Genomic DNA, 69,814 nt, shown 5'->3' with positions numbered 1-69,814 from the left:
CTAATGGAGAGAGGAAATGGTGGCAAGAGAAAACAAACAGGTAATGCCTTACATGTAATTGAATAATTACATCCTGTATTCTGCAGCAACTGCTATCCTCAACCATACCCCAGAATACAACCTATGTTATATTCTGAATACTGCTATGTGGCCCCTGCCAAAACCAATCTATATTCCTGAACGCTTGGAAAAGAGGGTTAATTGTCTTGCTTTTTAATGTACCACTTATCTGCTGGCTCCTTGTTGCATTCCTACAGCACTCATTCCCTTGCATGAAGGTCCACTGAAGTTGCAGCTGCTCTACAAATACCAGAGAAGGAAAAATAAATTAAGATCTCACATCAGCAGCTGCAACAGTCAAAAAAGGAAGAGAAGCGAACCTATCTGAATTAATGCATGGCTCTAGCCCAGAGAGCTGGCTGTGAAAGAACAGCACAGGAAGGCTTGGCACAGGACAGATACCAAGGCATTCTGAACACAAGAAAAGGGACTGAAGTTATTTCCTTTAGAGGAATGGAGCCAAAGCACAAGTAATCTGGCTATGCTAAGTTCCTCCACATCCTGTGGGAATCACAGTCCATGGAGAAAGAAACCTTTTTATTTTTAACAGGGAAAGCACATTATGCATTAAGAGACTTAATGGAACACAAATATTGCATGCTTTTAACTCAATCACACAACTGCCTAGAAATGGAAGCTCTTTACAAATTAGATGCTTTAGCTGAAGAAGTTTGGGCCTTCGTCCCTAGCCCTGAACAGCTTTTTGTTTCGACTCAGACTTTGCCCTGCACCGGCTTTAGCAAAGTACCTGGACAGCACACCAGAAATAGCACCTTGCCATGTGAACACAACCCATCACCCTGTCCAGAAGTTCGTTTTAATGGCGCAGCTGAGAACAAGACCCAGTTTTATATGGACTTAATACACAGAGTGAAATGAGTAAAGAAACAGCAAATCCTTTGTTTTATAAATGAAGAATAATGATAAGTATTTCTCAGTTTAGACTTGCTTTGTGAGTAATATTAACATTTTTCACATTCCAGGTAATTCCTTACAGAAGCAGAGGTGGGCTGGGAAGAAGCCAGATTGATTTTAAATATGTACTCTTAACAACTTGAAGCAAAAACAGCACGGGCTATAATAAGCAAAGAAAGTGGCAATCACCTCCCTTCTAACACAGGATGGCCTTTAGGTGAGAACCTGCACATCAGACCACTTCATCTGGCAGCAGTTTAACACCCACCTCTCATTCCTGAGGAGCACTCAACCAGACAGAGAGAAATGGAGGTCTAGTGAACTGAGCTCACCCCTCATCTGCTTGAGCCTCCCTTCCAGAGGTCTCACAGCAGTGATTCTCCCTTGCTTAGGTATGTCTGTTGCTCACTCCTGAATTTCATAACAAACCAGGTCACAAAACATATATTTCTCACTCAGTGAGGTCTTACTTACGGGTCATGGAAAAACACAACCTACAGAAGTACTGGCAGTGAACCAACACACACCTGAAGCACTCTGTGGAGCATCAGTGAAAATATTTTTCTTCCTTTGAGACCACTGCCACCAGGGGACCCAAATCAAGAAGATTTGTTTTTTCAAGGCTGACAGATTTTTGTATTAAGCCACATATTCAGAGGGCAATATCAGCTCTTCTATGACAGTACGCCAGGGCTTGTTCACAGCATGAAATATGCAAACTGCTAAATGAAATTACTGCAAGCCAAATTTTAAAGCAGGACTAAGTTACCTTTGAAATTCCAGATCCGTGGAGGGCAAGGCTCTGAACTTCAGCACAGCTGCATCTAGGTTAAAGTTAAAAATCAGAATGATATTTCCTGCTTTAAGAATTCTTCACATAAAGTGGAGCCCATAACAGATTTTATTTCTGTATGCCTTCTTGCATGCTATTTCTGGCCAAAGCCATACCAATGCAAACAAGATTATTTGTAATTTCACCTCTGTAATTGCCAAAAGAGAATAAACCAAGAGATTGGGTAGACATACAAAGCTGGATTGTCCAAAAATACTGAAGTTTCTACATGTAAGAACATAACGTATTTTCAAAAGAAGGTAAGAAAACCCAGAAGATACTTAAACACATTCCAGGAGGAGAAAAATAAATTGAGAAAGTGCATTCATACTCTCAGACTTCAATGAACTACTTAAAAGAAGAGACTGAACATCTCCTGCTAAGTCATCAAAACATTTAAACACGTTCAAGCTCTGTTTACAAGAAAACACACAATAGGAAAAGGAGCAAGTTAAATTTAATTACAACAGAGGGTTTCAGCCAGTTACAAGCCAGCTTACCCCATACTATCCCTTACTCAAAGACAGACTTAGTGACAACACATTAAGTTTTATAATTCCTTTCATAAAGTAAAACACTCAAACATTTCCTGAACATTTTCTTTTAAATCTTTTCTTATATCACCTTAGCACTCCATCTTGCTGTGGTGGTATAGAAAAATCAAAAAGCAACTCATTTCAATTCCTCCTTACAAGGGGAAATAAGTTAAAACAAAAATATGAGTATGGTGAGAGAAGATGAACAAATCTCCCAGTATATCATTTACTTCCAATGAAAGGTTATTGATTAGAAAATATAACTTTTTTTTTTTTTAAACATTGGAACAGACGTGAATATATTACAGTGTGAATGCAAGCTGCTTGCAAGCAGGAAACATGCATAGCATTGTTCACTATTTTGCATATATGGCTTATGCAAAAGGGACAGAAAAATTGCATTGAGAGACCTTAATACTTTAGTTTTGATCTAACAAATACGATAAGTGGGTGGCTGACGAATTACAAACTTCATTCCTGTTGGAGAAACTCTTTACTTGCTTCACTGCTTTGTCTCTATCCTAAATTATAGGTGAATACAGACCTTATTTCTGGAAGGAGACCAACCTCATTCCTCCCTGAGAACAACTAGCCAGCCCTGGAGGGCCCGGAAATGACTTTTTTTTTTTAAACAAATACCAACAAGGAATTTTTCATGTTCTCAACTTTTACATGAAGTTTATTATTATTTGACGTAGAAAGAATGCTGAGCAGTTCCTTAGACTCTTGTCTTTTCTTCCCCATATGACAGGCTACTCATTTCGCAAAATAGGGACTTCCAGCTGATATCACCCAGAACTGGTATGTCTGCTGACTGATCTGAGTAGCCAAGAGAAAAATACCATTCCCCTGAGCATCTTAGGCACTGAATGCTGGGATCCATGAAGGACATGGAAACATTAAAGTGCTTTTTTTTCTTTTTCTTTTTTTTTTTTCTTTTTTCTTTTTTTAAAAGAAACCTGAATGCTTTTAGGGTCACTTCCTACATCCCAAAGTGGACCAACAGATAACATGCCATTTTCAATGCTCAAACATAAACAATTTGATTCTGAAACAAAGCAATGCAACTTATGACAAAAGCAACTGGTATTTGCAGAACATTCTGATGGAAGATAAATTAATGACAGAGAGACCTTTTACAGTTAAAAAACAATGCAGCACAGAACATTTCACTAGTACCCAGCAGTTGTGTTGGCAAGTAGCTGGACTTGGCACCCAGCCTTCCAGGCTAGAGCTCACTAAACGCTGTTTCTGAGGGGGAAACACTAAGGCAGAAAGAATGCTAGCAGTGCCCCTAAAATGCAAGCCAGTTTGCCATCTTCCATACAGGAAGGCAGTATTATTCCATACTCTAGACAGAAAGAGGCACTAAGCAGCCTCCATCTCCCAGTTCAAACGTGTTAAAAGCCTGCTTTGAATTCATGAAATATTTGTTATCTGAAAGATGAATAAAACGGAGGTAGGCAGGAGGAAAATCAATTATAGTTGATGAGAAAAGCCAAAGGACAGTTGACACATTTTCCCTGGTATAATTATGTGTATTTGTCTTCAAATTAAGAATGAGGAAGTTCGAGTTGGTCTTTAAAAGCACGTGCAGTGCCCACAGTCTGTAAACATAACACAACGTGCTCTCAAGGGCAAGCACACCGCATTAATATGTCTTGTATGGATACAGATAAAACCAATAAAGATGGAATGAAGAACTTGCGTGATAAAAGAAAGCGTGATGAAACAATTTCTCTTTGATCACTAAGAGCAAAACTAAAAGAGCACTAACTGCTGCAAATTCAGAGAGGGGAACAAACATGAGGCCTGCAACAACAGATCCCAGACTCCCTCCCTGGATTCCCATCCCTGAGGGTTGAGCCCAAATACAATGAAGCACCAGTTCTAGAAGAGAGAACAGAGGCTCCAAAGCGCTGGTGCAACACAAATCTTCCTCAAAGTGAAAGATCTCTCATCTCCTTAGTTTCACATCGCATGATAGAGTTGTATTACCTGAACCCTACCTACATCACCACACTTCAAGTAAGAAGCTAGCCATTCTATTCACCCCATGTATCCTTTCATCATCATAATAGAAATAAGAGATATCAGACAAAAGAAAACATTGATATAAGCATCCAGTGTACATAAAATTAACAATCCAGGTATAAGAGTACCGTGGGCTTGCTTTTTGTTTTAACTTTTTTCCACCACCTTGGTTTCTATTGTGATCAATCTTCTGTTCTCAACTAGCCAACTTTTCTAAGTTTAATAAGTCATAATAACTATTGAAAAAGATATCAAGAAGATATGTTAACACCAAAGATTTAAAGTTATGGAAAATGAGGATGAACACATTGATACAGGCTTGCAATTTTAATTTTAAAAAGGCCCCTATGGTGGGACTGGTTATAGATGTCATCATGCTAATGCAGACGGAAAATAGGTTTGTTTGTTTTTTAAAAACAACACTTTAAATAAGCATGAATTCACACCATACATATGTATATGTAATAATTTTCTGTTAGCTTTTTTTTTAAAACTATAAATCAAGTAAGTCCATACTATTAAAAGTTCTGTATGTGCAACATTAACCTGATGAAAGCATTTTATAAATACAAGATTTTTAGAATTGCAACATACTTCACTACTTAACATACTGAAAAACAGATTCTACATTTAAAATTCTGATGTAACAGTTCTATCTGCCCGCTACAACTGAAAAATACTTGCTAAGCTTTAACATTATTGAAAATGCAAATATATTTCCATTTTGGAAGAAAACAACTGACATTTTGGAGTCTGAAAGGTACACTGCCTTGTTTACGCTACTGGATTTTCTTTAGACATCTGCAGATACTACACCAACAAAATACAAACTTCGTAGTAAGCTTACAACATGTACTTCAGAGAGGCAAAAAGAAAAATCTGTTTTGTATTTAAGAATGAACATCCATTTATTATAAAACAAGATAAAAGATATTAGAATTAAGTTGAAACAAGGCAACGTTAGAGCAACCACTTTAGAGCTTTGTGAACGAAGTGTAGTTTCAAACTTGCAAATCAAGGTGAATGTAGCTCTTAACATGCAGTCCTCTTCTCTATAAATGTGATGAAGTAGAGAAGCAAAGCTTCAAGGTATAAGGGTTAGAGCCATCTGTCGGGAGACAACACAGAACATGCTCAGTAATGCGCCATGTGTATGGCTCTCCTGCTGATCGAGAAAATCATCTTGCTTGATGTGACATGTTTACCACTTCAGAAGGTGAAATGCTCCCCCCATACCCCTGATGGCCCACAGATACCAGATGACCAGTAATGAAGTGTTCTTTACAGTCTATCAGCATTTTTCAGATGCAAAAGATGGAAAAACAATGCGATGGATCTGATCACAAAGGAATGCAGACAGTATTCTAAAGCGTTCTGAACACAACAAAGACTTTACTGTTATTGCTGTCTGTTTCCCACCTGAACTATTTACAAGAGTAGTATCCAACAGAACTTCCAAAGCAAAATGCATAGATATTTAAGGATATACAGGATAAGGATAAGGAGATACAGAATGTAGTATTTCCATCAGAGGCAGTGTGACACTAGAGACTGTTTATGCATGTCCGTTGAATAAGGAAAAGCACGAAGCCCAGCTCCCCCTTCAGGACTCTCCAGAAAGCCAAGCAAAAAACAATGCCCCTTTACATGGAAAGGCTGCTCATGGCAGCAGCACATAATTGGGTATTCTCAGGCGATGGAAGACGCATCCTCCTGGTTCAGCCAACCTCAGACAACCTTATTACATTAAGTCTTAACCAAAAGTTCTTGTTTGAGATGGTGGGTGAAGAGTGGAGTGGATAGGAAAGATTGTCAGAGACAAATTCTTAATAGATTGAAGAAGGTAGCTTAAAATAATGTTAGGCACTGAGCTAGATTCAAAGATGTCTGTAAATACTTGGAATAATTCAATTTACTCCAGTAAACTGTCTGAATTGTCCAACACAGATCTGGTCCACTGTGCAACAGTTTAACAGGTGAATTTCATCTCTGTCCTTACTAGTTTGGTGTTCAAATCACCTTGACATCAAAATTTCTGGTTTGAAAAAGAACTTACTACAAGAGCAGTTAATTCAGAGCAGTAAGCTGTGCAACCTAAAGAATCTTCTATCCAAGGGCACTGCGCATTTCTCTGCATTTACTGAGGAACATGACAAAAGCTTCAGTAAGACACTGTACATTAGATTTGATTTTAATGATAGTGGATTGTAAGCAATACCTTTCCTGCCTTCCTTTTTGCATCCTAGACCGTTGTTCTTTTGTTTGTTGGCTTTTTTTGTTGTTTTTTTTGCTGTTAGTGGTTTTTTGTTTTGTTTTTTTAAACTTTCTATAACTTCAGAGCTGCAGAGCATATTTTGAGCTCTACAGGTTGATTCCAAAGCTAGGAAGAAAGAGTGCCATTTAAATAAAATGCAATGGAACCTAAACTGCAGATCATTATATACACAACAGAAGATAAATGAGCATATATATTCATACATATACAGAATATATACCTATAATGAAAAGAATGCAATTTTTAGATGCAGACTAAACTGCTGAAACTTCTTTTTTTTCTTTTTTTTTTAAAACAAAGGCAATATCAACATGAAAGAAAACAAGAAACAAAATGATAGCAGTAAGATCAGTAAAACTAACTTACTTGGGACTCTTATCTGGTAGTGATTAAGTACAGTGAGAGCTTCCACAGCATCTGTCTTACATTCCCATTCCAGCAGGCCAGAGAGTGTTTTGGCAGAGGCTTTCAAAATAAGAAGCAAAAGAGGGGAGAAAGATCAATAATGTCTTTGGGCAAGTGCATGCTCTTATAAAAACTGGACTTCAGATAACCCCTCAAATAGGTCAAACGTGACTTACGTTTTGGATCAAACACTTTGTATTTAATAAAGCTGAGAGCTTCATGATCCTCACATAGCTGTCACAAAAATAAAATAAGATGTAAAACCTCAGCAAAAATGCACATAAATACATTAGCAAAAATCCCAAGTTCCTGGAAGAGACACAGAAAGGAAAATACTGAGTCTTTAAAAGAGCTTCCAAGATTTTACAGCAAATAATAATTTTTAAGCATGTTGGGGAACTCTTTAGAATACCATCCTATAGTCTGCAAAACAAGGCTCTTTATTTGTGCTTTCCCAAATATTTTATAGGCACAATAATTGCTAGAATGCAAACATCACCATTTGCTCAAGCAATTCATATTTGAAAAACAAATTATTCTTCTTGACATTCCTACTTCAACACAGCATCTCAGAAGCTGCACAAATAAGCACACAACTCTCAAACCAGAATTAACTTTCAAGATTCAGCTCAAATTCAAAAAAATAAAGTCTCACTGAACTGAAAACGAACTGCCTCTGTATCTGCTATTGAATTTTTCAGCATCCAGTTTTCATTTAGTACCCAACCATGCAAAACATCCCATGTGCATGTTTCTCTCCATTCCAAAACGTCATATCAGTCATCAGAATAACCATCTCAAGTCAGTACATCTTTCGTTGGCTGTACTCTTAGTTTTTCCTGTATTTGGCTTTAAGTTTTTTTCCCCGCTTCCACAAAAACCTCATTAAGATTCTCAACTTTACTTCCAACATCTTGTTTCTCATTAAAAAAAAAAGAGAATAATGAAAAAAAAAAAAAAAAAAAAAAAGCACAAATACAGCAGCTTCTATAGAGAGGCTCCAAAGCTATTTTAAGAATTATTTTCCAGCTGCTGTACCAAAACTATCCCAGTTATTTCATTTTAAAAGTAGCATACTATACAGTACTATACAGTTAGGATAAGGCCCCAGAGCACTACATGCCACAGTGATGTCAACTGCCTACCTTCACAAATGTTTCTTCAGTTACACACAGGGGAACATTATAATAATGCAGAACACAAGAGGGTGGTTGGATGATGTTCTTAGATGCTTGGCCAGCACTGGTGAACCGATTATTCTTACTCATTGCAAAATCCTTATAGCTACTCGTGCCATCCTCCAGCTCAAATATCTGGCTTGGAACTACTGAATGCTGCTTAGAAACACTGGGATTTAAGGATATGTCATGAAAGTTTTTTAAACAATCAAAACTTGCAAACTTTTCACACAGATTATTCATGTACGTAAATAAAAGCTGACATTTCTTTAGAACAATTTCAAAGAGGAACAAGACAAGTTAGATTTGACACCTTCCTAAAAAGACTGTAGAAAGGGTGGATAAAACATCTTAGTGAATACAGCTTTCTAACAGCCTAGGTTATAGGATATAGGTATTATAATTTTGAACTGATATTGACAGCTGTCACATTCACAAAAATATTTTGGTGAAAAATAATAGTTGTAAACTGGAAATCATAAATCTAACACTGATGAGAAGACTGGACAGCCTGTCTTTGCAACTTCATTACATTTCCTTACTAGCTGACTATTAATCATATAGAACATATTTACCACACGTTAAGTCTCTTTCCGAATAACTTGACATTGTTGAGATGTGTAACAGCTCTTTCTACAGCATATTCATCACCCATTTCAACCAGTGCTGTGCCTGGAATAGTCTTCATAAATTTCACCTAAGATAAGATAGATGAAGAAAAAAATGACACTGCAACAAGCAGCCCAAAATAAGAATTTGAAACGTTGTCAGGAGCACCCATCCCAACTAGACTTTAGTTCATTTTTGTTTGCTTGTTTTGAAAAACAACAAAATACCCAACTGCAGTAGATTCAGAGTTTCTCACAGATGATGCCTTACCTTCTCAATGTTTCCATACAAGCAGAAAAGGTTGAAGACCCTTGAACAGTTCATCTTTAGCTGATGCAACCCACTAACCATGACAACTGATCCAGAAGGATTTCCACCATGCATGTATGAGGATGATGCCTGGGGCAACGGATAAGCAACAAGTTCGGGAGTGTCCCGAGATCCCATTCGGTAACGACTTGGTAATGGCAACAAAGGACCATGCGAACCTATGGAAATGAAAGATTGTATTCATTAAAATGGGGGGAAAAAGGACTGCAGGAGTTTTAAAACATACCTAATTACCTTCAGCAATATTGTCGTTTCTACTGATCATGCTTTGTGGCAAAAAATAATAAAAATTCTTTATTTTCTAAAAAAATTACTACAAGGTAAGGAAAGTAAAAAAGGAGTGAATTTTTAGCCAGTGGTCAGGAGAGAAGGAGGATGATACAGCTATTTTTGCAGAGATATGACAAAGTCAGGAAACTGGCTTTCTACAGGCAACTTCTGGAAGAAACAGGAATGCTTAAAGCACAGCATTAATGCAAAACAAAGCTGTCCTATTTTCCACTACAGGTAAAGTGACAGGTTTCACTGAAATACTTTCTTTTCTCTGTCCTTCTTCACATTCCTCTCCAAACCCCATCTCTTTTTTTTTTTTTTAAATAAATGAAGAGATGTTAGTGATAGGCATTAATTTTTGTTTACAGAAAACATCAGTATTACTGAGGATAGGATCCCTGATCCTCTGAGAAAACGAATACTGTGAAATTCGCAGAGTATAAAACGTGCTTTTTGCTTTATTTTCCCACAGTAAAACACAATAATGAGGGAAAGGGCAGTATGGCAGGCCTTCATCTACAGTTAGCCCTGGTAACAACAGCACCACTTTACAGCACTAATTCCAAAATACCGTTCTTAGCAAATCACACTGCTGTACCTTTTCAGAATTAGCTAAATTAGAAGAAATACAAAGCCCACAATTCACAGCTTTGCAGGCAAAAACATCAAAGGGCTCTGGGTAGCATCAAACCATTGATCAAACTCTGCTGCCATTTTCTGTAAGAAAAGAGCTTCGCCAGTAATTACGTTATTCTCTGTTTACTGCTATGGTGACAGCAACTAAAAGAAAGCATTCTTCAAAGGAATACATTCGCAGAGCTGGATGCTCTCCATAAAAAGAAGAGTTATGGCAAAAGAAAAAAAAAGCACTACGCATTTCAATCCATCGCTGTCACTTTTTGTACAGGGACTGACGGCATCACGTGCACAGATCAGTGAACTACTCACAGTTCAGAGGTCCAGTTATACATTGACTGAATATTTGGCATTCCACACAGCACATACAGAAATCAAAACCATCTGTCAACCTATTGGACTTACCATAACTATCATGTCTAAACGACGATGGGTGCTCTCCCAGAATAGCTTGTCTCTGGCGTCCCTTCCCTCTGTCTAACATATGGGAAGGGAAAAAATACAATTCAGTATGGACAAGTATGCACTTGATTTCGCCAGTTAAGACACAAAGCTTCTAGTTAAGAAGCAAAAATGCAATCTGAGTCCTTGTTAATTTTATCAACAATTTCTCATTGGTTATATATCTAAAACCGCAAGCTGTAGCCCTGGGATACCAAAATTTAAAGATTGTCATTTGTATAACAAATTCCACTTAAGTTGATTGGCCGTAATGGCCAGTGAGGAGATGTAGACATTTAAAGTCTAAAGAAATACCCAACAACTTTCCTAAACAGACACCACACATTAGTATAGAAAACACCATACAGCAGGATTTACCTATGCATCTCTTAAAACAAATTTGAAATGCAGTACTTTTGAAAGACAGTACCTGAATCATAATATTAGCTTCAACAGCAACACATTTTCAAAGTGGGCTTCTTTCAAGAAGTTTCAGCATAAGCCAACAACAACCTGTATTACATGGTTTCATAATCAGTAAACAGAGAGCATTACATTTGTGTACATATAAACTTACAGAACACCTACTGATTTAAGGGCGTGCTGAAAGGATTGTACATAATTGCATTATCAGCAGCTCGTAACAGGTTGACTGAAGAGAAACATCACTGAATAATGCACTTAGCAAAAGGTCAATCCTTTAAGAAGGCCAAGTTCTCTGTGTTATAAAGTTAAGCAAAGGGTCTACATTACTGGAAGAAAGCAGTGCAGTACAGTCAAAACTGTATTTTCTAATCAGTTGCACCTTCCATGGCAAAGAAAAATCTAAACTTGCAGATTTCATTGCAGTAAGTAAAAATTGATGTCTCACATTTAGAAAAAATAATATGAGTTCTCACACTGCTACACTGAAAAGATGGGGCAAGATATTTTTCAGTTTAGTGTAGATCCAAAGAAAATTTAAATGTGACTGCTGAAAATGGCAATTCAGCCCTTTGCAGCTACAGGTTATTTCCCTGACAAAAGAGAACTACTCATGATAGACAGCACAACAGTGGGAAATGAAAACAGGTGCTGTTTCTGCTCAGGAATTTGAGAACAGGTTTCAAGCCAAGCATTTACTTCGGAAATAAAGACTAGAGACAGAAAAGTGCTGACTGCCTTCAATTGTATAGAATGATGATTATTTTTGCATGGTTTTCTTTTTTCTTTCCTTTTTCAGGTAACAGCTCTGAATCTCTTAGCTCTGGGAAGTAATTACACAAGCATGTAGAATATTTTGAACATTTAACCTATATGCAGGAATTATCTTTCAGAAAACTGAATTTTATCATTAAAATCTTAAGGAGTCAAATCAATTGAAAGAGTGCACAGAAAGATAGTAGCTTTCAAGTAATTCCAGGATAGCATAGTTTGACAAATATTTCCTCCTGGTGAACAGTCCTTTACCCTCTCCTGTCCACAGCACTTGTTCCTTCTTTCAACTAACTTAATTGTGCCAGAAGAAATATTTTGTGCAAACAGGCAACGAAAATGAGAACTGATCTGGGCTAAAATTACTTCTGAACAAAAAGATTCTTTATAATCTAGGGGTGTTTGTTTTTGCTTTTTAAATCAGCTCCTTGAGTTGCTGAGTAACTCGGTATTACTGCCAAAAGAAATGTTCCAAACTAGTTTGAACTATCTGGCTAAGAGCCAGTAGAATGCTAAAACACAGGTAGGCGTTGGTTGAAGAAATGCTCAAGGGAAGTAAGTGATTTGTTGCCACGGACATAACAGTTCTTCAAAAAAAATAATTAGCTAAATGCGTTTCTGTGTCCTCGGATCAGTGGGAGGAATTAAGTTCTGAAAGGCTTATTATTAGCAGCGTCTGTCCTCAAAATGAAATTCCTCCAGGGCTAAAATCTTTGCTGGAGTCGGACCCCTACAGTTTCAGTCAGATTAAGTTCGAAAGCCAAACGCTGTTGTGGGAGCGCATAGAAGCACACACAGCAGAACTCTCTCAAAACAAGTCCTGGATTACTTCCTGGACATAATCTAGCTGTCTACTTTCCTTTCAGTCTTCGTTCAAAAATTCATATTGCCATTTTCTAGACAAGTGGATGTGGACTGTGGTAAATGAAAACTCCTGCTCCACAGTACAAATCCAATCATTTTCCTTTTAAGTGCAGTAGAGTGATGTAGAGATAGGCACTCAGAGTAACCAAAAAGGAAAAGCAAAAGAGTAAAGTATGAGTTTTTGAGAAAGAGCAAGTCGTATCTATCTTAATGTTTTCATTTTCCACTGTTTTTTGCTTGGGAAACAATTCATGCATATCTGCAGACCAATTAAGTAATGTAATTAGGGGCAGCATGTTACAAGTTACTCTCCAATCACTGCAATGATTGGAAGATCAGAGGGTCAAATTAATCCATCAGAATTTTCATATGCAGTCCTTTTTCTTTCTTGCCCTCAAGTTTCTTGACTTCGAGAAGTTGCTTTTTTGAAGTCAGGAATTTGAGAAAAAAATTAAATCCTCATAAAAATAGTCATAAACTATAAGCTGCAACCAATACTGTAGCTCCCTTGTTAACTTTTTACAAGAACTTCATTCTGAAAATTCAAGCCCTATGTTTTTAGTTGTACAACAGTTTTACAAACCAGGTGTCTTGCAGAATTACTTTGAAAGTGCATGTCACTTGAGATGGCCAAAGCCCAGGCTCTCATATAGCCTTTGGAAAGTACTCTGACTTGGACATCTCTTCGCTTTTCTAACTTTACATTGCACGCATTATTGTACATAAGTTACTGAATACTGCACTCAATTATTACACATTATTATTGCTTTAAGTGAACACTGTACAGGAGTCAGGCTACACAGTAGTTTGTCTTTACAAAAATAGTCATAATTTCCCACTGACAGGAGTCAAGCTTTGGAGACTGTTACAGCTGAATACTGAAGAGACAGTATGTCTGTATCAATTATGAATCTCCCTGTTTTAATACTTAAATATAACTGAGGGGATCTATCTGATATTGCACTACTCAGTTCCAACTATCTAAAGATCAGGATGAAATTTCTCTACTACTAGACAATATTTACATCGTTAAGACTGAAGGCAACTCTCACATACAGCAAATAATAAAAAGATTACAACGTCAATGATATCAACAAAAGAGGTTCTTAATTTTGGAGGGTCTCAATTTTTCAGTTTTAACTTTAAGGGAAATATGACCAGCATACATACAAACTTGAACAGAATGGGTACAGTCTATCGTGTTATTCATCCCATACAAATCTGAAGTACTGAAAGTGTCCTCCTTTTAAAAACTTGTGGTAGTGGTGCATGCAGTATGCAGACAAGGTGAATTGCAAGTCTGAGGTTTTTCAGAGGGTTTGGTGTTTTGTTTTGGTTTTGCTGATGCCGATGTGGTGCATGAAGAAGTGTAGAGTCAGCCTGCTGAAGTCCTCTATCCTTCTTAATGCCTCGTCCAACATAGGGGAAAAGAGTCCTTTCGAAGGAGAAGCAGTGTGCAAGTTTGTAGTTTGTAAGGAATAGTCTGTATCAGGTTTCCTCTCCTCCAAAGAGAGAGAGCTGCTTGGAGAAATGCAAGTCCTTGAGAACTGCGAAGGTGCTTGCAGGTGTGGGCTCCTTGTTGAACTAAGTGGCTCAAGCACACGGCAGTAGGGGGCACTAGGGCTCAGGGTTAATTTCCTGGGTTACAGGTTGGCTTGTGAACACAGCAGCAGCTCTGGCTTGCTTTGAAATGACTATTGAGATACGGCCTGACCACGTATAAAGGATTGTCATTAGTACAGTCATACATCTACAGCAATAACATAGGAAAACCTACCTCGTCGGCCCAGATACGGCTTAGTGTAGTCCCAACTATCGTTGTCGTTTCTAATGACATTAAGTCGAGTGGGCTGTTCAAATAAAGTAAAAGTGAAAAACGTTAAGCATGGTGTATACATGTTTTGCCACTAAAGGTAAGGGAGAAGGTCCATGCATTACCCTTGCATATTCAATTTTTAGTGTACAGCATCCTGCATAGATATCTGCTCCATTGAGTGCTGCCTTCGCCTTCTGAGCACAAAAAACTGATTCAAACGTGCACATGTTAAGGATTTTTCCCAAGGTGTCTCATCCATGTCCCTTTTTTCTGAAATACCTTTATTTTTTTTAGACTGCAAGTAGCTCGCTATGTCTGAATCCTACCAGAACTCTGAACAGACTTCAAAGTAAAGTTACTAACAACTATTCATGGGTTTACCTGTGTTAAGCACCTACTTCTATTGTGCAAACAGCACATAATGTGAGCACTTATAAACACATTCTTCTCTACAGATTCATTTTGACAGGAATATTCTGATGGATTTAGTAAATTTAAGCAGAGGATATAGAAGCTGTCAACAAACCTAGAGAATATTTGGATCAAAATCAAAATGGAAAGGTCAAGCTGCATCATTGGGAAAGAGATGGGAGCTAGTGGGTGGGAAGGCATGACTTAGAACAATGCATCCCTTCTAATAGCTAGCACGAGCTATACAAGTGCGGGTAGGGAGTCTCATTAACTCAGCAGTTACTCTTCAGTGAAAAGAACTAAGAAAGAGCACATCCTTTAGCTGAAGAAAGCCACAGAACCAAAAGGGATGCTTTGAATGAACCAATCTGCATCAAGAATACAGCAAGGAGATTGCTTTAAATCCATTGCTCAATGCAGATGCATGCACCAGGCTGCAACAAACAGGCTATTTCATATCCTCTACGTACCCCAAAGATTGGTTCTATTACTAGGAGAAAAAGCCATACGAGCCTTGGCTTGTGGCAATGCATGATCTCATACAAAGTTGGTAACATACTGCATCAGACAGCTCGAACCCTGTAATAAACCAGCTATTTTGTGCCATCATTCGATATAGTTACATGAAACCTTGGAAGTATATGTTTATAATATTTAAAACAATATTGTGTTTTACCATATCCATGCAACCCAACTTCCTCCACTGTAATACTGGTTCACAGCAAAATTTTTTTAACTGACTTGAGACTGCCAAAGATTAGAGCAAGAAAAGTTAAGCTTCTCACACCTCTAGGAAGTTGTCAGAGGCTGGCTAGAACTGTAGGAGCACATCTCCAGGAGTGATGTGTAATGCAACTATGGGAACTGCTCCAAAAGTAATGCCTCTGGTTTTGTTATGTTTGCCCACAACATCAGAGGTTGATGGTGGTATTGTGGCAGTAGATATTCAACTTTATCACCCATATTCCATTACATTTTCTTGCAGTGCAACAGATGGCAGCAGAGCAGCAATCTGACAGAACAGCATCTGATGAGGAAGTGCATAAGGAGCAAAGGGACTCAAGTGAATTCCTCCATATGGAGAAACTTGCACCACTGACATTCATCAGTGCTTGCTGAACGTTTACAAAGACCAAACAGTGGATATGAGCACAGAGAGGCAATAGGTGGTGCACTTCAGCAGCAGCACCAGATGACAGTGGGTCACCTCCACTGGTGCAGATTTTTACAGGCATGGCATGCAAGCTCTTGTTCTTCGCTGGCAAAAACATACAGCTAATGGTGGTGACTAAGAACAGTGTTCCATAATTGAGAAATTGCTCTATCAAATAGTGTCGCTGTGCTCTTTATATCTGTTGTCATTTCCAGGGCAATAAATAGGAGGAATTACTTTAGGAGCAACCGACATAGTGGTGAAATTTGAGTAAATTTTGGAAACTTTCAGACAAGTCTTCTTGTAAAGCTTCTCCTAGCAACTGTTCACTTATACTGATGCAATACTTTGCTTACATTTATAAGCTTTCTTTTAATTGCTGGTTGTATGGTGGGTTTTTGTCTGCTTTTTAAATAAAAGCCACGTTGTATAATTTAATTCAAAGGACAGAAACATGGCAGTTTCAGAGCACGTGCAGGGTCCTCCCCACAATTACCCTAATCTTTCATATGACACAGAATAATCCCTGACTATACAAACATATCATTTAAACAAATTTAAACGCTGTTTGCCACAACTTACTATGCTACCACAGGAACTGTGTGCATCTGTTAAGATGCACAGTTTAAGTCAGATAAACAGCAGTTAGCTTGCTTTCATGGACTTTTAGGCAACTCTTTTTGCCTGGCAAATCAGCAGCACAGCCACTAGTTAAATCATTGACATGTTACAGAAATAATCCACTCATAAAGCCTGTCACATGGATAGTATGCAAAAATCACAAGAGCACTTGAGATTTCAGAACAATTTTCTTTGAATACCATCTTCATAAATGGAAGGTAATCACCTCTAGGAATAGGTCTATTCGAGTTTTATGAACTAAGGCTTAATCAAATCAGACTTTGGACTCCACAAACAACAGTAACACATTAACAATACTCGTACAATGTACAACTTAATGCTACAAATACAATAAACAGAAGGATAACAGAGCAGGGTATTTCCTCCATGAGGCCTCAAGTTGGTCTCAGATTTTATTAAAGTCAGAACAAAAAGTCAAACAGTATATGAGAACTATTTTAAAAGAGTTTGAAGAAGTTAAACTGCACCTCTGCAATCCCTTACCAGTTTCTTGAGTGTCCATACAGCTAGAAATCACATTTTTTTGCCCAGTGTATTGCCAAATTCGAGGCATATTTTATGCCAAGAATTATTAGCCTTAAGGTCACTTATAAACATGGTTATCAACATCATTGTTGACAGCATCACTTCCCTCCAAAGATTACATGTATAAGTGATATTTTCCCTTAAAACATCTAAAATTTATATCCAAAAACACTGTAATTTCTGAGAGATTTTTGGCCTCAAAATTAAATGGTATTTTTCTGACATTCTGAAATCTGATCTGGAGTTGAAAACCTACAGAAAAAAAAAAAAAAAATCACAGTCTAAAAAGGATATTCAACCATAGCTTGTATTCCATTCCTCTTGAATATAACAATGCGCTGAACTTTGCCAACAGGGTTGCACACAGTATACAAGACATCCTAAGAAAGAAGAAAAAATTGCTTTAAATGAGCAAAAATTCAAACAACTTAGTTTTACATTATCTTCTATTAGCTTTTAAATGCTTGTTAACTTTTAAGTTCCAATTTTCTCTATACAATTTCTACTTTTACATTTAGCATTTTGAAGGATAGCATAGCATAGGCAGTCAAATATTAACAACAGGAAAAAACTTATACAAGAATTACTCATACAAAGAAGTATCTGCAAAGAGTGTTAAAACTCAGTAACAGCATGCATGCTTCAAGACTGTGCTGCCTTTAATCATGCACTGTAGTAGCTTCACCAAAGCAAAAAGACATGATGATGCTGTAGTTACAGTACAGTTCATTTCACAAAACCATTACAGCTGAGGTTTCGATTTTGTTGGTGCTTTGTAATCATTCACAGTTATCTTCAGAAAAATAACCTAGAGAAGTCCACAATGCAAGGTTAGGTAGCTTATCAAAATGAGAAATTCAATTATGTGCACCTGAGTCAAAGACAGTGTAAGTAGATGCTGTGTTTCCCCACTTAAAGCACAGAAAAGTTAAAGAGGAAATCCTGGGCTCGCAGAAGCTTGCTGTCAGAGCAATGTTTTCACCAGCATTTCACTATTGCAAAGAACCAGTAAAATTCAAGACCAGTCTCCCTGCAGCATGGGAATGAAACACCAGGGGAAATCTTGCCTTATTCTCAAAGTATCGTAATATTGGCTTGGTCTGATGCACAGCACCTCAAACAACTGCACATTACACAGAATTCAGACATAATGGTGCCAGAAACTAGGCTGAAGCTTGAATTTAACGAAGAAAAATGCATTTATTTGATATGGTGACTGTACATCCCCACTTAGAAATCCAAAGAACAGGTCTTGAGAATCTGAACAAACAGGAATAGTGATTCTTTAAACAATATACCTGTTAGACAACGTTCAAACAGTTGAGAGTAAACCTAAGGTTTACTAGACAGCCAGTTGGTAGTTAATGCTAGCACACAATGGCACAGACACCTCAGTGGAACACTATCACCATTTGTTTTTCTCCTTCCTTTCTGTATATCCAAACCAAATAATTCCAAAACAGTCATTCCAAGAATTTAGTGCACATCCTCGGGGTAAGTATTTATTATCTTCAGTAGAACAGTATAGAAGTTAAGAGGCAAAGCAAGAAGCTATGCTGGATTTCTTAAAACAAAGCACACAAATGAAAGAACAAAAAAAAAAAAAACAGAAAGGATGCACAGCTGCAGTGGTGCAACTCTTGGTGTATATCAAGCACCATAACCCTTAATACATGTGTGTACTACCACTAAAAAAAGAATTCAGAGCACTCAGGGGCTTACACCAGGCACTCCTGTGTTTTACACAGCTAAATGAAGCAAGCAGTGGAGATTGTCAACCCAAAGTTTTTCAGAAGATGAACACACATTTTTAGAAGAGATTAAAACAACCTTAAAAAAAATTTAGCAGACTACACCATAGGCACATTTTGTAGGTATACTAAATAGCACATATTTTTATCCTTCAACTCTTCTGGATTGAAAGAGAAGTGTCATGTTGACTTCCCAGCTTCAGATGACATCAGTTTTAGGGCATACGACTTTCTTTCATAATTCATCATCCAAATAATTTCCTATTATCATTAGAACTATTCCTAAAGTTCTTTCAATATTCAAGCTCTACTCAAAGCATCATTAGTGCAGTCAGTCAACAGGCACACACAGAGCTTTAAATTCATTTTGTTTTTTAAAATTAATTCACCTACTTCAGATTACCAAATTAACCATATGACTTAACACATTACATGTACATTAGAATACCTAAGAGTTGTAGCAACCTAATATCAAATGAAATTGATAGTCGTTTAAAACATTGCAGCTACCACAGCAAACCACTCTCATAGGGTTGGATCCAGATGATCTTTAAGGTCCCTTCCAACCCAAACCATTCTAGGACTACACAAGTGCTCTTCCCAGTTGCTACAGACTCAATTAATTGGCCTGTACCATCTCTGATGAGCTCTGGTGCTTTTTAAGTAGTTTTGGAAATATGTTTTCTTCTAGAACTCGTCAGTATACACTAGACAGTGAAGGGGCAGCAGAAAGGAAAAGAAGGTGGGTTTTGGTTTTGCTTTCCAAGATGCTGCTATGCCAGAGGTTTCACATTCAGAATTTTCAAATACTCCTAGCCAAGAATGGTGCTTCTGTTTATTCAAGCATCTGCATTCATCTCAGTTGCTTTTGCAATCTAAGTTGAAAATGCTTTAATGAAACAGCTTCCAAAAATCTGTATTACATTTACATGCAAAGAACTATTCAGCTCAGTCAATTAATTGGTTCACACAGATCAAGGCAGGTCTATTTTTAAACCTGATTATAAAGTCATACGTTGCCATGCTTTTCTATAAAGAAAACATTGAGAAGAAAGCACATTCATCATCCACAAATGAATCAGTAGGCAAAAACCTATCTACATTCACAACACAACAAAGCAGAAAGCATGATATGGAACCAATTGTTTGTGATTAAGTAATTCCAGAATTGTTAAGCTTCACTCAATTTGCTAACATAATATACGGTCATAAAACAGAATTTAATACTGAAGTTACATGGTTCCACACAAGCCAGATGCTTGGACTGATCTCTACTATCCAATATCTACATGTTTCTCCAAGATTAAGTAACTTATATGCCACAGTTTAACAAGTCTGCCTTAAGGAGACATGCCTCCCCTTCTCCCCCAAAATATTCCTGTGTAATTTAACATAGGCTGTAAGTCTTTATGAAAAAATATAAGCAGACATTCAATGGAAAAGATATTCTGTGTTCTTAATTACAGTATTGTTAAACAAAAAATGAACTGTATATAAATAGTATGACCAGAGATACTGAAAATAAAATGCATCAGCCCAAATAAAAAGCGAGGAAGATTCCACCAAAGTGGAGCTGATCATCAACAGATCAAGGTTTCAGCTTTCTGCAAAGAAAATACTTAAGAATGAATGGCTGCAATAAAATAACCCTTTCTTACTGGAAAAAATGACTTGCTATTTAAACATACCCCCCATCAGGGCCTAAAAGATAACAACATTCCTGATGTTATGGCAACATATTCGGAAATATTTTTCAAGTATGTGGCAACATTACAAAATCTTGACCACTGAAGTTTTTAAATGTATTGCAAAATATCTGCACAACAGGACTGAGTCATCTTAAAAACAATAGGGAAAAAAAAAACTAACAAACATTTTTTTCCAGAACCTGAATGATACTTATGTGAAGATGATATAAAGGTTTGGTAGATGACTAATTCTTGACTCAAGATTAACAGTATAGAATTTAAACAAGTACATAGGTTGCTCCAAAAGTAATCCCTCCTATTTACTGAAACAGATACGACAACAGATAAGAAGAATAGAGTAACACTATTTGATAGAGCGAGTTCTCAGCTACAAAACGTTATTTTTCAACACAGTCACCATTAGCTGTGCATTTATGCAGTGATGAATAAGAGCCTGCATGCTGCACTCAGAAACGCATGCCAGCGGAAGTGACCCATGATTACTGTCGCTTCTACTGAAATATACCACTCACTACCTCACTGTGCTTATATCCACTGTCTGGTCTCCATAAACATTTAACAAGTGTTGATTAATGCCAATAAATTTCCTTAGCATGGTGGAATTCTACACCTGTGGTCCATTTGTACTTCCATGCCATACGCCATTTTATCACACTGCACCTCTGCTGCCATCTGTTCCACAGCAACAAAATGTAATGGCATATTGGCAAGAAGGTTCAGCCTCTACTGCTATATCACCAACATCTGCTTCTGACACCGTCAGTCAACGTCATAAAATAAGAGGCATTACTTTTGGAGCAGCCCTCATAGCACACAATGGAAATGATGTAATAAAGACTGTCATTTCCAAGCGTTGCATTATTAAATTAAGAGAAACATACCACTGTAATTGGGTAGAGAGGATTCTGGATTGACAACAGGAGAACTTTATTTCCACCAGATGGGTCGTCGGTGTTCCCCGGCCGAGTAATCCTTTTACTAGTCGAGTAGTTGAAAAAAGCTTGCTGCCCCGCAATGTACACAGGTTCATCTGCTGCAAATGTCACACACTTCTTGGCACTTTCTACTTTTTCAAACTCTACCAGAGCCTGACGTTTAAACGGCATCATCATGACATAACTGGGGAGAGAAATAATACTGTAAACTCTCCCACATGCTTACTCTGAAATTCAGTAGCAGTCATATATGATACGTTCTGCTTTTCTACACAAGTCCAAACAAGGACATACAAGGAAGCCAGGTCTTCCCTCTTGCACTTCCCAAGCCCGGTCACGTGTTTCTAAAGCACTCACTTGAAGCAAAGAAATGCATTTGTTAGAAAAGTAAGTAATGAGCAGTTGAAAATGTCTTGAAAATGTATAATAGACAAGAACATTTAACCAACACAATAATTAGGGAATTATTTACTAGGATTACAACTTCAAGTTTTAAAAAAGCTCATTAAGTTGTTTATGACGTAAAGGATTAAAGTAAATGCAATTTACAGAAAACATTTAAACTCTGTACACTAAACCAAGAAATTTAAAAGCTTATTCTTTTCCTGACACAAAACTACCTTGGAAGAAATAAACAGAAGCATTCTAGTTAACCAAACTTTTTTTTTCAGCAAATTTCTTTTTTGGAAAAGGTAACTTCTCAGGCTAAAATGTACTTACCTGTACACCTAAACAAGCTTTTGGCACCTCATTTTATTTATTTTAAGACATCTAACTGAAGAGCACTTGCATTAATGAATATTTAGAGAATGAAAAATACCACTGTACTATCTCCAAAACTTCAATACTAGCATATCACTGAAAAGAAATGCATTTTTCTAAAATGAAGCACTCAGAATAAACTGGCTCTACCAATTTACCTCTACTATTCTGCTTACAGCTGCTTTGACACAGAAGAGGTTCCCTCTGAATAACCATCTCATGTCATAAGCACTTCTCCCATATAAAACCAGTGGAAAAAGGCTCATTCTGTTCTGAAGTTCAGTTTTGTTACAGTTCACACTTCAGGCTAAAACTAGCAGTCTGACAGTAGGTACTAGGGTACACAGAAAAGGTAACTGCTTAACCAGACTTCTTACATGTACAAAAGGAGAATCTTCACACAGCTAGAAAGTTGTTTGCTTTGCTAGTAACTAAATCCAAGACTTGAAGTGGCTATCACAATATATTTAAAGAGATCTGAGTGACTTTTAGATAATGCTTCCAACTTGTTGAGGGATGTGGCTTCAGAATGTTTGACGTACCATATGGTTCCAAACTTTTCCAGAGCTTCCACAAGATCTGCTTCCACAACTGATTCACACAGCCCTCGGACATGGACGACAGGAGAAACAGAGACTTTGTGATGACTTCCCCCTGCATCCTAACAACAACAAAACAACATTTAGTATTCAGTACAGAACAAGGAACATCAATATTGTTAGCTAAACTTATTGGGCAGACACTACACTGGGTCCAGAAGCAGCCATTTAAATGTACAAAGTACATTTTAAACAATTCCACTTTTCTTTCCAAACAGACTGCAGAGTTCAACTGCTGAAGCCTACTTCAAATAATTTGCAGACTTTGTTAACACGTACACACAGGCAAGATTTTTCTAGTATAAAATGAAGTGTATTCTAAAAAATTTACTTGATTAAAGGAGGTCTTCCACCCTACTTGTTCCAAACAGAAAATATTTCAACACGCACAACACCTAAAATATTTTTTACATGCTTCCTGTTTGCTTATGACATCTGAGACAAGTCTTGTTTCCTGAAGAAGTAAAGCAAAAAAGCAGCGACAAACAAGGGCCATCAGTAAACTCAATCAAGACTGGTTACTTTCCAAACATGTGCAGAGCTGTGTCCTCCAGTGCAAGCAAATGCCGGCTCAGTCCAATACTGGAAACAAACCAGCAATCCCTTGCAATTCCGAGTGCTCTTGATGTATATTTTTAAAAGATTCTATTTCAGTACAGGTGGTCACGCTCTTTCTTTTCACCCCAAGGCTGATTTTCATCAACTGGTTTCAGCCCTTGTACGCAGGCACACAGAATTGCCACAGTAAATGTTTCTCAGTGAGCTAGTAGAGCTGCAGTGAGTTCTGTGCAACTGAACCATTTAGACAGGCAGGGATCAGCTCCATCCTTCTGCGTGAAGCCTGAAGTAGGGCTGAAACGCACCTTGTTTATTTTAAGCCAAGAGAAAAAAAAAATTGATGAAATAGTATTAGTCAATAATGACAGAGATACACTAAGGAAGACTAGACATAATAAAGACGCATGAAACACACTGTACTTAGTAACATGCAGATTTAGTACAGGTAACAGCAATGTCAAGTTCTTGTTTACGAATTCACTACGTCTGTGTGTTTGTTTGATCTAACAAGTCTTGTTGAATTTTCACTTCTATGTAGTAAGAAGCACAGCACCTTCTGGAAGCCGAGGGAGATTCTCATCTGCAGTACAAAGGAGCTTTCAGCTCTGCTGAGAGCATGCTACACACATTCTTCCTTTCCCTATCTTTTTAAACTACAGAAGGAAAGGAAATAGCTTTTCCCAGGTAACTACAAATTGAGTCTCCTGTATCTAACTCCTGGGTTCCATACACAGCTCTCCTCATATTTTCTCCTTCCTTTGAGCATGTGAACCATAAAGCAGGCCATGGGATGTTGTCAGCGTTCAGAACAAGCTGCTGCACTATTTTTTAAATCTTCATTTATGTCCGAGTCATTTGCACCATGAAAGCATTTTCACTTGCAACATACTTCTTTGAATAAGAACTGTGGCAACTGTGAGTAAATGCAAGGAGTGGTCGTTATAATGTAATCCTGAATTAACCACCCCAGCTCCGGTAGCAGTGATCAAATTATTAAGAAAGGTTAAAACTCTGAACTGCAGGTACTCAGAGAATCGCTGAAGGAACAAAGCTCCACACACACTTTTATTCTGAACTTCTCTCTTCTTTACCCATGCATAAATTTCAAAGCTGAAAGAAGCACCTGAAGAGCCCTTCAGGAGAAAACAGTAATTACCATTTTTTTCTGCAAAGTCTAGTGCTCTAAGATGTTCAGACAGCAAGTAGCTTTACTTTATTTAGAAGTTATTAAATCAATTATTCATTGCCCCACATACTTGTTACTGTATTAAGATCCCTGTTAACGCTATGAATATGCATTCCTTCTTTTTTTTTCCTTCTCCTTTTAACATTCAAGAAATTGTACCTAAGAATATTTCACTGCATATCAGATGGTAAACATAGGCAATGGTTTTCTCACTGAAACAAAGGCTCACTAGAAAGAGCTACCTTAGTGAATGAGCACCCCCAGACAAGCCAAGTTCTTCAGAGTATGCATCCTAATGGTATGTTATGTCTCTGTCCTCTTTCCAGTTCAATTCCTGCTCCAGTTCACATTTCTTGTCAAGCATTTTCCTTTGTATTTGCATTGAAGCTTGCCTAATCATGATACAAAGCTTTCTAACAGTATTACAAACATTTACTTTTACGCTTGCATTTCTGAATCCATTATACATCAGTTACATGCACATACAGGAGTGTCCACGTTACTGCAACTGGAATGATTCTCAGAACCTTCAGCAAATGCAATCGCTGTTTCCTTTTATAGTTAAGATATTTAGCATTCTAAGCAAAATCTCCTTCACTCATAATGCTATATGGAAAGCATTATTTATTAGGATGAAGTACAGTAGGAGAATAAGCAAGAATAAGTCATAACACTGCCGCTATTGTAGAAACTTAACACAAAAGCTTGAGAAGGATGAAGCTTTATTAAAAATAAAAAAAAAAAAAGTAGTAAAATCTCAGTCACTTGCCATGAAGCTGAGGGCTTGTCTGCATAGCATTTCTGTGTGACTGCCTCATCACAGTGTTTAGACAAAAGCAGTGAAGGTACACAGGGCTAAAGCGGTGGGAGTCTGCTTTCCTCAGAATAGCCTCCGACCAGAAGCAGCAAACAGCGGTGCAGGAATGAAGCACAAGTCAGCCTGAAGCCAGGAAGTCACAAACTGACATTCACACAGCATATTGCTGAAAGACACCAACATGTGCTACTGGCATATGTTCGAGTGCAAAAAAGCATTCACGAGGGCAGACATGCATATGATCATCAAACAAGTTTTGTAGCTACCAAGTTGCAAATCTAGAACAATCCTGGATTTCCCCTAAAAGGAAAAAATAAAGTCAGTAGTCTAAATGAAAACGCAAATACATCCATCACTGTAAAGCACCTTCACAGCCAAAGTAAGAACTCATCCCACTGCTTGCCACCTTTCCTTTCCACAAACAAGAAACACAGCACTTTGACTAAGGTCTCACAGTCGCCCTATCCTGAGAAGTCTATATATGCTACAGCTGGCACAGAGAGTGGTTACAGAGCATGAACACAGATGAGCCAACACCAGTGCTCCCCTGCTTACTTCTTCCAATGGCACAGGAACCCCATGCCTAACCCCTGCATGATGCCCTCCAACAGAGCCAGGAAACACACCAGCTCATGTTACTGCTGTGCCTGCTAAATATATATTGCCCAGGGTGTCTTCTCAAAGCTCAGTAATGGTTTCTTAAAGAATCATTAGCTGGGCAGAAAAAGTAGTACTTAAATAGGTAATGGAAACAGACTTCTTCTAAGTGCTCAAGACCAGTAACAAGAACAGAAAAGGATTCCTGGAAAAAAAAAGACTATCAACATAACAGGTAACATTGAAACTGTGTTTCCAGAGAGAGAAGGAAGCCCTAGAATAACTGCATCATGCCTCATGTGCTTGGTTATTTCATATACACGTGACTGTAATGGAAGCTCTGAAGAACAACTGCAGCATTTTAATATATCTTTTCTTTACTGACCTACATATTCCTAGGCAACATTTCAAATATATCACTGGCGTCTTGCTAATAAATTTTGATTCTGTTATTCCAGAAAGGAAGAAAGTCAGGAAGGGTTCTAGCTGTATGAAGCCTCTTCTGTTCACTAATTCTAGATCAGAGAACTTTGCACTGTTTGCACAGACACCTGTTCTGCATCCTTTCTCCAGACACCTTTCCAGTCAATATATTCACCAGAGCTCATATTACCTCTTTTTGGACCATCTGCTTCTTTACTATTCCTCTGCTTCCATCTCTCTTTCTCTTTACTGCAGAAGGATGCTATTCTCCTTCACATTCTCTCCCCTAGATACCTATACACCTTGCTATTTCATTTCTCATCATTCAGAACATCACACGCACTTACAACTTCTTCCTCACTGCATCCTTCTCTCACATGCTCTGAAATAGTTGTTATATTTAAAACTGCAATTGGAAGAGCCCCAAAAGGTGGCTTATTCTGTACGTAAGTGCCTAAAACATTGTCAATGCCTAACTACGAACGCAGCTGCACAGCTACCATGGCGTAAAGGGAAAGTGAAGGTACACAACACATTCCCCAGTAATTTCAGCTCTGCCCATTGGAGGTGGCGTGATAGAGAAAAGGCTTTCTGAAGTATATGCAGCATTTCCTGCACGGTCTTCAACAACAACTCTATGATTCTTTATTTTCCCCTGTGCTCAGGGCAATCCAAATACATCTCTTAAAACCTAAAACAAAACAAATACGGAGCATTATGAGGAGACAATTATGAGGAACAAATACCTGAGGTGCTGGAAGAGGAACTAGCTTTAGTCGCCTTTGTGATGGAGAACAAAGGAAGAAGGACGATTTACACTCAGATTGCTCCATAATAGACTTCTAGGCTCTGAACTCATCTCCATCTAGCCACTGCTACTGCCTATGACATATATGAAGCAGTTTACTCCTGAGGTGCTTTGCTGCCCACTTACACTGCAAAGCAAGAACATTGCACACCCGAACTTATAGCAGAGCAGCTCAGATGCTGCATGTTCACACTCCTAGCTAACCTTGCAGGAACCTGGTTTTATGTTTGTGTATTTTGACACCACATCCCACTTCCCCAAACATAACAATCATCCTTACCTATTCTTCAATATTTCTATAAAGCATGTAAGATACAGCGAGGCAAATGAATGCTACCAGAAAAAAAAAAAAAAAAATTAAATACAACACTAACCAATGGAAGAAATTTACATGAGGGAGAGAGCTGAGAGGCCCTCCAACCACCCTCCAACACAGCTCTTAATTCCCACCCCGCTTTCTCCCTGTGTCCTGACTCTGCTATAACCCAGTTCTGACTCCTCTGCCCAGGTCTCCCCACCACACAGCACCAGATCTCACTCTCCCCCATAGAATGCTGCTGTAAGACCACCTCTATTCCTCTCCCTGTCAACTCTCCAGTCACAGCTCTCCATGCTCCTCAGCACTCAGATGAGACAATAGGAAGGAACACACCCCCCTGACTCTGTGCAGTATCATTACTGGTGGGGAACAGAGGCAAAGGAAAAACAAATATATAGATATATTCTTACCCATCTGTAACCTGCGTATCAGGAAAGACTTCAAGGCATCCATTTGCAGAAACACAGAACTTAGAGGCAGTAAGGGACTACGCAACTCACAAGGCAATCCCAGAGGAACGAAAACATCACAACTATAACAATAAACAGCCCAGCAGGGAGATCATGCCAAGGGGATAACTAAAAGGTCCCACTATGAAACAGGTTTTATCTCACAACCTGTATGTAACTGATGACAATTCACCATTATTTTAGGACACTGTAAGAGAGGAAAAGCATGAGGCTAACAGACTCCAACCACTCTCCCTTCTCCAGTTATCCATTTTCCCATTTCTCCCTCTTAATTCCCCATTCCGTATTGATCTTTGTCCTTCACTTTACATATTCTTTTTCTGCTTCTTTCTGAGCAATCCAGCATACCTGCACTTACTCCCTCAGCCTACTCGTATCTTGTACGTCTTCACCTTGAACCGAAACTAACTTTTATGTGCTAGGAACGTTTACCCAGGAACAAAATGAAGGTGGTATGTCTTAGGGGAAAAAAATAATCCATTTCCTGCACATTTTCTTTTTTTAAAACCAATTAAAGAAAAAAAAAAAACCTAACGTCCACGTGAACTAACTTTAACGAATGGATACTGGCATTTTGCTCTTACAAACTCCAGACAAAAGCACTCAGTTGTTCATTTTTCACATATTCTCTTAATGTTACAGTTTGCTCTTAAGAACCTAGTACCATCTCTACTACCCAGAAAACTGCTGCCTCCCCCTGCTCCTTCCTATTGTCTCATCTGAGCACTGAGGAACATGGAGAGCTGTGACTGGAGAGTTGACAGGGTGAGGAATAGAGGTGGTCTTACAGCAGCATTCTATGGGGGAGAGTGAGATCTGGAAGGACGACATTTACAGAGGCTGTACCCCAGTACTGCCTCCCCAGATAGCTCATCAGTACAGCTTTGCCAACAAACCATCACAGAGCATTAGGAGAGTCAAGAGTCTGTGACCACGCACCCTCTTGAGGCACACTGCAACTGATACGACAAGCTGCCTAAAATCCTTCTCTTCTAGACCTCCTACACACTTGTTTCAGTCTCTTTGCTGACGAAACACAGCCAAAATCCAAAATGTTAGGTTACAGACATACTTTATCCTCTTGTTACCTAGCAGGGCTGTATGCCTTGTGCATTAACTAGCATAAAAACGGAGACACTAAAGTTAAAAAAAAAAAAACAAAAAAAACACCAAAATGAAGGAAAGTTAAAAATAACAAACTGGCAACTTAGAAAGGTAAGAGGAGTATCTTGTCCCTGTTTGAAACACGGTGTGTGATGCCCAACTCTTCTATATGAGGAAATGTCAAGATAACTTATGCGAACATAAGGATTTAATTCAGATGCATCCTCTAAGAATGCATTACTAAGGCCATAGCTGATGCTTTGTGACAAGGTATAACACTTAAAACAGTTATCCCAAAAGGTGCAACTTTACTACAGTTCACCAGGAAACTTTTCTACTCATTCAGCAGGTGATTGCAGTCCAGAAAGAGGTTCAGCTGATGGAAAGATGGCAACAGCAAAGGCGCTAATTCATCTGTTACTAATTCATCCCGTTGTTAAGCAGCGTAGTTCAGCCAAATCATAACACAGAACTACTCTAAATGTCATGGAATCAAGCTCTCGTTGATCTTGCTTTTCAGGGAGGAAACAAAGTGCCATCGAGAACTGAATAAACGGTTCAAATCATCCAGACAATTCGGCGGAGTAAGAAATCAAAGGCTAGACGCAGAAGTGCCGTTAGCCCAGATCGATGGGTCTCGCTTACTGCTTTGATTGATACAAATACACAAAGAGCGCAGCAAAGCAAGCACACCGAACTAAGGCGTCCGTCAGCCCGGCTCACAGCGGGGGAAAGCGACGGGAGGAACGGGGGAACTTAAGGGAGCGGCAGGCACTCGCCATCAGCCTCACAGCCCGGCGCAGCCAGACAATAAGGTCAAACGGACGGACGAAAGGAACCCTCCGCCCGCTTTCTTCCCCCGCCGCACGTTTCTATAGTTACACTCAGCAACAGGGCGAGCGCAAAACTCGTCCCGGAGATAGCCGAAAAGGCACCGAGCAGGCGAGCTCCGCGCTTCACCACAACCCGCCTCGCAGCCCGGGCTCAGCAGCACGGCCCCCAGCCGGCGGCCCACCGCCTCGGAGCGGGGCAAAGCGGCGCACCCCCCGCCCCGGAAGCGCCTCCGTGCCCAGGGGAAAGGGCCGGCGGGCTACGGCCTCCGGCAGGCCGCGGGTGGGCACGAAGGGAAGCCGCCCAGAAGGCCGCCCCGCGCCCGGAGGCCCCGCTCTGCGGCCCGGAGCCTCGCCACGAGGAGGGGGCTCCGCCGCCCGCCCCCGCCCCGCTCCCCGCCGCCGTGCGGAGGGAAGGAGCCCTCACCCCGCCCGAAAAGCCGCCTCCGCGCTGCGGGGGAACCTTGTCCCGCCGGCTCTCGCTCTCCTCGGCGCCGCTGTACTCGATCTCGCCTTCCTCGGCGGCCGCGCTGGGCTTCAGCCGCTTGGCCTGGCTCTCGTAGGCGCCGTCCTCCTCCTCCTCTTCTTCATACCGATCCCCGGACGACGGAGACGACATCGCCGGGAGGAGGGTGGGAGCGGGCCGGCTCCTGGCGGAGGGCGCACACGCGACAGGGAGGAGGAACGGGTACGGAGCCCGGCGGCAGCGAGCGCCAAAGATGCTCTGCGCTCCGTCCCCCCGCACGCCCCCTCCCCGCCCCGGGAACGGGTCGTGCCTCCCCGCCGCTCAGCGGCTCCGCGATTGGCTCCGAGCCGGGGAGGGAGCGAGGACTCCTCGGCTATTGGCTATCGAGCGCGCCCATCGGCCGCCGTTCGCGCTGCGATTGGAGGGCGGGCGTGCCCGTCACCTCACGGCGAGGCTCGTCGGTGCCGCCCCCCGCGGCTCCTCTCCATCGCTCTTTGATGTCTGAGAGCCCGGGAATAAGGGAGGGCGGGGGGAGCGCGAGGCGCCGGGTGGCGCAATAGTCGCGGGGGCGCGCGCCGCGCTCACGGCCCCTCCGCGCGCTCTCCTCGCGCGGCCGCGTCTTCCCGCCCGCGCCCGCCTTTGTCTCCCTTGCGGGCGGTGAAGGAGCGGTTCCCCTTACTATCCCGCGTCTCCTACCGCGGCTTTTCTGGGGACGGCATCCCGCCAGTTGCAAGGTCACTGGGAGCGCTGGCTGCTCCCTGCTCAGCAAATGGTCTGCGCCCAGCACCAAGCCCCTGCCTGTAGAAAGAGAGAGAGCTCGCGTGCCTCTCCGTGCGGGCTGGCGTGGCCCCTCGTTCCTCAGGTGAGGAGTAACACCAAGCGTTCCCCTACGAGCTCACAACGCACGGATTGCTGCCCCGTGCCGGTCCGTGAGGTCTCCGTTCCTTGCACTACCCCTATAACAGGAGCGACGTATTGCCGCGCTGCCTGTGGCCTCGTGCAGTGACACAAAGCGGCCGCAGCTTCTGCTCGGGTTTATTTCTCGTGGAGGCGTTGCGAAGGTGTGTCTCACAGCCCACACCTGTCTACGGGTCTGTTTTGTTCACGGAGGGAGAAGGCTTTGGCAGCTGAAGTGGCTTACGGTGCTTTGTGGCTGTGGCAGATGATGCTGCTGGGGCTGCCAAGCCCAGGTGAACGCAGAGTGGAGCCCTGCAGGAAGCACATCAATGGAGAAAGGGCGTGGGGCTGAAATGGTTGTTTTCTAGCTTGTAAGCTAGAAAAGAAAGAAAATGGTTTGCTATTTAAACATTCTGCTACCCTGGAAGTTAGTGGTAAAGGCACTCCAAGAAGCGAGAGGCCCAGGTTTGGTTTCTCTTTCTGCCCGACCTGACTCAAATCTGCATCCCTCAGGCATCATAGAATCACAGAATGGTTTGTGTTGGAAGGGACCTTTAAGACCACCTCGTTCCAACCCCCTGCTATAGGCAGGGACGCCTCCCTCTGACCAGGCTGCTCACAGCCCCATCCAGCCTGGCCTTGAATGCCTGCAGGAGGGGCATCCGCAGCCTCTGGGCATCCAGTGCCGGTGTCTCACCACTCTCTCAATAAAGAATGTCTTCCTTACATCTAGTCTAAATCTACTCTCTTCCAGTTTAAAGCCATTTCCCCTCGTCCTGTCATTTAAGTCATCTACAAACACACATTTGATTTAACTTTGCCTGCAATGTGTCCCACCTTCTCGGTTTTTTTTCTCTTTGTTTCTTAACTTGTGCTTTTATTTCAGTATTTGTTGTACCTAGTTTTAATTTCTAGTAAAATATTCATTACGACTTCAAGGGTATACAGCCCAAAGGGTTGAAGATGTATAGACATCTTTTCAGACTTCAAGCAGACAATGAGGAACATCGTGTCTGTGATGACATTAAACTTACTTTTCTTGGCACTTGTTTTATTTCTAATTACTCAACATATGTTACCCTACTGATGTTTCTACTTTGGACCCAAGAGTTTACTTGCCATATGAAGCAAATTAATTTTGTGTGCTTAAATCTGTGGATTTAAGCAGACGTTTGCACCACACCATTGCAAAAAATAACAGCCCAAGAAATCACAGAACATACAGAGTTATGGTCAGAAAATGGCATTGAAAGGCTGTGATAATTTCTGTACTAATTAAATTTGCTTTTCCCCGGTGTATTCATAATTATTTGTCTGAAAATGAAGAAGTGGTTTACTGTTGGACAAAATCTATATTTACTGAGTGTTCAGAGAGAAGTTCCAGCATGTTTCCATGCAGTACATAGATTCTGCTTCACTGACTTAATGTCATGTTTAATTATTCCATGATGGAGATGTTATATTAAGATATTTTTCATGTTTCAGTTGCAACACTGAAGCATCTGCACTAAACTACTGTGAGCAGACTTGGTTCAGTCGTTCCCTCCATGCTGCAAGTATACAAAAGACAGGAGGAAATATGGAAATGCATCCCCGTTATGTAAGTTTGTAAGTATCTGACTCAGCAGTCTGATTTTGCTGTTATTTTTCTATCAGATCTCCTTTTGTACAAAAGAGAGATAGAGGAAAGCTGCCAATACTGTCCGAAATGGTTTTGTTTTGTTTCATACAATTTTTATTACGCAGAGCTGATAAACAGAAGTCATGGTTTCAGTCCACTACCCTCAACTAAGAAAAGCAATTAGTGTTATTTACTTATACCACATAACCAAGTGCAACCACGTAATTATATAAAGGCCAAAGCAATGACATGAAGAAAAATCCTCAAGCCCTGTAGGAATGTAAAGCACCTAATTATGAACATAGTTTGGAAGCACATGTTTTTACCAGTACAATTTTCTCTCCTCTCCTCTTCTCTGCTGCTTATATTTCTTACATCCTGTGCTGTAATTTGCATTGCATTAAGCTATTAGCTCATCATAGTGAGCAACGTTTCTTACTGTACTAATATATTACACATCCATTACTAAGATTACTGTATTTAGGTGCCATGGAAATGCAAGTAACAGCCAGAAGAAAAATGGGAAAAGGTTTTTGTTTGCTTGATCGTAAGTGAAAAACAGTTAACATTCATTGATTCAATAATGTCATTTGTAGGGGAATGTTAACAAACTGGTGATTCCTGAAAATGGTCTGGATATGGCTTTCAAACGTAAGCTGAAGTGAGTGCTTAAGCCATCACACAATACAGGGCTGAGGATTTAGGGGTGACATGACACTCAGACATGATCTATGCTTTTTGATTGAGTCAAGAAGAGGTGACAGAAAAATGGGTCAGACCACAGGTAAGCCAGTATCCTGTCCTGAAGAGCTGCCAGCAGCGGGTGTGCATGGCAAAATGGAAAAAAAAATGGATGTATGGAGTCAGTGCTCTCAGGTACACTTTGTAATTTTCAGCAGTTACAAGTTTAAGGAACTTATGAGTCAGAAGCCACTTCCATATGTTTCTGTTTAATAAATAGCCTTGAGCATGTTTTTTTTTTTTCTACTTCTTTTGGTCCCATTTATATTTTTGCCTCCATTAAGTGTCTCCTCCAGGGATTATATCTCTGATTTACGAGAGATGCTGGTGACTATCATCCACAGAAGCACCCAGTGGTGCTGAGGGAGACTCTGCTGCTGAAGGATCCATTCTGCAGTTTTTCTCAGACAAAATTCAGCTGCTCTGATGAAGTAAAGCCTGAAGGATGATAGGGTCTTGACTTGCAGGGGTGGATGGCAGCTCCTGGAAAGATCTGCACTGCTAGACTTGCTTTCAAGGCTTAAAGTCTCGTTTCCAATGACGCTCTTTAGTGTAGCTTTCACATATTGATCATTTCAACTCATACCCTTTGCCAACAGCCTCAGAGCCCACTGAAGGTTGGTAGACTCACTCAATTATGTGTTCAAGATAAGCATGTAGCACGCAGGTTGAGTGTGAATTCTGGCACATAGCAGTGCAGAGGACAGTTACATCAGTGTTCATTATCTGCAGCTGTGTCATGGATGTGCAGGGGTTTTGTTCCCTTTCTTGGTTTTATTCTCGACAGTGCAAGAAATTGGTGCTCTGCCTACTCCCCACACTGGAAGTTACCACTGCCTCAGCTGCAGAGGGATGGGGAAAACACCGCAGTGCCGGGACAAACAACCAGAACGTTTATCTTTGTTTTTATTTTTGCGTCATTTTATCTAGATTTATCCATGCTATCTCTAGGCTGTAGGGCATCTGCAATCCTCTCTCTTTTCAATGCACTGGCAGGTTATAGATGACTAATTTGGGGCATTCATTGCAAGAATTTTGAGCAAAAACCTGAAGCACTAATCATGCAGTACACTGGTTACCATCAAGAGAAACTGCTGCTCAGCGTGTTTGTTGCTGGCTTGAATACCAACATGGATGTGCACTTGGGTCAATAAGCAGCTGTGGTACAGGTCAGATCCAGCAGCCAGTAATGACTTGCCTTGCATAGCAGAGTTTACAAGCCTTTTAATGTTACCAGCATTTTCAAAACAATCACAAATATTATATTTATTGTTTCTTAAAGTATCAGATTGGAGTCTGATGGTTAAAGAAGTTTACACATGTTTTGGAAAAACAAAATTCTTTTGTAACTTAAAAATGTAATTGCAATTAAAAATGTAAAACTGAAATGCTCCAGTACAAAGATCTACTACAAGTAGATCTCCTGTTGCCTTTTTAATGGCCTGATGTAAAATTTTCACGTTTCACTTTGTTGCTGTGGCTTTTCTATATATATACATGCACACAGATACACTATTTAGAAGTGCAGCTGCTGCTTGCTTTCTCCCCAGTCTGGTGCAGCCACTTAAACCAGTTACTCATGGTACATCATTCACTGTTTTCTCCATGTTTTCTGATACCTGTGCTAACAATCTCAGAACTGATATTCAGATCTGAGTACAAAATAAAATTGCATTATCTGTGGTGTCAAGCCTCAGCCATTTCAAACAGTCCCTTGAAAAACAGTAAGAGCTACCTTACTGGTTGGCCACCTGGCCAAAAGCTGTCTTCCTCCCTCCACAGGAGGTCCCAGCACCTGTTCACCTTTCATGGCAGCAACACACTTCCCAGTGGTAGTGAAAAATACTGAGAAGAACACAAGTCAGTCTTGCACCAGTGGAAGAGTTAAGGAGAGCACTGCAGGGATTGCTGGGGCTCTTGTGCAAGTAGGAGGAGGGCAAAGATAGAGCTCTTGCTTGTAGCCTGTCCAATGCACCAAGGTGGGCTGAGAGACCTTGATGAAAACAAGCCTTTATCACAACAAGATAAGCATGGAGGGGGGCAAAATAAGTTTGCGTTTGTATCTTGTTATTTCATATTACTTACGTTTTTGACTTTACACACTTTTTATTTTGTTGTCTTGGCATGTATGCTAGCGCAGCAACACCAAAGATGAAAGTTCTGGGGTCACAGCTCTTGCCTGTTTATGTTTGTCTGATTTCCACCGTTACTGTTTCCCTGGTTGCCAGCATTCTGTCTTGGATGAACAGTGAAACAATTCTGCCTCTTCAGTACTTCCTCTCACTACTTAAGATCACCTTTCTCTGCATAAATATGAGATACTGAATGTTCTCCAAGACACTGTAATGGAACTTTCACATCCTCATCTGGGAAGGGTTTTCTACTTTTGCTTCTTCTGGACAGTTTCAGGAAATAACTGCAGTTCTGAAATCTTTTCCTCTTGCTGTTGAGTTGCCCATCTGTCAGCATACCCAGAAGAGATTGGCAACTCCAACACCAATAGAAGTATGCTGTCTGTGCCTCAAAGCATCCACCCCACGGACTCTCTTTGCAATGGGGCTCTCCAGGTCTCTGGATTAGCTAAGCAGGGCAGCAGAGGTGTGGCTGCCTTACTGATCTAGGAAATCTCCTTGCAGAGCTTCTTGCCCAAAATACTCTCAGAGCAGCTTCTCCTGCAGACTGAACAAGCAGCTCACCCATCGAGTGGACACAATTCCTGTCTTCAGCAAAGCCTGGCTCTAAATGGCTATCTGTGGGCAGCTAAATGGCCAGCTGCGGGCAATCCAGGCACCAGAAGTGTCATTCTCCTCCTAAAACGGCTACTCTGTTTCAAAGACAGAGAGTCTGGAAATATTCTTTGCTCCTGAGTGTTGCAGTCTCCAATGCAGAAGACGTCACAACACTAGATTTATCTTAGGCAACAGTTCCCAAAAACGAGCAGTGTTCAATTTGTGAAATGGGTTGTTTCCCAGAATCATTGTTCAGTAAGCTCCTGTGAAGATCTACCAGAAAGGATACACATTTCTAAAACAGACATTTAATGATGTTATGTGGTTTGTGTCTTGCCCTTTGATGATGAAAACTTAACTGGAACATTAGGCTCCAGTTATTGATTAACCTTAAAATGTTGCCCCCACTGCAAAGAATTTTCTTCTGACTAAATCCCAACAAAATGTTTTGAACCATTTTACCTTGCTAGCGGCAATAGCCATGCTTGAATCTGTTGTAACTTCCCTATAGTGTGATTGTATTGATCTTCCCAGACTCCCAAAGCAACACAGCCGTGCACGGATTTTGTCTCAACAGAAGCAGTTGACTTTGCAAGTATTGCTTCTGTTGTTTCGATTTCGCAAGGAAGGGAAAATGCCAGTGAAATGGCTGCTGCTGCTGGCAGCTGAAGATGACAGTTTTGTGGTGGAGGTGGAGAAATCAGGCTCATGAAGTCATAGTGGGTAGATATACAAAGTCAGCTTTCCCCTGATACAACTCCAGCAAAACTGAGCAGGCACAGAACTTAGGTGCATGCTACATCTAAATTTGGAAGGAGGTAAATCCACATGTCTACATGTGTGAAACAAGTTCTTATCACTAGCTGCCTCTAAGCCAAGTACAGCTGCCTCACATCCGAAGGCCCGGTTTTGTCCTGTGGTTTCCCCAAACACCCTCCTCCCTGCACCTATGTATGTTGCTGCTGCTCAGACAGGAACTGATTGAGCTTGCTGCCTTCAGCAGAGTCTGCAGTTCTTTTATCTCCATTTGGCATCTCCCTGCCAGTTGCCAATGCAGTCATGCACACATCTGAGAGCGAATTTTCTAGGACAGCACAGGGTTTGTGCTGTGATACAAAATACTTTCCCTGTTTGTTTTCTCTCTCCTTTCATCCTATGCCCTCCTGCCTCCTTCTCTTACTGTTTTGCTGCTCCCCATCTGCAAAAGCAAACTAGTGCTGGCTGCAGCTGATGGGACCCTACGTAGGCTGTGTGCCACGAGTCACAAACCTGACCACCATGCCCCTGCTTCTTGACACAGGTGCATCCAAGTGTTTCTCATGCCTCTTTCTCCTGCCCCTCCTCTGTCTCCTGGGCAGATAGCAAGAGCTGCTGTGCAAATCAGGCCTGGAGCCCAGAACTATCTATAGACCCACTAACTTCTGCAGAGCTGTGGGTCCATGGAGCATCTACTTCCCCCCAGTACTTTCACCAGTGAAAAAATGAGGAATGAAGCCAAGCTGACCTGCTTGTCGCCTTCCTGCTTGAGTCGCTTAGGTACTTCTAAAGACCTGTAAGCCCCCACAAGTTGCTATGCAGTGTCTCCTGCACTAAAAGTTGTCTCAGTGTGAGCAGTCCCATAGCCTCAACTTTCAGAAGCAGAAATGGAAACGGAACCCAAATCTTCTTCACCCCCATCAGAAACCTCAGCCGCAAGGCCATCCTGCCATTTCATAGGCAGCTTTTATTTCTGAACCTTTAGAGCTGTGACACATCCTCTGCAAAGCTTAAATTCAAAAGTGGCTGCATGAGCACAGAGAAAGGAAAATCTGTCTCAGAGTATGCAAGAATGCTCCCCAGCCCCCAGTGCTACATGGAAGTGTCTCTGGTTCCAGGCAGCCCACACAACAGCAAGTTGCAAGAGCTGCAAGCTATTATTTTAGCTCCCAAGGAAAGTAATTTCTATAGCAACCGGCACATCCGAATGGCTCTTCAGCTACTGCTGAGGCACAAACAGCTCGTGCACAAAGGCACATCTGAAACGTGCTGTGTGAGGAGTGCTCTTGGGTGGCTGTGTTTTTTTGAAGAGCTTTCTGAAACACGTGTAGCTGGCTGCTGATGAACGACCGCCAGAGCAACAGCAAGCCACAATCCTAAAATAACCTAATCAATGGCTCGGTGTGTTTGCCCCAGAAGAGATGAAGCACAAAGCAGTGCAGGCTCCATTTTAAGGCTGTGTGTGGTGAAGCACCCAGCAGAGCTGAAGATGCACTTGACAAATAGGCAATAAGATGGAGGAGGGGATGTCTCCCCTTTTGTTCTGCCCACAGATGCAACCTCCCTGCAGCTCCAGTGTTGGCTCAGCTCCACCAGCTTACACAAAGTTTGTCAAAGAAAAGGGATTTAATTACAGGCTTGTAATGCTGGGAGGTGTAACAAGTGATGTTTGCATTCTCTGCTGTGTCTATGCAGCCATCAGCCCCAGCAGAGCTCGTCTCCGTCTGCAGCGTTCACTGCTGTTGTTACCAGCAAAAAAGGAATGTCAGCAATAACCTGAGCTGTCCATGAGGATTTTTTCATTGCCGAGTCCCAAAGTCTTGCTCTGGATCCCACATAAGCTGAAAGCCACAGCTAAACTAAAGTCAGAAATATGGAAGGAAGTGTAGTAATGCAGCCTGTTACAGAAGCATCTCAGGAGTGACCAAAACAGGATCTTGGGCAGCAGGTACTGCATGGCACTAGATAAGAAACAGCCTCCATGTCCAAAGAGCTTCCAGTGGCCATCAAGGGAAACATGCAATAGGATAAATAACTGTGTCCCAGGGATGATTTTTTGCTGTGCGGAGAGTCAGACCTGGCAAGTGCATGGCAGTGCCAGCTGAGTGTGTGTACTGTCAGTAATGGGGTTATTGGTCTTCATGTGGTCATCTTGGCTTGGCTGTGTTCCCTGTTTCAGCTCCCCTAGAACCACACCGCCACAGCTTCTCCTCATTACAAATAGGTGTCTGCAAAATGAGAGCTCTATGAGATCTCCTCCTCTGCTGTTGCTTGCAAAAGTCATATGGAGAATGTTTTTTTTTATTGTTTCAGATTTGTGGTACAAAACTGATGCTAAAGTTTGCGTCAAAAGTGCTAAATCTTTTCTTGAGCTTCATTTTGACAGTGTTTGTAAGAAGGGAGCTTGTAATTTGGGTATGGAAATGCCTTTTTCTTCTCGTTAACTGTCACATATTAAGCAAAGTCACTTTATTTTGGATTAAAAACAAATAAACAAACAAAAGCCAAAACATCTTAAAAAAGCACAAAACTAAAGGAATCCTAAGGGAACGGCACAATCATGTGTAAAGTGATGCTTCATTTCTGCCTTGGAACATTGCAGCTTCCCTGCAGGCACCTGGAATTTCCAACCTGCTGATCTCAGGGAAATATCTGTAATTTTTCTCATAACAAATCCATTTCCTGAGAATGCATGGTGCAGTAAATGGCTCCCTTACACACACACACACACACAAAAAAAAAAAAACCACCCTTTTTTAAGGTATGCATTTTTGCTAGGGTTTTGGTTGGGGAAATAAGGGACCATTTACTCCAAATCTGAATTTCCAGTTCTCCTTTGCAACTGAAGCCTCTTGCCCGGATTAGAGAAGCTGGACCATGCACACAGCCTGCCTTCATGTCATGCCTATGTCAGCCTGCAGGGCCGCTTACAGTGATGGAGCTGATAAATCATGGAATAGCAGAATCATCTGGGTTGGAAAAGATTTCAAGATCACTAAAGCCAAATCACCAACCTGATCCAGCAAGTCCCATCACCAAACCACTTCCCTCAGCAGCACATCTCTTGACTATTTCTATAGATGGGGACTCCACCATCAAATCCTTGGTGCCCAGCGTTTGGGCATTTGTTGGCTTGCAAAAGGCTGGTGTGATAACTGTGATGAAAGTGAGGAGAAAGAGGAGAAAACAGACAATGCACTGCCCCACCTGTTTGCAAGAGCCTCGAGGCAGAGGAATAGCTGTTGTGGTCACTACTGTAAGAGAGAGGTGAACCCAAAGCCTAGGAGATGTGGAACAGCTTTTTGTGAATGCTCATCAGCTGTGGAAATGCCTGGCTGCCACTGTCAGATATGTCCAGGCCTGGTGCCACATTTTTCTTACTAGAAGCAAAAGGGGAAAAATGAAAAGATCTTATATTTGACCCTCAATATAGGCAAAACTCTGTGCAGCCATGAAACATACTTCTTCTATAAAATAAGAGCGACTGAGAAGATCTACTGCAGCTGCCTACATCGCCATCTGCCAGAGGCAAGAAGGATACAGGCATGGGACATCCGTGAGCAATCCTGCAGGCATCAAAGCCAGGCTCTTGGAACTGCCTTGCTCAAACACTGAAGACTGCTCACCCTGTTGCTCTTTCATGTAATATGTGTCTTTGTGCAGGCTGATGTCTCTTCTGATTTACCCACCAGCTTGAAAATCTGGTGCAGGGCTCACGAGCAGATTTGTTCGTGGTATCACCCTTGCACCTGCACGGTCTTAGATGTCGGGGCCATAAGGGTGCGGAAGGAAGCACCTGAATACAGCAGCCTGTGTTTTACTGCAGGCAGAAAGGCAGCACTGACAAAGTGCAGGTTGCACAACCGCCCCGTGGAGGCTTTGTTTTGTGGGCAGTTTGGAAGCTGTGTGCAGTGTTGCCTGGAGGGAAGCCTTTGCTGGAGATAAATATTTAGAGACTGGATTCCCTCCTCCCCTCTCCCCCCTTCCCCCCCCCCAAATAATCTGAAAACAGGTGCTCAGAAGAATGCATGCACAGATTACTTTCATATTCCTGGGGTTCTCCTGCACACTGAGGTTGCTTCCCCATGGCAACTGGAAGCAGCTGTTTCAAAATGTAGTGTGTAATGGAGCCCGGGCCAGGGGCACGCACCTCCAAAAACTCATTTTTCCCTCAGCACGCTCCTAAGCCTGCCAGGCAGCGACTGCACGGTGTAACTCCTCCCAGCTCTGCCACGCCGGAGGCAATCATGTGATTTTTAGAACTCTGCTCTCCATAACCCTCGTTGCTCCACTCCCAGCTGCCCTCACTTCCTGCTGGACTTCCTTCCCAGCAGCTTCGCAAGGACGGGGCTTGGGAGAGATGGCAGAGGTGAAGAGAGAGATTTTCGGGCACATGCCCCCGGAGGATGGAGGAGGGGAGGTGGAGAAATTTGTGCTGCAGTCAGACAGCGTCAGAGTGGAAATCCTGTCCTTTGGGTGCATAATCGCCGCACTGGAGACAAGAGACAGGGCCAAGCAATTTGCAGACATTGTCCTGGGCTTTGACACGCTCGAAGGTGGGTCTTAATCTGTTTCCTTAAAAAATAAATGAATAAATAAAAGAGAGAAAAAAAAAAAAAAAAAAAGAAATCAGACAGGTTACTTGATTGCTCCTATCTGTGATCCGCTCCTGAAGGCACCTGCAATTAATGGATTGTTTAAGTGCAATTCGTGCTCCCTGTCCTGGGCTTAGCAGTGGGTGTGGGGACACTGGTGGCCCCGTGTTGCAATGTGCCCCTCTAACAAGTTTGCCCTCATTGAGCTTTTCTGCAAATCTGTAAACATTGCAGGTCTCTCCCTGAGCTGTTTCAGTCAAAGAACATAGAAACACAGAATCATCTAGGTTGGCAAGTAACTTCAGGATCACCAAGTCCAACCATCAGCCCAACTTACCGAGGCTTAGCACTAAACCATGTCCCTCAGTGCCGCACCCATATAGAATCATAGAATCACTCAGGAAAAGTCCTTAAAGATCATAAAATCCAACCACGACCTAACTATACTACCCTAACTCTAACAACCCTCCACTAAATCATGTTCCTGAGCACCACATCCAAGTGGTTTTTAAACACATCCAGAGATGGTGACTCAACCACCTCCCTGGAGAGCCTATTCCAGTGCTTAACAACCCTTTCTATGAAGAAGTGTTTCCTAATATCCAACCTAAACTTACCCTGGCAGAACTTGAGGCCATTTCCCCTTGTCCTGTCACCTGTCACCTGTGAGAAGAGACCAACCCCACTCCCACTGTAAGCACCCTTCAGATATGGGAAGAGAGCAATAAGGTCATGTGCAGAACTGGCCAGCTGTGTGCCCTGTGCAACACCAGGACTGCAGCCCCCTGCACTGGAAGGAAGTCGAGAGGGAAATCTCTGAGTCCACAAGCACACCCGGAGACTGCCTGTCCTTCCCTGGTCCTTCCACGTAACAGAACACTGCTTTTTCTCTATGCAGGCTACACGAGGAAGCACCCCTTCTTTGGAGCTGTGGTAGGTCGTGTTGCCAACAGGATTGCCAAAGGGAAGTTCACCATGGATGGAAAAGAGTATCAGCTATTCCTTAATAATGGGCCCAACTCACTGCATGGAGGAGCCAAGGGCTTTGACAAGGTGAATGTTGGGCTGGTGGGTTCCATGGCTTTCAGCACACAGCCTCCAGGGTCATGGCAAAGAGATATGATGTCTTCCATCCTGACCCTGCAGGACTTTCTGGTGGTTACTGAGTTGGTTCAGCTCCCTGAAAATGCTGCACATGCAGGGATGAGAGGAAGACAAGATTTTGGTGTTTCAGCAGCCACAAAGTACTTGGCTTTGCCTGGGTGGCTTGTGTTATCCTCAGGTGCCACACGTTGTTCCACTGTGGCAACACTGATCCACAGTGATACATCCACACCTGTGGTTTCAAGGATGTTGCCTTGAAGCTCTGTATGCTGCTGTGCACCAGGCTGCAGTAGAGCCTTCCAACTGCAGGAGCCCTGGAGAAGACTGCCCCTTCCATTCCTCAGCCTGCCCTTCTGTCCTTCCCATACAAAATCACCTCCTACTGCCTTTGAACCCTTCTATATTCTCCCAGGAGCTGATTCAGAGGTCTGTGTGCCACCTGTGCTCTGTCAGTAGTAAGAGAAGCAGAATCTGTCAGTAGAAGGGCTGCTTTCTTAAAGGCCTTGCTGGCCATGCTACTGATTTCACAATAGATTCAAGAGGTCACTGCTTTCCTCAAGCCCTAGGCTGTGTCAAATTGAATGCGTGTGTAAGCAGCAGGAGCTGATCTTTCGCTTCCCAAAGGAACTTATGCAAACATGCTGGTGCAGATGCTTTCCTTAGTTAATGTTTGTTTTGTGAGAGAACATCCAGCCTGATGAAGCAAGAATCAGAGAGTCTGGAAAAATGTCACTGTTGGGCAGCACCAGTAACACAGCATGATTAGATTAATCTCTGTGACCTGGCATCAGACACCCATGGACTCCCCGTGGATGCCTTTCAGCCAGGTGAAAGCCACCATGCGAGGTCTGTGGTCAGACCTGACACAAACAAGATGTGATAGCTCTTGGCTGTGACTATCTTGGTGATCTCAATTTTTTCATAATCTCACAGACCTCAGTGATCAACACAGGGCTTGATGACATGGAAGCTTGCAGCCTTGTGGTGGTGATACTTAATCATGTTGCTGGGGAACTGGAAAACTTCAGAAAAATAACTTTCCTAGCTTTAAAAATATATACATGCTAACTGACCATAAATAGATTTCCTCAGGTGAACTTAAGCAGAAACTCAAAATATTAAACTAGAATCCCACGGCAGTGGGAACTGAAGCTGTACTTGGTGCAGGATCCACAGCCTGGTTATCATATTTGGCAACCTTGGTGAAATGTTGCATTTTGATGAGTCCTCTCCAGTTGTGATCTCTGCACAAGACATGAAAGCAGTCACTCCAGTGGCATGATCCAGCTCCTGCCTCTAGATCTGTCTTCTTTGACAGAAACATCTATCTCTTAGCTGCAAATCTCCAAGGACTCAGTGCTACCCATCAGATACCACTTATCTTAGCACAGTTTATATTTTACATTGCTACCAGCACCCTAAAAGCCAGCCCTGAGTTAGTCCAGGAAAGGCAGCAGCCTGATGAGCTGATGTTGCCTACCAAAAGATCCACAGGAGGGGGGATAGATCCAACTGCAAAGTAAAAATCAATCACAGCCCAGGCCCTCTGAGGCATGGAGTAACAGAGTTCCGGAATTGATGCCCCACCATAGCAAACTGCCTCCTTTCTTCAGTTACTCACGGAAAAACTTGTTTTCTTGGTCACCTAAAGCCAGCAGGTTAATGTTTGTGTTTTCCACCAATTCCCACTTTTTTTTTTTCCCCAGTAAGAGGATGTTGTGTTGTTATTTTGTATTTTTTTTCTTTTTTCTTTTTTTCCTAGGAGAAAGAGCAGAGAAGATGATCAACAGAAACCTTTGTTTCAGTGCACGCTTCCCTGTGTGCCTTTTGTCCCCAGCTTCATCCCAGCCTGGGGAAGGAGAGAGGAGCACTAACACATTGTCCTTGCAGGTTCTCTGGAGCCCCCAGATCCTCCCAAACGGTGTCTGCTTCTACCGGCTCAGCCCTGACGGTGAGGAGGGCTACCCCGGTGAGCTGAAGGTCTGGGTCACCTACACGCTCAATGGCAGTGAGCTGGCTATCAACTATCGAGCCCAGACCAGCAAGAAGACACCCATCAGCCTGACCAACCATGCGTACTTTAACCTGGCAGGGCAGGTAGGTATGGGGAGACCCAACTCCATAGAGGGGTCCACGTAGGAGTGAAGAAGCCCAGGCTCCCACTGGGAAAGGCTTTGCGTGGCATCGTTGGGACCAGCATGGTGGCCTCAGCTGTCAGATCCTGCTGGCAGGAGAATGGGTAAGGGAGGCTAGCACTGACTGCTTCAGGACATTCCCAGCATCTAGCATAGGAGGAGTATTTTCAGCAAAGGAGAAAAGGAAACTCAAAAAGGTGGTGACTTGTGGGGACAAAGCAATGGTGTCCCAGCCTACAAGCTGCAAAAGACCTCACATAGACCTCAAGGAAGGCTGCATTATTCCAGTGCTTTGTGAACACAGCCACCCAGTAATTAATATTACCCCTCCTTTTGTTTGCGGTTGGGTAGTTTTGCCCTCTGCTGGTTGTGGACCCTTGGAAAGATTACACAGGAGGTGCAGAATTGGCATCTCCTAGTGATAGACTGGTATTTTTGGCTGGCCTCTGTGAGTCTCTTTGAGACAAGGTACTGAAACCCTTGTCTGAAGGCTGCAGCTGAGACCAGCCAGTGTAGCAGATAAAGATCCAGGTCAAAATAGGAGGAGAAACAACATAATGGAGAAGGAATGTGACATGGCCAGAGTTGAACAGTGGGGCATGCAGAGCAGACCCACAGTGATTGGCACTGCATTGCAGCTGCACTTTGGTCTCCTGCACCTTTGTATTTATAACTTGGTTTGGAAGAAGAGGACCTGGGCAATTAAATATTCCTAGGCAGAGGGCACAGGAAGGGAAAATGTGTAACAGAGACCTGTGAAAGCTTTAGTGAGAAACATTCCAGATTTTCTCTGCAGGTCTGCTCACGATATTGCCCTAAAAATGGCAGTGCAGTAATTAGCTTACTCTCAGATTGTCCTCCTAGCCATATAGCAATATCAACACCTATGGAATGCAGCTCAGGTGTATTTCCAGAGGAACAGGAGACCTTTGGGCATGAAACTACTGCTCAGGTTAGATAGTAACGTGCAGGTTTAGCTTCGACTTTGTTCCTCTTCCTGCCCAGTGAGTCCCTTGCCAGTATCCCTGAGGCTGCCAGGGAGGAAGAGGAGCATGAGCAGGAGCACAGGCTGCTCTTCCCACCATGCTTGCTTCCTCCCCCTTTTTGACTGCTACTATATGCTGGCATATTTAGGCTAGCCAGCTGGCAGTGTTAATGCTTGGCATGGTGCAAGTTCAGGCTGATAGTCCCATGGAAGAGGTCCCCCACAGCCTTTGCCTTTCACCCATGCTGGCAACTTGTCCTCTAATGAGGACAAGGTGGGAAAAGCCCAGGATGCCCCACAGGCACTACAAGATCAGCTGCAGCATCACCACACCTGGGTGTTTGAAGACCCTTGCAGGAATCCCAGCATTTCCCTTCCTCCCATAGGGCTCGCCTGATATCTATGACCATGAGATTTCTATTGAAGCGGATTCCTACCTACCTGTGGATGACACCAAGATACCAACTGGTGAGTGACACATAGCAGGGAGAGTTTCACAGACAGGGGTTTGTACAGAGCTTGGCTTTACCATACTCCTACACTGGGATGTTCTATGGAATAACGCGGTCTTACTTCCACAAATCATGTTTCCACAAGATCATGCCCAAGCAGGAGAGTTCTTGCTGCCCAGGATCCTGGCATTGCCCCTCCTACACAAGATGATCCATCCACCCATCTCTACAAAAGGACAGGGGGCTAGCACTGCTGGCTGGGAGCCTGAGCACACAAACCCAGTGCTTTTCTTTCCTGTCTAACGATCAGAAAGAGGAAAGCTTGTGAAGGAAGACAACGCATTTTGCATGCTAAGCAGGTTAATTCAATGAGGGTGACATTGCTGTCTCCTCTGGCCTCAGAGCATAGAAGCAGACTGGCAACTTCTTGTACTCCATCTTGATTTGGGGGTGAAACGGGGAAAACAGAGCTTCCTAGTTGTTGGTTTTTTTTGTTGTTGGCTTGTTTTTCCCATCACTGTTTCTCCCTATGAAAGATCCTGCCTCCAAGTTAAACAATCCAAGCAAGCTGAGGCAGAGCGTGCATTCCTGGTGCCCACTCGAGCACCCTCCTGTTGAGCTGTGCAAGCAACTGCCCTGAGCTGCAGCAAGAGCCAACTTCAGTGCAGAACAGATCTCACACCAGGCTTGATGTTGGAATAGATTGCTTTTAGGAATTGGAAGCATTATTTCACAAAAAGGAAAAAAGAAACATCTGACTGAGACAAAATAAGCTTAAAAAACAAAGCAGACAAGAAAGTTTTTTACCTCAGGTGCCTGATAGAAGTAATGTTATGCCTGCGTTTACCACTGTGCATGCATGCACCAGCTTGCACCTGGAAGAGTGGGGCTTCCAAGTTGCAGCAGCTTTTGCTCAGCCTGGCACGTTGCTAAGCTGGGGAAAAACTACATGCTGTAGCAAACCCACTGCCCTGCTTCTCCCTGCTGATTCCATCAGGGCACTGGCAGGTTACACTCAATAACAACTGTCCTGGAGGGTAATTAATTGCTTTTGCATCTTAATTGCAGCTAGCTCTCTCCCCAGCTTTTTGCAGCACTCACTCAAAGCTTTGCGTAACCTTAGCCCTTGAGGCTGATAAAACTGCGTATGGTTTTAGCCCCAGAGGCAAAGATGAGGTTTGTACAGCTATTAAGCACAGACTGCTCAGGTGCAGTGGTGCTGTATTTTACATCAGTGCCATAATCAACATGGCTTTTTTTCTTTTTCCCTCAAGGTGTTTTGCTGCTCTGCAGCTGTAAAAGCGTTTCTCTTAGGCTCAGAAGCCACACAAATTCACTGCTTGTCATAGGGAGCCTGATGGTTTTCAGGGTTTGCAGAACAGAACCAGTGCAGAGCCACAGGGAGCAGAGGCTGAAGCTGTGGTGGTGCCTCAGCCCGGCACAGCTTCTGGTGCGCGGGGCACTGGATGCAAGCATTGATGCTGCTGCTCTCCTGGCCTAGGGGAGGTGGCTGCCGTGCAGGGCACTGGCTTTGACCTCCGTCAGCCGGTGCAGTTGGGGAAGCACCTGAAGCAGTTCCACCTGGATGGCTTCGATCACAACTTCTGCCTGCCGCTGGGGCAGACTCGGCACCTCGTGGCCAGGTAAGGCTGGCAGCCCTGAGGGTGCCCCTGAAGCACCAGCATCCACTCGCCCACCCACAGCATTTTCTCTGCAGGGCTCACCACCCGCCCAGCGGCAGGACCATGGAGGTTCACACCACCCAGCCTGGCCTCCAGTTCTACACTGGGAACAACCTGGATGGCTCCCTGAAGGGCAAAGGTGCTGCCATCTACCCCAAGCACTCAGCGTTCTGTCTGGAAACCCAAAACTGGCCCGATGCTGTGAACAAGGTGAGCCACTAAGAGCCTGTGGCTTCTGGGTCTGTTTGAAGAGCTGTAAGAAATGCCCATGGTGGGGAGATGCCCTGGGGTTCTGCACCAGGAAGGCCGTGGGCACACGGTCCTCCCTGGTGCCACCATGCTCAGCAGTGCTCATTGCCCCTCTGCAGCCTCACTTCCCCTGTCCTCTGCTCCTGCCCGGGGAGGAATACAACCACACCACCTGGCTGTGCTTTGGCACTGCCTGAGGAGAGAGGCCAGTTCCTGCTGCAGGAAGGAGGTAAGCATCTCCAGCAGGCTCCCTCAAAAACCCTGCAGGTCCCACTTGGAAGCACTGCAGTTGGAAGCATTGCCCCAGAACCCACTTGGAAGCTTTCTTCTTTCTGTCTGCATTGTTTATACTTTAACTCCACTGCTCTCCTGTCTCTACACTGCCCTCATCCTCTCCCCAGCCTCACTGCTGCACAACAGGCCTTGTTCCACTGAAAATTGCTCTGAAAACAGCATTTAGGGACACAGCCTACCAGAGCTCAACCTACAGCAGGGGACTGATGGAGATATGGCTCAGCAGCCATTTCAGAGCATCAGCTAGTCCCAGAACAGCACTAGAGGTGCTGGCTGTTGCATTACTCAGCTGTGCAGAATTGCCCCATAACTCAAGGTCAACTAACCCAAGGGCGCCCTGCAATCACAGCTGACAGAAGTGTCCTGCTCGCACACACACACACACAGCCTGTGGAGGGAAGGAGTGCTGGAATTATACTGGCTCACTGCCAGCTCCTCTGGCTTAACTCCTATTTTGACGCCAACAGCAATAACTGCACAAGAGCATCTTCCACATACCCTGGCTACAGGAATGAAGCAGGAACCCTGAGAATGACTCGAGCCCAGAGCGGCAGCAAACACCCTAGTAGCGTACTCTATTTTGGGCATGGGATTTGTAGCTGCCCCTTCACACCTCTCTGCAGTGCTTCCTGTCCTTTGCATCAGGCCACAGTAGCCAGTAAAGCTGCCCCGACAGCATGCACAGGGATCCATCTTCCGTGGTGTCTCTGGGTACTGAAAAACAGGTACCAGTACAGCTGTCGTGTCAGTCTGCAGGTTTATTAGGGAGTAGGTTTACCTCATGAGTACAGAAGAGGAAAAAGCCTATCAAATTCCAGAGCAGCAGGTGTGCTATGAGCTGGGCAGGCAGTACACAACCAACAAGCATTCCAAGCACAAGTCACAGGCTTCAGGTATTTCATTCCAGGGCAGCATTTTATGCCACCCCATCGTTCCTCTGGAAGAACGTTATAAATATTGCTAAAATACAGATCACTGCACCTGGCCAATGAAACACTGGGTCTCACTGCTAAGCACCATGGCGGTGTCCACATGGACACCAAGCATATCAGGATGATGGATAAAGGCCAAACGCTGCAGTAACACAACAGTATGTTCAGCATCTGCACTACTTGCTCAAAGTGCCACAAACTTGTTATTAACAGGAAACCAGATTAAGAAACAAACAAACAAAAACAACAGAAGAAAAAAAACCCACCCCAAACCCATGGGTTACCAAAGGAGTGAGTGTAGTTAATTTTGTCACCCTCTTGCATTGAAGAAGCTCTGTTACGATGTACATAATGAAAGCAATCTGCCATTAGAGATCTCAGCAGCCCAAACACTTTTCCACTTCAGTGCTTTGGGCAGAAATTTGTTTTAGTTCTTCACTTTCCTTTACCACCAAAACTGGCATGTTTCTGGTAGCTCTCCCATCACATTATGAAAAAATAGATGAATAAAGTATGTCGGCTTTTTTCCCCTCCAACCATTTGTTTGCTCAGTCTAACGCTGTTTCCAGTCCTGTGATCTGTTTCAACAAAGTGCTGCATCATGCAATTCTTTACTACAGAATGAGGACAAGTACAGAGTGACAGAACTATATACGAATCATTAAACCTGCAGGTGGTGCAGATGCTGCAAGAAATTAGCTTCATTAACACAACCGTCTCCAGGATTCGGGCTGCTTTAAGGCCATACCCATTCTATGCAGCAGGTTTGATTTCCTGGGGTCAGCCGTGAGTCTTTCACTTGAGGAGGAAAGTTCAGGCCAAAAGCAGAAAGCCTCATAACACTTCCTTTTGCCTCCTGAGCACATGCACCCTCAGAAAGTAGGTCAGACCACCTTACCTCTTCCCCCAGAGAAGGAAAACACGCTTTGAGACATTTGAAGTCTGCCTCATACGAGTAGCTGAAATAACTGAAAATGCAACAAGTCGAGGAAGCGCTCACATTGTCATTGCTGTATGTCTGGATGTTTCTGCAGATGTATTCACTTAAAATAAGTGTTTGAACAAAAACTTATTGTTTGATTCTTGGAATCGCAGATTACAACTGCAGTGCTTATTAGATCAGTGCAACAAACAAATGCCCATTAAAGGCATAAAGGGATTAAAAAAGCATATGCAAAGTTTTCACCATCTGCAGAGGAGATAAGTTCTGCCCTGAAAGAAAGCAGGAGGCGATCCTTCCTTCAGATGATCCAACAGTAAGTGTGACCAGTTTGAGAGGACGCTATTAGTCATTCTCCCCTTAGCCATCACCCATCCACGTTACATGGCACACAGCTAGAGTTACCCCCACGTTAACAGAAGCAGCAGGGTTACTACAGAGAAGTTTTAGTTAAAAATACACATTTTATTTCAATGTGCCAATAAAAAAGTCCCACATTTTCATATCACAGGAAGTTAATTCATACAATAAAAAGAGACCTGTGCTAGTCTATTGGTGTGACTAACTCAGAAGACCCAGATCATGCCAAATTTCAATTGATATACTCTTCTATCTACATTCTTACATTTACAAAGACACCACAAAATCCCTTATAATAATGTAAGCAAAATAACTTTCTTCCTAAAAGGTTAAATTCATAACTTTAATCCATTCTTTCAGGGCTTGCGCTTCTTTGAGGGCTTCCTGATGGCGAACGACTGGAAGGAAAAGAATCTGCAGTTAATATTTCAGCAGTGATCTGGGATTCACAAACATGGGAAGATCAGGAGGGTACCTGCACTACTCTGTAACCCTTCAGGCACTGTTTTTTCTCTTTTTTTTCCTAGATAAAATAACCAATTACTGTTGACAACATAAGTAGGCTAATGATGAGACAATACATTTATTTTTTACTTTAACCTCCTCTGCATTTTCCTATTTTATTGTATGTGTATAATTGTATTAATTATATTGTTATTATTGTACTGCAATTTAAATGAGGTGATCGTGAAGTCATCTGAACTGTACAACTGGTAGTGGCTCTCACAGAAGGCAGGATACATCATTATGCAGCAAGATGCCAAAACCTGTCATGGTGATCACTTAGATATAAAAAGCATTTGTTCAATTCCCACAAAATTCATTTGTGCAACTGTGAAGTTAGAACTAATAGTGAAGCTTTAAAAAGAATTATTATACTTTAAAAAAAAAGAATGGCGTGGGTTGAAAAGAACCACAACGATCACACAGTTTCAACCCCCCTGCTGTGTGCAGGGTTGCCAACCAGCAGACCAGGCTGCCCAGAGCCACATCCAGCCTGGCCTTGAATGCCTCCAGGCATGGGGCATCCACAGCCTCCTTGGGCAACCTGTTCCAGTGTGCCACCACCCTCTGTGTGAAAAGCCTAATATCCAGCTGAAACCTCACGTCTTAGTTTAAAACCATTCCCCCTTGTCCTATCACAATCAATCTATGTAAACAGTCTAACAGAAGTTCTAAAAGTATGTAAAAATAATTTTAAAATATAGCAGCCTATTCTGTCACTATATGTATGCCCACAGATGGAATTATTTACCAGCATTTTTTGGGGGGGGAAAAAAAAAAAACTATAAGCAACAGCAGTAAAATCAGACTCAATCTTCCCTTCCCAACTGTTACAGGTTACTCCACTCTACCTTCACAGACCTACTGCAGCATTTAATGAGACTCAGTGCTGCATCCCACATTTATTCTGTGTTTCAAGCTCACCAGCAGAAAGTCTCTGTGCAGTAAAGAACCAGTGAACTCCTAGTTAACACAGGAGCAGCCAAAGGCAAGGCATCTAACGGCACACTGAGGAACTTCTTATTTTCGCATCTGTATCACCACACATCAAACCACAGTCATGTTATCTCTGGCAAAGAGATCTCAGAAAAATATCTCCCCAGTATTTTCCTACAGGCAGCAGTCACACTCCTCAGCAGACAGATACTAAAATGCCAGTCCTACAGTATGTGTTACCAGCAGAGACCAAGAGACCAACATACCTTCTCTTTGGAGATGGTGATCGGGACTTTGATCGACTGTCAAAACAGAACACACTCATTGCAGTATACAGTTAAAATACACACACGCACCCCCCAGTAAAACAACCAACAAACATGAAAACAACCACAGCAGCAGAGCAGTGGAATTATTATGGGATTCTAGGCAGAAGCTCTTGAAGATGACAAAGCTTTCCCATCAGCTTTCACATTGAGGGGATTCTCCATTTGTTTAGTATGGAGACAGCGTTTATGCAACCATCTTAACTGAAGAAAACAGGAAAAGAAGGGATTGTACAGGTGAGGCATTAAGAGGGGAAAAAAAAACATAGATTCCTTCAATTCAGCAGCATTAATATAACCTTTTCTCTGATGGTTGGAAGAATAAAACAGAACTGAGAACAAAACAAGCAAGCAAAACAGTACTGAACTAGAAACTGCAAAGAGCTATTAGGAACAATAAGACAGATAAAGAACATATTACAAAGGCCTGTCTGTAGAGGAAATTTTATAATCACTGTCATATCTGAAATGGATTAATTAAGACACTCATGTTTTGGGGGCTTTTTTTTCCTCTAGAGGACCAGAGGCTTTGTTAATCACATGAGAACAACACTAAATTATAGACGTCACTGCATGCTCACCTCTTAGCCGGCGTGCCAGATTTAGATCTGCCATGGGACCTAGACCTACAACAAGAAGTAAAAACAGCTCAGCAAGAAAGCCAGTGGCATGCATATCACCACATCTGAGACAGCAAGGTTTACACTAAATATAGAAGAACCATCATGCTGAATGCAGACAGAATGCTGGAAACTCACAGGGCTTCAGTTAACTATCTTTCAGAAGAACGCTTTCCAACAGATGCTGTACGTGTTACTCTGGACTTTGGTCCCAGGCCAACAATTTATGCATGCTGGTGCAAGAGGCAGGAAACACATCAACCACCCAAGTTCAGACCAGTATCTTCACACAGCTCATAAAACACCAGACTTTAAACTTGCGAGTACTATTAGCCTTGAGCAACAGCTACCACTACAGCTGAAACTGCTGCGGGCAGTACACTCCTACAAATGTCTTCTTAGTGTACTTCATCTTTCGTATGCACCTGACAAAAATATTCTTTCAGATCTGTCAAATTTAAGCATTGTGAAAAGGCTGTAAGTCTTTTCCAGCCCTTCGGAGATAAAACTGCTGCATCAGAACACTAACATCACTTACAAGAAGTGAAATTTCTAAGTTCCCAAAGGAAGTGTTCTATTTCCCTATCCATGGCTTTCCATGACTGCTTCCAACTGTACTCTTTGATGCTGTCAGTCCAGCAAGCATCACGCAATACTTTCTTCAGACTTTCTTCCCTATGAATCAAGAGTCTGTCTCTGGGTGTCTTGCATTCCTTTGATTCTTCAAGAAAAAAAACAACCTGTCTTTCAACTGCCTGACGTATAAATTTAACAATGACTTCATTACAGATTGAACATCAAAGTTTTGCCTTTTCCTTATACTTCTGTGTATGAAATTTCCTCCACCTCAATCACTAAATTACTAAGAAATGTGTCACAATGCAGAGTTTGAGGAGCATCCTTTACAATGCAGAAAACAATCCTGGTACTAAAAAAATAAAATAATAATAATAGCATCAACAGAATTTTCCCCTTGAGAGCCCGCTGACCTTAGCTACTTCCTGCTCATCATACTCAGTGAACAGTGACGAGCCACAGTTAAATCACGTTGCAACAACTGGTATTAAGATTCAACAGATTTTAGCAAGAGGGAGAGAAAAAGTGCATTTGATCAATGCAAAAGCATCATTCTGCTACCTCAGGCAAATTCCCTTCTCTTTTCACTAGGTTCTGAAAAGCCTGTATGATTTTTTGCTCTTAACTGAGCCATCTTCTGGTCTCCATCTCTTCTTTCCCTAGGAACTATGTACAGCTCTCCATACCACTCCTCATAAAAGCCTCTATACCACCTTTTAATAATGAAATCTTCATCCTCAGAAGAATCCACATCTGTTAATCCAGCTGAAGATTCCTTTTTTTGTTTTGTCTCTTCACCAATGCCTATTGTGTTTCTTATGTCTAAGAGCAGTCTTTAAAGCAGAACAGCAGACCAAGGAACAGGGTGGCAAAGAGCAGTCTCCACTGAACAAAGCAGCTACCTGAAGACATCCAGGTCACCCATGCCAGCCACATATCTGACAAGCTCACAACATGCACTATGCTCACTTAGCATGGAAACAATAACCACAACATTACGGAGAATTAAAGACATCCTGTATTTCTCTCAAATCTGGTATCATTCTAAAGGTACATTGGATAGTACAAAATAACTTGCTGTAGTGTTTATCACACACTTAATTCAGCTACTGCAAAGTGACACTTGTGAATGAATGGACAAGTACACAAGACAGCTGGAAACAGCTGTAACTGCACTAAAAAGTCCTACAGCACTTTCCAGGTTACATGCATTATACACACGCTATCAGAAGGGCACCCTAATTTCTGACTCGTATCTGGAAGAATCCAGAGTTTCTTCATTTACATAAAGCAAATGAAAAAAAATAAATAATAAATTCTACCTTTGCTATGTTAGACAACAAATAATGCAAATTAATGAAAACAGTACTTCCGACCACCATAAATACCAAGATATCACCGGCGTGTTAGACACACACACACACACACACACACACACACACACACACACACGCCAACAAACTTAACAGACCAAACAAGAGAAAGTACAGTGTTCTGCACTAGTCTATAGAAGCTTCAGAACCCTGAGTTACTAAAGGGAACACGTGCTTTTTCCTGAAAATTTTAACATCTGACAGAAAACCTCAACAGCCTCAACTAACTTTACTTCGTAACCCTCAGCTATGTAACCTACCTGCTTCGGGGCCACGTAACAGATCTGGATCTCGACCTTGATCTCGATCTTGACCTAAAAAGAAAAACATCATCAAAGACAGTTACAGCACTACATAACATCTATACATTGAAATATAAATCCTGCATGATCGTTTGACATTTTAGGCATCAAAATTCAACATGGGATATGCAGCTCTCTACATTCTCAAAAACTAAAAGGATTATTATGAATTTAACTAGAATTATCAGGCAAAGAATGCTTCTACAAGTTTCTGAAACAGGAACAAACACAAAGCCGAAAACTTCTAAGAAATGATTACCTTGATCTCTTCAAGGAACCCGAGCGGGACCGGCGTGGAGAAACAGATCTAGACCTACGAGGTGAAACTGACCGCGACCTACGATAGGAAGCAGACCTGGACCTGCGGAAAAGTCAAATAAAGTTGTTCAGTTGCATAAAAAATTCTAAGCCAAACAAAGAAACAAGAAGAAGCAAACATAAGCATACCTCCTACCACGACTTCGACTGCGTGAGCGAGAATACCTTCTTCCTCGGGACCTGGAGCGGGATCGAGACCGGGACCTGGGTTTAGGTTAGAGAAAACACGTATCAGAAAACAGCCTCAGCCAACAGTGCTCGTGAGGCCCTGCTGAAGTCAGAATTTTCAGACAACTAAATAACTAGCATCTGTCAGTTGGAAAAAATGCCTGGGCCTACTTGTCTTGAGCATTTTTACTACCTAGAAAAATGTTAAAAGCTGAATTACATTGCAGAATTACATTAGAATAAAAAAATACTGTAATGCGTATTTAAAATAAACCTTGCAAGTTTGCAGGTCGACCCTCTTTGGCCCAAGGTCTAGCAGATCTAGACGATCTAGAAGTATCTATAGCCGATCGCTGCATCTAGGTGTTCTCTTCAATCTAACGACGATCAAACTGACAGCCCAATGAGCCAGGGTGAGGCTTGATTGACGCAAGAAGATTTTTCTAGCTGGGAATGTGGTCAATCTGGTGTTCCTCTTTCTAAACCGGAGGGGGGGGCCCCAATTGAAAGCCAAATTTACTGTTACGGCGGTCACCGTCTCAAATTTTCTGCCCTTAAAGAATAAGGTCGAGCTAGGTGGAGATGGCTCGAGGGGATCTGGCCTCTTATGCTGATCACCTCAAGGTCTAGGAGGATCTTAAGTGTCGGATTTGCAAGGCGCCTCAGCATGAAATCTTAAGGCTCGTGACATTCTGAATCAAGGCGACTGACTCAAACGAAGAAACCTGAAAGGTTTTGACCAGGTTGATTATTAAGATAGCAACATTTGATAGAAATATCAACATAACGTAATATACACCTATACATTTAATCTAGAGTTAAAGTTTAAAGAAAACTGGTGTAACATTCTGTTCTTTGCTAAGAAGCGCTACACAAAGTGAACTGGCGAAGCAACCCCGCCGCTCCATCCCGCCCATACCTGCTCCTCCTCCGGCGGCTGTAGCGATGGCAGTCGTAGGCATAGTGGCCTTTCTCACCACACTCATAGCATCTGTCGTTGGGGTCGAAGGGGCGCCGCGCAGGAGGCCTGTCGTAACGGGAGCGACGGGGCATGCCCGTCGACACTTCCACTCGAACCCTGGAGCCACAGATCACCCTGCAACAAGTCCACGATTCCCCCAAGTTAGCCGCTGCTGCTTATGGCAGAACTACAAAAAGGAGAAGAACCAGTGACCAGACCCTGATTCTCTCTCCAGTCTAAAAAACGACCGTAACCCCTGCCAACACCTGGAACGCTCACGTACTTCCCATCGAGTCCACGGACAGCATCTTCAGCATCCCTCGGGTCTTCGAACTCCACGAAGGCGAACCCCGGCGGGTTCCTGGCGATCCACACGGTTCTCAGCGGCCCATAGTAGCTGAAGGCTCTCTCCAGCTCGCCTTTGCCCGCGCCCGTGCCCAGGTTCCCCACGTACACCTTGGTCTCTGCGCAGGGAAGCGCTGGGTCAGTGCCGGGGCCGCCATCTTGTCCGCGCCGCCCGCTCCCTCCCGCCCTCAGCACGGCGGCGGCACGCGCTGCCTCCCCCCCTTCCCTCGGCCGCTGACGCAAAATGGCGGCGGCGGCGGTCGCGGCCGCTTCGCTTCGCCTCGCCTCTCCTCTTCCCCTCCTTCCTTCGCTCCCTCGCCGATGGCTCGGCTCTCCTCGGTACCTCCCCCGTCCCACGGATCCCAGCCGACTGCATTCCCCGCCGCCTCGCACCGCCCCGGGAGCTCACCGCCTCCATAGCGGCCGTAACGCGACATCCCAACGGCTCCGCCAAACCGCCGCTCCGCGCCGCGCACGCGCCAGCCCTCCACTCCCCTCTCCGCCCGCGGCCCTCAGGCGGCGCGCATGCGCACGGGGCGGCGGCGGGCGCCGGAGGGCAGGGCGGGAAGCGGCGGTTGCTGTGGCGACGGCGGTTACGGCCGTTATCGCCTGAGGGGACGGATCCTGGGGGCGGGCGGCTTAGTCCTTAGGAGGACAATTAAACTAGCGACAATGAAACAAATGAGGAAAGAGAAAAAAGCAACACAAAAAGCCGCAGGGGTTGAAACGAAACGATAATTAAAACTGAAGATGCTTGGGGGTTTTTGCCCAGTAGTGACTTTGAAGGAAATCCAATCTGATCAAGAAAGGCACCTGTTGGGACTCTATGCACAATCTGTAGTTACCTACATGTGAAAACACATGTAAAAACACTACATTCCTTTTCGTCTGCTGCTTTTCTCTCAAACAAGAGTCGGGATTTTCCCCTGATGCTCAACGCTTACAGAGAGAACAGCCGTGTTTGCTGATCTCTGCTTTGAGAATAAATGGAGAGGAAGCAGCAGCTGGGTGACCTCGCTAGCTCCTTCCTAAACAATTTCCACCACGCTGGGGTTGGAAACTTTACAAGAAGAAACCAAATTACCCCCTCCAACCTGCAGAGTACCGACTATCTCCCTTGGTATTTTTTAATCTTCTGTACTGCTTCATTCCCGGGAAGCTTTTCATTAAGCGGTCTGAAAACACTGAGCTTCTCAGGAGGTTGGAATGGCGGGGAGTTGCTCACGTTTGCAGCTGCCCTGGGAAAGAGAACTCATGACTGAAGGCGACTGAGCAAAGCCGCCAAGACCCTCACGCACCCCGTGCATCTCCCCGTTTGTTGGCAGGTGGCCCAAGCTGCAGCCAGGGGCTCGCAGCCTCCCGGCGGAGGCAGGCACCGTCTGCACCGAGCGCTACGCCTTCTCGTTTTGCAGCTTGGCCTCACGCCTGTCATCCACAAATGTCGTGCGCGCACGTACACTCGCAAAACACTCCGGCTCCGAGCGTGCTCAGCTCCGCGCTTTCAAACGAGCCGCGCGGGGGGCGGGCTGGCGGCAGGAAGCGGCGGGGCCGGGAGCTCGCGTGTGCAGCAGCGAATGGTGCTGAAAACGCACGGAGGATCCTTACTTGGAGACTGATGAGAAGGGCAAAGCGAGGGGATTCAGTACTTCTGCTTGTTGATCTGGCTGTATACTAGGTACTGAGTGTAGCCGGTATGAATGACTGGCAAAAGAAAAGCCCTCTAGACTGGGAGACCTATGTGAACAAAAGGGTGAAAGTTGCAGCAGATGAGAAAAATGAATACGAAGGATGGGTCTTAACGGTTGATCCAATTTCTGCCAGGTAAGTATCAGAACTTTCGTTTTCCTCAAGCTAAGAGAGAACAATTTTTTAGGAAAATAAGATCCCAAGACTGAAGCAAGCTTACATGGAGCAAAACCTGCTTGTTTCATCATGTAGTAGCTCTGGTGTGCTTATATTCTTGTGGAGATGCTTGCCTTTTTGATAGGAAAGGTCTGTTAAGCTGTGAATGATTTGAGGGATGGCTCAGGCAAAAATCAAGGCGTATTTCAGTAGACGTATCACACAAAGCCTTTCTCTCCACTAAAGGTGGCAACAGCATATTAGTAAGTAGCTGGCTTAGAATTATGGAATTTCAATTTCCACGAAAGGAAGAAAGTGGTTTCTGATTATTTTCTATTATATGTGAGGAGGAGATTCTAGAAGTATAAGTTGTTTTCCTGCTTCTGTTTTAGGACTTCTGTAATATAAGTGTCCTTAGGAAAAGAACAGCAAACAGCTGCATCACGAGCCTGTCCATGCTGCAGTGTGTTCTTGCTGCAGAACTCAAGCTACAGTAGTTAAGAAGCTAGCAGTACTCATTAAAAGAGAAGAAATATATTACTCTTTGACCAATAATTAAATATTAATCATTAATAAGTTCCGATGTTACCCTGTGAGCTGCCACTATTGCACTATTAGCTTTCCAAGTGTTGACTGTATGAAGGTACTGTTTCTGAATTTTTGAAGACTTAAGCACGGTTGGAATGCTGCCCATAAATGTCAGATTCTCAGTCCAGATTCCGATACCCACCTCTGCTTTTTTCCTTTGTTATTGTAATGTAAGGTTTTGCTTGTTGGTACCTAGAGTAGTCTCAAATTCCAGGCCACACAGTTGCATGATTTTAAGGAATAGCCTATTTTTAAGAAAGATGCTGGGTTGTCGGTGTTGCCTGAAAGCCTAGGTTACACCAGGGCTTCTGAGCACTCATCTCCAAGACTCTTAGGCCATGTTTCTTCATCTTCAGTTAAGCACAATCAATCATATGTTCCTCTTTTGCTGACAGCGTCGTCCTTGCAAACTTCCCGGAGAATGAACCCGTGTCCATTTTAGTTGTGTTAGGCCACGCTGTCCAGGAGGTCAACATAATGCAAGATGCAGATGACGAGATGAAGGCACGGCTTTCCCGAATATTTGAGCCTGAGGAAACTAAAGCTTACAGCCCAGAGGAGCTCCACAAGAGGAAGAACGACTTGAAAAAGTGGCTGGAAACAAACCACATCCCTGTAACAGAGCAAGGCGAATCGGGCAGAACGCTGTGCGTGGCAGGGGTGCTAACCATCGACCCCCCGTACAGCCCAGAGGAGTGCAGCAGCTCCAACGAGATCATCCTGTCTCGGGTTCAAGGCTTGGTACAGAGCTACCTAGAAAAGCAGCAGTGACACCTGCCTAAAGCAGCTGGGCCTGCACACCCCACCTCACAAACTGCTCTGGGTGCCTGTATCTGCTATCTGCTCTCTCCAAAAGTGCTGGGTATAGGTGCCTTTGTCTGATTTTTGTACTTTAAGAAGGGACTACAAGTGGTGTAAACAAAAAGCACAAAGCATGCACTGTTATGTTTAGTTAAAACAAATGGGTAACACATTAAACTGCTGTATCACTGTCATTGTTCTAAACAGCATTGTGAAAGATGATAGATGAGAAACATAAATGGTACTCATCTGACCTAACATTCACGTCATTACTTTTCTAATGGAGATGTCTTTGCACGTTTAGTTGAACAGCTTCCACAGAGTATTTTTTTCCAAAAGGACTCTGACTTAACAAACCAAAAGACTGTTTTGAGAAAGCTTTTTACTACAGCAGTCTTTGTTTTAATACATGACCTTTAATGTAGGGCAAGCTGTGTAAAATTACCAGGAAGAGGCAGCAGCAAGAAGCAGGTTTTACCAACGTTGTTCCCTATCTGCATTCATTAATTTGGAGCAGCAGCATTTGGCAGGACCTCATTCCTTAGGATTCCTTACAGCTCAAGAACTTGGTGTTTCCGCTTTAGGCTTTGGCACTGTTTTACACCAACGAATGATTTAGTAATTGCTGTATGATTATTAAAGGAAAAAAGTCGGCACAAACAAACACCTTTAAAAAGCCCAGGTCCTCATTAACACAAGGCTTTCCTTATTCTTCCTGCGGTTAGTTAAGAAGTACTTCGTGTCGGTGAGGTTCCTACCGATCGCTCCAAAAACACAGCGCGGTCCACACTCCGCCACGAAGCGGCCGCCGCGCACACCCCAAACCCGCAGCGCCTCCCACTTCTATCCCGACGCGGTCCATCCGCCTGCCATATACACCCAGTCCTGCGCACGCGCAGCACTGCAGCCGCAGCTCTCGCGAGATCTGCGCGAACAGTCGAGCAGCGCGTTCCTCCCGCCCCGCGCTCTCTAGCGACCGGAGCCCCGCCCCGGCGTGCGGCCGTTGGGGTGCGGCGCGCAGGCGGTTCCCTCTTTCTCAGGGACGCGCGCGGGGCTCGGCCTATAGCTGGGACGATGTCGCGCTACGGGCGTTATGGTAGGGCGGGCAGCGACGAAGGACGCGAGGGGAAAGCTCGGCGTGGCGGAGGAGGGGAGCGGGCTGCCGCTGGCACCGGGGATGGGCGGCTTGCGGAGGTTTGCCTCGGGCTAGGCCGAGTGGGGAGGCGGCTACTGTCGGTTGGCGGCTGTAAGGATTGTCGGCGGGGAGAGGCGGGCGGGGAGCGGGCGCCGCCGGCGCTGCCGGTCGGCTGGGGCCGCAGAGCGGCTCTCCAGGAGGAAGCGGGCTCTGAGAGTGACGGAGGGGCGGGCGGCGCGGCGCTAGCGGGAGGGCAGCAAAATGGAGACGGCGTTAAAGATGGCGGCGCCTGCGGGCCGCGGGGGGAGGGGAGGCCGCGCCGCGTGCGCGTCTCGTGCCCTGCGTTGCGCTTGCGCGATGCCGCCGGCGGGCTCGCGCTGACATGGCCGCTTTCCCTGCAGAGACCAAGGTGTACGTGGGGAACCTGGGCACGGGCGCGGGCAAAGGCGAGCTGGAGAGAGCCTTCAGCTACTATGGGCCGCTGAGAACCGTGTGGATCGCCAGGAACCCGCCGGGGTTCGCCTTCGTGGAGTTCGAAGACCCGAGGGATGCTGAAGATGCTGTGCTCGGCCTCGATGGGAAGTACGTGTGTGCCGAGGCCCATTGGCTGTTCTGTCAGCAGCACCTGACCTCGTTGGCCTGCAGCAGCCAGCAGTATCAGCTCCTGTGAAATGGGAGTCAGGCAGAAAAGCAGTGACTAACCAGAGCTGTGTCTTGCAGGATTATCTGTGGCTCCAGGGTTCGAGTGGAAGTGTCGACGGGCATGCCCCGTCGCTCCCGTTACGACAGGCCTCCTGCGCGGCGCCCCTTCGACCCCAACGACAGATGCTATGAGTGTGGTGAGAAAGGCCACTATGCCTACGACTGCCATCGCTACAGCCGCCGGAGGAGGAGCAGGTATGGGCGGGATGGAGCGGCGGGGTTGCTTCGCCAGTTCACTTTGTGTAGCGCTTCTTAGCGAACAAAAAGCCAGTTTTAACTCTTAATGTTATAAGTCAACAGGTGTATATCACAGTTTGTTGCTAATACATATCAAATGTTGCTATCTTAATAATCAACCTGGTCAAAACCTTTCAGGTTTCTTCGTTTGAGTCAGTCGCCTTGATTCAGAATGTCACGAGCCTTAAGATTTCATGCTGAGGCGCCTTGCAAATCCGACACTTAAGATCCTCCTAGACCTTGAGGTGATCAGCATAAGAGGCCAGATCCCCTCGAGCCATCTCCACCTAGCTCGACCTTATTCTTTAAGGGCAGAAAATTTGAGACGGTGACCGCCGTAACAGTAAATTTGGCTTTCAATTGGGGCCCCCCCCTCCGGTTTAGAAAGAGGAACACCAGATTGACCACATTCCCAGCTAGAAAAATCTTCTTGCGTCAATCAAGCCTCACCCTGGCTCATTGGGCTGTCAGTTTGATCGTCGTTAGATTGAAGAGAACACCTAGATGCAGCGATCGGCTATAGATACTTCTAGATCGTCTAGATCTGCTAGACCTTGGGCCAAAGAGGGTCGACCTGCAAACTTGCAAGGTTTATTTTAAATACGCATTACAGTATTTTTTTATTCTAATGTAATTCTGCAATGTAATTCAGCTTTTAACATTTTTCTAGGTAGTAAAAATGCTCAAGACAAGTAGGCCCAGGCATTTTTTCCAACTGACAGATGCTAGTGGTGTGGTTTTGTTTTTGTTTTATTTTCTTTGTTGTTTTTTTTTTTTTTCTTCTTAGTTGTCTGAAAATTCTGACTTCAGCAGGGCCTCACGAGCACTGTTGGCTGAGGCTGTTTTCTGATACGTGTTTTCTCTAACCTAAACCCAGGTCCCGGTCTCGATCCCGCTCCAGGTCCCGAGGAAGAAGGTATTCTCGCTCACGCAGTCGAAGCCGTGGTAGGAGGTAAGATTTCAAATGCAGCGGCCTTGCTATTTATTTTACTATTTTTACTTTTCCCTTCAATTTGGGAAGGATACCCCTTTGCATCCTTTGTGAAAAATACCTTTTGATAGCTTGTGTTTTGTTTTTTTTCTTTTGTAGGTCAAGGTCAGCTTCCTACCGCAGGTCCAGGTCAATCTCTCCTCGTAGGTATAGATCATTTTCACCTCGCAGATCACGGTCTGGCTCTTTAAGGAGATCAAGGTATGTGATGCTGTGAGCACACAATGCTGCTGAAAGAATGCTTCAAGAGATGTAATGGCTGGAATTAGTGCTTACATTTTTTGCAGTTTGTAGTGCTTATAGCCTCATGGAGTGAAACGCCAGAGCTCATGTGAACATTGACTTTGAAGTTAAAAACCTGTACTTTTAAATTCAAAACTGCCATTTCTGATGTTTTTCACACCGCATTGAAATTAAGGTTGTGATTTTGATACCTGGCTAAGGCTTTCTACTTTGTCTTAAGTGATACAGAGAGTAATGATGTCTAATTAACTGTGGCAGTGGGATTTCATACGTGGGTGATATTTCTGGCAGAATCTACTGCCGCTTTCTAGCAATATTGTCAGTTTTGAACCATAGAATGGCCTGCAGGGCTTGAAAAGGACCATAATGATCATCTAGTTTTAACCCCCCTGCTGTGCTCAGGGTCCAGACACCAGACACAAGACCAGGCTGTCCAGAGCCACAGCCAGCCTGGCCTTAAATGCCTCTAGGGATGGGGCATTCATTGTTCTTCCATAGGCATCCATTGTTTTTCCATCTTTGGCCTTATCTATACTAAGGAAATATATTACATTATTTGAGTCCCTGTACTTTTTGTAGCTGACAGTAACTTGAAGAAGCATCTTAAGTAACTTCAGCTATTTGTGTTACACTGATGACTTCAGAGAACTGCGCTGGAGGATCTCAGCTGCACGACTCACACACCAGAGCTGATCTCTCACTGCTCTTTTTTTAGATCTAGGTCCAGATCACGCTCAAGGTCTCGGTCTGTTGTATGGCCTCGAAGCAGGTAAAGTGCTTGTTCTGATTTCTTATGACAGCAGTTGAAGAGTGCTCTCCCTCTACCCCTTCATTTTTTCTTTTTGTTCCATGGAACGGATTAGAAGGTTGTGCAGCATAGCAGTGTTTGCACTTCTCATACATCTTTCTAGAGACCATAACATTCATGTGTGTCTCGTAATTCATAAGTTTGCTTTATTCTGTGGCTGCATGTATATATGCTTACAGCCATAAGCAAAATATATCTGCAATTATGTTCTGTGGGGAGAGGTTTAGAAAGCTCTTTGTTGGTTATGCTTGAACTTGCAGGAAATGTTGCATAGTTTTTTTCTTGTTGTATTTTTTAAATCCCAAATGCTGAATATAAGCAGTGGCAGGATTCATACTATGAACTCAGCTCTTGCTTACCACTTACCATTACTGTAGAATGGGTGAAGAGGTGAGACAGGCTTCGTTAGGGGACTGGCTGCATGCTGATTCTTTAAGGGATGGTGGTGGTTGCTTACTCCTAGAGCTGTCCTGACACAGCGCTCCTACATGCTAGTGATGCAGAAAATTTCCAGCCAAGTGCAGCTTGCAGGCTGCTGTAGATAGGGATGCTGCTGTGTTGCTTGGTAACTTCTGCTTCTGGAGTGGTCCAGTTCTTGCACAGGAGATGCTCGACACTTTCTGAACTGCTGATTTCATATGCATGCAACTGCAGCGGTGAACAGTGGTGCAGTTACAGACTAGAATTACAGAACCGTTGTGGAAAGGGTAAATTGTCCTACTTCTAAAGCCTCCGATTGGCACTAATCATGTTGATGTGCCTCTTGCAGTGAGGTTGTGCTCATGTTATAAAATACATGTTCTGGGTAGACGTGAAGAACTGTTGTGTGGATCTTGGAGGAAATAAGAAAACTGGTTACAGCGTTAGCTACTGGTACAGATGACGGCTCAGTGTAACGACCAGGAATGGTTAAAAGCAATTGCACTGAACTGTTTTAACTTGGCTAACAGCATCTGCACAGCATTTCAGTAAAATAATAGGCAAGATAACAGCAGCTGTAAACAGTTGCAGGCAAAAACCAAGGAAATTGTCTTTCTGAAGAGTCAGAATTCAGCAGTGTGATATTACAGAATATCAGAAAGATTCACATTCCAGTCTTCAAAAAGAAACAGCCAAAAGAGCATCGTAATGCTATAACGTGATGGAAAGTACAGCAGTAATAGCTGAGTGGCACAATCCGAAGCTGCAGCAAAAAAAGCCCAAATGCAGCAGCTGTAGACACAGAAATGAAGGAAGAAAATCTACTTACCTCTGGAATATCTCGGCAGGTAGGGATCTCCAGTGAGATCTCTTCCCTTCCACTGCCAGCCCTTAAATGAGGTCTGGGAAGGGCTGGATCCTGGCTCCTCCCTTTCCACTCAATGAGGTACATTGCATGCAGCTGAGCTCCCCTGGGTTGGCCCTGCCTTCCCACCAGGTGCTCAATCACTGCTTCAAGCTGTGACAGCATTTCTGTTGCACGTATGAAAATTACATCTTAAGTAGCACAGCAAACCCTTGAATATGTATGTTAACATGCAAAATGCATGAGGAAAGTTTGAGTTATATTTCAAGCCATAAGATGACCCAAGAATAGTTTACAAATTATGAAGTCTTTGTAGCCATGTATATAATGCAACTGAAATGCTATTTTGATTGGGATAGCAAACAAAAACTGTTTAATTTACGTGAATGAAAGTGGCATTGAGAACTGAAGAATGCATCAGCTCTTACATGGCTGAATGTTTAATTAAAATCTTGTCTTAAATGACACTTGTAAGTATTCTTCCATTTGTGAAAAGGACAGGGGGGTGGGTGGGGCTCCTATTTTGTAGAAGTGGTCGCCAAAGCTTTGCTGGGGAGCTTCTCGGGTGTGTTCTGTTGCTTCCTGACAAGCAGAGTCTCTGCAGTAAGAGCTAAAGGATTCTTCAGCAATGTCACGAAGAACGGCCTCCAGCCCAGAGCGGAGCATTCCTCTCTGGTTCGTGATGCTACGTAGTGTGAAATTGCTGTTGCTGGTTAAGCTAACCTTCGTTGTATGTGCATGCCACTGGCTGCTTTGCTGAGCTTTATTTTTCTCCTATTGTAGGTCTGGGTCCCATGGTAGATCTAAATCTGGCTTACCTGCTAAAAGGTGAGCGTATAAACACAACTAGCACTCAGTAATTTTTTTGGACATGATTCCAAATCTTTTTGGACCAGTATCTCAGTTGCATGTAGAAGAGCGTCTTTAATTACTGTTTTTTAATCATATTTTAAATATATTTTTTTAAAATTACTTTTATTTTCTATAACTGATTTTCGTGGGTCGGTCCGCAGTTCTTCCAGAAGGATTGTTGGTTCTAGCAAGCTCTCGTCTAACCCATGACTATGGTGCTAAAGTATTTTGGCAGGATTTGGGGCACCTCTTGCTCCCTCGCTGTTCTCAGTCCTGTCTTTTCTTCACTTGTTTCACTACCCTGTTGTCACTTTATAGCTGCTTCAAAGCTGTGGCAACTTTCTACTGAGGGCTTCAGCTTTCAGCAGTTTTCTCTCTCAATTGCAGCTTCTTGCTTAAAGTAAGTCTCTAAATTGGGCGTACTTGCTATCAACAGCCTTAAGGGTGGTGTCTGATGTACACAAAAAATATCAGAGTTCTTACTGCTCTAAGTTGGTCAGAAGTGTAGAGTGCATGGAAGTTACTGTGTGAAGAGTCACATTGCTTTTTCTTTCTTTTGCAGTCGCTCAAAGTCCAGATCACCATCTCCAAAGAGAAGGTAGGAAAAAAAAGTAGAGTACAGCATCTGATTACATTGAACTAATTGGTGTCTGTAGTGGTTGCTATGTAGGTTAACTTCAGCAAAAAAAAAACAAAACATGAACTTTCCTCGTGAACTCTAAAACCTGAATTTGCATGGGTGTTTTCTTACAAAACTCACAAGTTTATAACAAGGCTGTTTCTAGAAAAGAACTCTAGTGTAGGTGTCCTGTGTCCACTTACTGTTGTTAGTTGGAATCCTCTAAGGTAACCTACTTCAGTGAAACTTGGAAAGGACAATAGAAAAGGCAGGAAAATGTAGCAAGTAACAGAGGAAACAGAATGGTTCTGAGCACAGCTGGAAAGGAGGTGATGAAGTAGGAAGGAAACCACCAGTATTTGGCAGGATTCAATTCTTGGTGAATCTTCACAGTTGGCTCTTAACTCAGGTTAAGAGCACAGCACAGCTGCACGCTGAAGTAAGAAAGAAGCAAATTCCTCTGCAAAACCAGGGATGAAGACAGTGGACTTTTAGTAGCCTGACCTGCAGCCTCACGGCTAGCTCCAAACTGGAGATGTGTAAATTATAGCCCACTTCACCTTAGCAGATGAGAATCCATCTGTGCATGGCTGGAGCCTCACAGGTGCTCTTCTTGAGCATGCTTCTTGTCTTACCCTAGGTATCATAGCCAGCTCTCATTTTAACTGGCCCTTTCGTGTTTCAAGTTGCAATTTACTTGATGTAAAACCTAACATTTCTAACCGCCCTGAGCTGCAAATGAAAACTCTGGATAGAGCCAATTGGGGGACTGGTTTCCAAACAAAGGAAACCTGGGGCAGCATGCACATTTTCAGCTGCTTTGGCTGTAAGAGTCGTCCTTACTCCTTTTTGTTTCTCTTTCAGTCATTCACCATCAGGAAGCCCTTGAAGGAGGAATGCATGTCAGGAAAAAGTGGATTCCAGTTAAAAGGTTAAAGTTTAAGAAGAAGATTTATTTTGTTTACATTATTATAAGGGATTTTGTGGTGTCTTTATAAACGCAAGGGCTTAGTCCTAGAAGGTTGTTTCTATTGCCTAACAGCAGGCATGAATTTGGATCTTTTAAAAGTAGACTAATGCAAAACTCCTTTGTTGTGTTAATGTTCAGTGATCTGGAAATATAGGGCTTTTTGTATTTGGTGCATTGGAATAAACAGTGCATTTCTAACTAAGAGATACTTTGCTCTAACCCTGCTGTTCATTACTTGTTGGGTGACTAAAGCAGCTCACTGAGCTGACTCCCAGGAGGCTGAGCATGGAAACACAAAGAATACAAGACTTCTGGTTTTTCTTGGCTCTTGATTAAAGGACCAATGAACTTAAGGTACTTGGAATAATTTGGAGATGTAACCCATTGAAGTAACTGACTTTAGAATTCTCATTTTGTATTCCAGTTGACCAAACAGTTCAAAGCACTACAGTTTTGCAGGGAAGGATTGATGTTTATAAGGTGGAAGAGCCAGTGCTGAAAAAAATGCATCTGGGTAGGCCTTCTAGGAGAAGAAACAGCTTTTCTTACAGATATCTTTGCTCCTCTGCCAAGAATTGGTTGAGGGGCAGCTCCCTGGAAGTGATGGAACAGAAGTGTTCCATGTGAAACCGGGAGCACTGCTGGAAGGGGTGAGACGTGCTTCCCAGTCACTTAACACCAGCACTGCTGCTTTGTTCACAGTCAGTCACCTGGATTTCATATGGTCATGTCCTGTTAGATATGGACTCCAGAGGAAACTCAGATGCAGCTCAGTAGTAGCGTGGAGAGTTTGTCCTGTGCTTTGGGGGTGCGTGGCAGCTGGGCTCTGGCTTTTCCTCCTCCAATCACCTGAGGCATTAGAATGGCTTTCTAGCCCTTGGAGTGCTGTAGCTGGTAAAAACTGGTACTATGAAAATAGAGATGTTGCACAGAAGGGCAATGGTTACCAGCATAAAAGCATAAATGGTTACCTGAGATGCATATAGTGGTGTTTAAAAGGTATTATGCTGTGTACGAATGCCCCAGACCTCTGTAAAAGTTAAAAAAAAAAAAAAACAAAACCCCACAACAAAACCCATAAACTGAGATTATACTTTAACAAAAGAAGTCACAGTTACACTGCATAAAGGCTTTAGCATGTCCCCACATCAGCCCAATGCAGCCACCTTCTGCTAAAGGAAGTAATAAGTGCCCCCATAAACAGGTTAGTGCTTCTGGGGAGCTGTCAGGCTGTGAGAGGGAGGGAGGCACTACCACATCAAACCCCTCCTGAAGTAAGGTGGCACAGCAGCCCAGGAGGTGTTTTAAAGGAATGATAAAGGAAACATGGGCATTAGCTGCCTTCAGCTCCTGACTGCATGGATGTGTGTTATTCCT

At 43.2% G+C, this 69,814-nt stretch overlaps 5 protein-coding genes across 12 annotated transcripts in view; 3 read left to right on the top strand and 2 right to left on the bottom strand.

Moving 5' to 3' along the window:
• The window catches only part of HNRNPLL (heterogeneous nuclear ribonucleoprotein L like), a 31,888-nt gene extending 1,141 nt beyond the window's left edge, over positions 1–30,747 (bottom strand). The window contains exons 1-14 of one of the 6 annotated variants that reach the window (XM_052701684.1): positions 30,425–30,747; positions 22,829–22,947; positions 21,471–21,708; positions 17,424–17,509; positions 14,521–14,617; positions 14,360–14,432; positions 10,489–10,560; positions 9,115–9,332; positions 8,811–8,932; positions 8,203–8,404; positions 7,234–7,291; positions 7,019–7,117; positions 1,745–1,799; positions 1–300 (exon numbers count right to left, since the gene is read on the bottom strand). The exon at positions 1–300 is cut by the window's left edge and continues 1,141 nt beyond it. In XM_052701684.1, coding sequence (XP_052557644.1) covers positions 261–300; positions 1,745–1,799; positions 7,019–7,117; positions 7,234–7,291; positions 8,203–8,404; positions 8,811–8,932; positions 9,115–9,332; positions 10,489–10,560; positions 14,360–14,432; positions 14,521–14,617; positions 17,424–17,509; positions 21,471–21,708; positions 22,829–22,947; positions 30,425–30,616 — 1,671 coding nt within the window. In that variant the 5' untranslated portion in view covers positions 30,617–30,747 and the 3' untranslated portion in view covers positions 1–260. Of the gene's footprint in view, positions 301–1,036; positions 1,071–1,744; positions 1,800–2,247; positions 5,486–6,595; positions 6,758–7,018; positions 7,118–7,233; positions 7,367–8,202; positions 8,405–8,810; positions 8,933–9,114; positions 9,333–10,488; positions 10,561–14,359; positions 14,433–14,520; positions 14,618–17,423; positions 17,510–21,470; positions 21,709–22,828; positions 22,948–30,424 lie in introns of those variants that run through there. The other 5 variants (XM_052701693.1, XM_052701666.1, XM_052701675.1 and 2 more) reach the window with 5 other exon arrangements.
• Positions 30,748–41,491: 10,744 nt separating this feature from the next.
• Positions 41,492–51,532, top strand: GALM (galactose mutarotase). The gene is made up of 8 exons (XM_052679678.1): positions 41,492–41,763; positions 42,701–42,855; positions 44,797–45,003; positions 46,413–46,494; positions 47,980–48,121; positions 48,196–48,370; positions 48,529–48,638; positions 51,296–51,532. The coding sequence occupies exons 1-7, from the start codon at positions 41,568–41,570 to the stop codon at positions 48,604–48,606; spliced, it is 1,035 nt and encodes a 344-aa protein (XP_052535638.1). The 5' UTR covers positions 41,492–41,567; the 3' UTR covers positions 48,607–48,638; positions 51,296–51,532.
• On the bottom strand, positions 51,020–57,905 carry SRSF7 (serine and arginine rich splicing factor 7). 2 transcript variants are annotated; one of them, XM_052679691.1, is made up of 9 exons: positions 57,774–57,905; positions 57,303–57,483; positions 56,978–57,154; positions 56,020–56,094; positions 55,832–55,933; positions 55,531–55,584; positions 53,283–53,327; positions 52,642–52,677; positions 51,020–51,333 (listed from the first exon to the last, which is right to left on the bottom strand). In XM_052679691.1, exons 1-9 carry the CDS (start codon positions 57,799–57,801, stop codon positions 51,279–51,281), a joined length of 753 nt encoding a protein of 250 aa, XP_052535651.1. In that variant the 5' UTR covers positions 57,802–57,905; the 3' UTR covers positions 51,020–51,278. The 2 variants fall into 2 exon arrangements, with proteins under 2 accessions (XP_052535651.1, XP_052535661.1); XM_052679701.1 differs by having other exon boundaries at positions 55,531–55,578.
• Positions 57,906–58,901: 996 nt separating this feature from the next.
• On the top strand, positions 58,902–60,789 carry GEMIN6 (gem nuclear organelle associated protein 6). Its single transcript, XM_052672699.1, has 2 exons — positions 58,902–59,185; positions 60,190–60,789. The coding sequence occupies exons 1-2, from the start codon at positions 59,058–59,060 to the stop codon at positions 60,563–60,565; spliced, it is 504 nt and encodes a 167-aa protein (XP_052528659.1). The 5' UTR covers positions 58,902–59,057; the 3' UTR covers positions 60,566–60,789.
• Positions 60,790–61,549: 760 nt separating this feature from the next.
• On the top strand, positions 61,550–68,641 carry LOC128075654 (serine/arginine-rich splicing factor 7-like). Of its 2 annotated transcripts, XM_052672656.1 has the most exons (9): positions 61,550–61,691; positions 62,132–62,312; positions 62,451–62,627; positions 63,547–63,621; positions 63,760–63,861; positions 64,619–64,672; positions 66,780–66,824; positions 67,411–67,446; positions 68,332–68,641. In XM_052672656.1, the coding sequence occupies exons 1-9, from the start codon at positions 61,670–61,672 to the stop codon at positions 68,354–68,356; spliced, it is 717 nt and encodes a 238-aa protein (XP_052528616.1). In that variant the 5' UTR covers positions 61,550–61,669; the 3' UTR covers positions 68,357–68,641. The 2 variants fall into 2 exon arrangements, with proteins under 2 accessions (XP_052528616.1, XP_052528626.1); XM_052672666.1 differs by lacking the exon at positions 66,780–66,824.
• The last annotated feature ends 1,173 nt before the right edge of the window (positions 68,642–69,814 follow it).

Source organism: Tympanuchus pallidicinctus, unplaced genomic scaffold (genome assembly GCF_026119805.1).
Source record: "Tympanuchus pallidicinctus isolate F22 unplaced genomic scaffold, pur_lepc_1.0 scaffold1, whole genome shotgun sequence".
In the NCBI taxonomy this organism is placed as follows: domain Eukaryota; kingdom Metazoa; phylum Chordata; class Aves; order Galliformes; family Phasianidae; genus Tympanuchus; species Tympanuchus pallidicinctus.
This window is presented reverse-complemented; position numbering and strand designations above follow the sequence as displayed.

Coding starts and splice junctions, on each gene's coding strand:
- GALM (XM_052679678.1), top strand. CDS start 41,568: ATGGCAGAGGTGAAGAGAGAGATTTTCGGGCACATGCCCCCGGAGGAT. Junction 42,856..44,796: donor GAGCCAAGGGCTTTGACAAG/GTGAATGTTGGG, acceptor TTGTCCTTGCAG/GTTCTCTGGAGCCCCCAGAT. Junction 48,371..48,528: donor GGCCCGATGCTGTGAACAAG/GTGAGCCACTAA, acceptor GCCCCTCTGCAG/CCTCACTTCCCCTGTCCTCT.
- SRSF7 (XM_052679691.1), bottom strand. CDS start 57,801: ATGTCGCGTTACGGCCGCTATGGAGGCG. Junction 57,484..57,773: donor TTACGGCCGCTATGGAGGCG/GTGAGCTCCCGG, acceptor TTCCCTGCGCAG/AGACCAAGGTGTACGTGGGG. Junction 56,095..56,977: donor AGCCGCCGGAGGAGGAGCAG/GTATGGGCGGGA, acceptor ACCTAAACCCAG/GTCCCGGTCTCGATCCCGCT.
- GEMIN6 (XM_052672699.1), top strand. CDS start 59,058: ATGAATGACTGGCAAAAGAAAAGCCCTCTAGACTGGGAGACCTATGTG. Junction 59,186..60,189: donor GTTGATCCAATTTCTGCCAG/GTAAGTATCAGA, acceptor TTTTGCTGACAG/CGTCGTCCTTGCAAACTTCC.
- LOC128075654 (XM_052672656.1), top strand. CDS start 61,670: ATGTCGCGCTACGGGCGTTATG. Junction 62,313..62,450: donor GTGCTCGGCCTCGATGGGAA/GTACGTGTGTGC, acceptor TGTGTCTTGCAG/GATTATCTGTGGCTCCAGGG. Junction 63,622..63,759: donor AGTCGAAGCCGTGGTAGGAG/GTAAGATTTCAA, acceptor TTTCTTTTGTAG/GTCAAGGTCAGCTTCCTACC.